This window comes from Lithobates pipiens, unplaced genomic scaffold (genome assembly GCF_037356315.1).
Source record: "Lithobates pipiens isolate NorthernLeopardFrog02 unplaced genomic scaffold, aLitPip1_a1.2 Scaffold_13, whole genome shotgun sequence".
Classification (NCBI taxonomy): Eukaryota; Metazoa; Chordata; class Amphibia; order Anura; family Ranidae; genus Lithobates; species Lithobates pipiens.
The window spans coordinates 249852240-249924328 of NW_027507718.1; the positions used below are offsets into that span (position 1 = coordinate 249852240).

The following is a 72089-nucleotide window of genomic DNA, read 5'->3' on the forward strand; positions in this document are numbered from 1 at the left end:
TTTGTACAGCAAAACATTGGGCTGATAATGCTAAAAATTATCATAACAATCGATTTCCAGGAAGCATTCACTTTCATTTCACTTCATTCAGTTTTTAAGATTGCAAAATATCAAACTAGTTATATAATTAGTTAAAGGAAACTGCTGGATACGGGGAATGCTATCTTTGGTCTCTTTTGAAATGTTAGTTTCCATGCTGTTGTGAAATGCTGTCTGTTATGTTGTCCCTCTCATTTCAGTACTTTCTGAGTGAATAAAAGTATTGAAATCGCTGGGTTAGCAAGTTCCACTATTAACCATCATGTAAAACTGGAAGAGTTCTGTGCAGTGTCGGGAAACGAACATCTAGTGCCAAAGCAGGTTGAAGATGCCAAACTGTGCCCCTCACTACACCCACGCTGATGTTTGATATCATGTGTCTGCAAAAAAAAATCCCCTCTAAGAAAGTCAGCATTAACCTTTACATTCGCCCCTCTAACCATAATTATCTTTGCAACCCAAGACTCTTCCCAAGCAAAAAGCAAAAGTTCCCCCTCCTCCCTGCACAAAGCTGGCCTTTTTTGCTCAGCTTCTCCATTTCATAGCTTCCAACTTTCCCTGATTACGTGGGATTTTCCCTGATTTGGTCCCCCCCTCTCTCTCTTTCCTTCTCATTTGTCCCTCATTTTGGTCTGATCTATGTAGTTGTATATAAAATGCATTTTTTATCTTTCAAAGGGTTAAACCTTTTATCCAATTTCTAGATTGCTGCATTTGTCAATTTCAAAAAGCAGGAATAGTAGTGGTAAAAATACTTTCTTTGTATAATTCTCCTTTAACCACTTCAGCCCCGGAAGGATTTACCCCCTTCCTGACCAGAGCACTTTAACTAACAATTTTGCGGTCACGCGACGTGGCTCCCAAACAAAATTGACGTGCTTTTTTTTCCCACAAATAGAGCTTTCTTTTGGTGGTATTTGATCAGCTCTGCAGTTTTTATTTTTTGCACTATAAACTAAAAAAGAGCGACAATTTTGAAAAAAACTAATTTTTTTACTTTTTGCTATAATATCCCCCAAAAATATATAAAAAAACATCTTTTTTCCTCAGTTTAGGCCGATACATATTCTTCTACATATTTTTGGTAAAAAAAATAAAAAATCGCAATAAACGTTTATTGATTGGTTTGCGCAAAAGTTATATCGTCTACAAAATAGGGGATAGTTTTATGGCATTTTTATTAATAATTTTTTCATTACTGGTAATGGCAGCAATCAGCGATTTTTATCGTGACTGCGACATTATTGCGGACACATCGGACAATTATGACACATTTTTGGGACCATTGGCATTAATACAGCGATCAATGCTATAAAATTGCATTGATTACTGTAAAAATGTCACTGGCAGTGAAGGGGTTAACCATTAGAGGGCAGAGAGGGGTTAAGTGTGTCCTGGGGGAGTGTTTCTAACTGTCTGAGGGATGGGCTAGCAGTGACACGACACTGATCGCTACTCCCGATGATGGGGAGGACACGATCAGTGTCCTGTCATTAGGCAGAACGGGGAGATGCTGTTTACATCAGCATCTCCCCATTCTTCAGCTTCAGCTCCGTGACACGATCACGGGTATCTCAGCAGCGGTCGAGTCCGCGGGTCCTGCGGGCACTGTCACGGAGATCGCGGCAAGGTGGGAATTTCAAAGTAACATACGGGTACGTTACTTTGCTTAGCCTTGCCATTCTGCCGACGTATCTATGCTGACAGCGGTCGGCAAGTGGTTCAGGGGGCGTGGTAGACGGCATACTTTTGCTAATAGGTGTCCCTCATTCCCATCTTAAAAAGCTGGGAGGTATGCCATTTATAGCACTGATACTGCAGCTTCTATGAATGAAATGGGATCTACAAATGGGGGACAGACAGATGATTGAAACCTCCGACCCCTCTATTCATAGATCACGTTGAGTTGAAGATATAGTACAGCTTCTATGAATGGAGGAGCTGGGTGGACAGAGTGGGTATATTTAGGCATTCTTGATGAGAACCTGTGACAGCCCTTTAGTTCTATTAACCCCCACCTCCTCGATAGATTACAATGGCAAGAGTAGGGAGTATGAATGGAGGAGGATTTCTCCTAAAAAAAGAGGCATCAGCACAAGGGACACATCCTACTGACTGTAAGTTATGTCCCGTGTGCTGATTTTCTGTTTTTTATTTTGGTTGCAGTTAGGTTTTAACCATTTGCAGACCGAACACCATACATATACTGTGGCAGAGTGGCCACTCTGCGCCAGATCACATACCTAGTGCATGATCTGACACTCCCGGGTCTGGGGCTTGTGTGAGCGCCGCCTGTGACCCGCTCCCACTTTGATTATACACAGCGGGAACTGATTGGTGGGCACAATCGACTTGATGTGCGCCGGCACCTGCAGATGCTTCGGTACACAAGCAGAACGGCAGTCTCTCTATGTAAATGTACCACCCTCTACCATAGGTAGGTGCTAGAATGAGGATTTTGTGAGGGAAACTGTCAGCGCAGGTAAATTTAAGCAGGCTTTTGTTTCAGGCTAGGCCTGCTTGTTTGCTTGTTGCACTAACCAGGGAGTGGTTAGTGCAGCAGTGGGTGTGACCACCTGTGCTCTAGTTCTGAGGTGCCTCCCCTGCTTCCAGGGAGAATGTTCTGGAAGAGGGACAGGGCCTAGGCCTGGAGCGGCAGGCAGTTCATTTGAGGAGCCCTGACCAATCCCCAAGTGGAATTGGCAGGGGGCAGGCCTCCCATATAAGCTGAGGTAACAGGCCACTGGGTGGAGTTGTTGGCCAGGAGACGTGGAGAATGGAGTACTAGGCAGCAGCAGGAGGGCACACCCATCTGGGGGGGGGGGGGTGCGAGGCCAAGCCGAGGAGCCCGGGAGAGCTGGGAAGGAGCTTCATCTTTACACGGTTATAGATGAAGGAGCTTCATCCTTACACAGTCATGGATGAAGTGTTCCGGAACAGAGGGGTTGGAGAAGCTCCCGGAACGTATGTCCAGTTAAAGTTCTCCATCATGGACTTGTGGCAGGAGAAGGTTGGTGAGTCGACCACAGTGGATTTCTGGATGAGGCATGCCAGGGGAGCTGGGTGTGAGGTCAGAAGAGAGACTGTGGGGAAAGTGTCAAATCGCTGCAGCCTGAGGGCACAGGATTTTCAGGCCGGACTATCTGGGAACAGTAGTTCACGAATCAGCACATGTTACTAAATTACTAGGTGGCCGGGGAGAGGTACTGCAGACCTCTGGCCTAGTAACAGTACAACCAAATCTAGGGCTGTTCAAAGTGGTCTCTTTTGTCAAGAAGAGGTTGATTTGACAAGAAAAGTACTGATCTACAGTGGAAATTTGTGCAGGAGGGTGGAATTCCTGGTAGCAACTGTGCAGGAGATACACAGAGGAGAAGTCTGCATGGTGTTATGCAGGGGAAGAGACTGTAGATATTATGTGTACATCAGTACTTCAAGGCTCAATCTTTCTTCTAATTCTTAAATATGATGGCAAAGCAATTGTTCTATGGGCATCCCATATTTTCTTTCCCCCAACCAAATTATGTCCCTCAATAAACAAAGCAACGCAAATGACTGTTCATTGTCTCAGAAGTGATAGATGGAGGTCTGGCAGCAGGGTGACATGGTAGATGTTAGTTACTAGCAGCAACCAAGCACTACATAAACAAGGCAGATTTACGTTTTGTCAACGTTTCTGTCAAAAAGGCATGGATCTTGTGTTCCTATAAACCAGAAACACAGATTCATGCCTTCCACAAGTCAATGCACCTCCCCAATCACCAGCTAGGCACAAATTTAACCCTTTGCTTGCCCTTGATTTTAACCCCTTCCCAGCCAATGTGTCATTAGTACAGGGAAAAGTGCTTTTTTTTTTTTTTTTTTTTTAGCACTGATCACTGTATTAGTTTCACTGGTCCCCAAAAAGTGTCAAAAGTGTCAGTGCCTGATTTGTCCAGTGCAATATTGCAGTCCTGCTATAAGCTGCTGATCACTGCCATTACTAGTAAAAAAAAGTAAACTAACTAGTAAATAACTAGTAAAAAAAAAAATCCCATAGTTTGTAGACGCTATAACGCAAATATACGTTTATTGGGACAAAAAAAAATATGTAGCAGAATACATGTTGGCCTAAATTGATGAAGAAATTAGATTTTTTTACATTTTTTTTATTAAATATGTTTTATAGGAGAAAGTCTAAAAACATTTTTACATTTTTTTTTTAAGTATTTTTTTTTGCTAATAGTGCAAAAAATTAAAAATGCAGAGGTGATCAAATACCACCAAAAGAAAGCTCTCTTTGTGGGAAAAAAATGACAACTTTTATTTGGGTACAGTGTCGCACGGCCGCGCAATTGTCAGTTAAAATAAAGCAGTGCCGTGTCGCAAAAAATGGCCTGGTCATGAAGGGGGGGGGGGGGTAAATCTTCCAGAGGTCAAGTGGTTAAAATGCACAACCCATCATAAATCTATTGTTTACCACAGAGTTTGTTGTGGTACTAAATCTTTTCACTTTTTTATGGCTCCATTCACACTTAGGTGATTGAATCGCAGGGCAGAATTGCTGCAAATCCACAATCTTGGCAAGATGCGTTTGCAATGCCATTATTCCTCAATGGCACCCTAAACGCTGTGCAATTTTGCGGCGGCTCAATGGCACACACAAAATCACGTGCCACCTAAAAGATGTTTCAGAATTTCTTTTGGACGACACATGTCCCGCAATTTTGATTGCACGATTTTGCTGCAATTTGTTACGTGACAATCATCACTCTGCATTTGGGGTGCTTTTGAGAAACAATGGCATTGCAAATGCGTCCTGCGATTTGCCACTATTGTGAAATCGCAGGCATAATCGTGTTGACTGTAGTAAAAGCATTTTTCTTTTTGCATGCTTCCTCAATCCCGGCCAAGGTCTACAAAAAAATCAATTTTTCGCCACCTTCTGAATGAGGCTAAAGCCTCATACACACGGTCGGACTTGTACAAACTTTTCCGTGGACTTTTGTACAAAGGGCGTGGTCCACAAGTTTGTATTGCATACACACGGTCGGACTTTTTGACAACAAACACGAACGTGGTGACGTCACAACGTACGGATGCCACATCAAAAGAAGACGTTCAATGACTCCAGCGCCACCTTTGGTCAACTTCTGTATTGTAGTCTGATCATTTGCATAAGTTCTGAGCATGCGTGTTTGTACCTTGTACAAAAGTCCGATGCTTTTGCGTACACACGGTCGAACTTTGCTCCATCGGACTTTTGTTGCCAGAAAGTTTGTCCGTTCGCACAGCCAACAAAAGTCCGATGAAAACAGAAAAAGTTTGTCCGATGGAGCGTACACACAGTCGGATGTTGCTCCAAAACAGCTAATTTGCATGTTTGTTGTCAAAAAGTCCGACCGTGTGTACGGGCCTAAAGACTTGCGTTCCCCAGTACCTGAAAACGGACAGAGTCTCCAACAATTGGACTGTGGTTGAGGTAGGTTGAGGAGTTGAACCAGATCCGGGACCTGGTTGTGACCGCCCGGCAGAAACGAGAGACTTACATGCACACCTGGACATTATGGAACATGTTTATTTATTCTGAGGAAGGGAAGGTTCTCCTTGAGGCAGGGGCGGATCCAGGGGAGGGCAACGGGTCAATTGCCCCCCCGAAAATATTTCACTTCAAGGCTTTCTCCCTCCGCCACCTATTTACGTTTAGCGAGGAATCGTCTAAATGCAGTTGCGGGGACTTTATTTCTGCTTCCCCCCATCCCAGATGGCTTAAGACATATTCAGTGTGCCCCAGCTGTTCATTTAGAGGGGCCCAGGCGGTGGCGTCCTTATGGGGGTAAAGACTGCGGTAAAACTGGGGTCGCCGCTACACACTGTGTAGTATTATTAGCAGAGCGGTGCGGGCGTGCCCAGTGTTACTTCCCTGTCAGGCGGAGTGATCTCCACCCGACAGGAGCTCCCTAGTCCCGGCTGGCGTGACGTCACATTTCAGAGGCCGGGAGCGTGAGATTGAAGACAAGATGCTTTCCGACCTGTGAGCCCATCTGCACTGTCTGCAAGTGAGAGATCACTTAACTGCCTTAACTCCTTAACACAGCAGTGTGTTAGCTGTGTGAACTGCTGAAGTGGTTAACACTTGGAGGGAAGGGGAGGGGGGAGGGGTGTTAATTCAGTTAGAATGGTAATTGTAATACACAGCATGGAGGGGGGTAATGTACTCACTGATGCATTCATGACCAATGGCAATTAATTAACCCCTTTGTGCTGCATTAGTGGCAGTGGCATCATCATTATTAATTAACCCCTTTTATGCTGCAGCATGATGGGGTTGAAAAAAAACACTGCTACTAATGCAGCACAAAGGGGTTAATTAATTGCCATTGGTCACAAATACGTCAGTCGGTACATTACCCCCCTCCATGTTGTGTATTACAATTACCAATCATCATCATCATCATGAGCCACAGCACCTGTATTGTGTGATTATCATGATGATAATGATGATATAGAATTACATTAAAATTCATCTTTAGGCCTCATTCACACAGGGGGCATGCTGCAGACATGCGGGCTGTCTTTTACTGACCTGGGGATGGATAAAGTGTGGGATATACTAAAAGGAATGACAGAAAGGAATGTCCCATAAAGTTTTGTACATATCCCTGTGCTGGCATCCCATTTATTTCTACTGACACACACAGCTTTTGTGTCCCAATATGTGCTGCGTGGGTTCCAGAATGCTTGCCAGGTGCCTTCAGGTACCCACACCAGCATGTCATATTGGGACATAGTGGCTGTGTCCATGCAGCCATGTGTTAGAATACAAATAAATGGGATGCCGGCATGGGGATGCATCTAACACTTTAAAACAGTGTCACTGCAGTGACTGCCGGCCCCTTTTCTGATGTGTAAGAGGACGCTGACCAGGACCGATCAGACAGTGAGGATGATTCCGTGTCCGGGTCCGCACAGGAAAAAGCGCTAGTTGGAGCACTTGTCACCACTGTGTGTGATACCCTGAAAATACAGGATGCGGCAAGATCTCAAACTCTTGGCTAAGCAATTCCTTTGCACAGTGAACAGCTAAACTGCCTCTAGTAAATCAACAAATAAATAAATACATATAGATTTATCACTATACATAAGCTGTTTCACTCTCACACTTCATTTCTTGTTACTGTTAAAATATTACTAAAAACACCTTTTTAAAACTGTAAACTGAAAAAACACAGACCAATTTAAATGAAGTTAATTCATTCTTTATTGAAATAGTACAAAAATATATTTTGTATTTATTTTTTACTTTAAAATTGAAATTCCTTTTAAAAAATATTACACAGAAGGGTCTGTATTATTTATACATTATAAATATATTTACATATATACAAATAATTTAGGTAACATGTTTTTAGTGGTAAAAACTATTTTTTCAGAAAATAATTTACTGTGGTAAAAAGAACATTATTGCAGGAGCAAGGCTTAAATAATAGCAACAACAAAGCTACTGTGTAATACATTCAAAGTAGCAAACTAGTGTATAAATAAAAGGCATGGTGTGAATTTTCCTAATTTGTTGTTTTCGTTCATGGGTGTCTTATCACTGGAATATGTTTTAGTTGCCTAAAGAAAAGAAAAGAAGAGATATGAATACCTTGGTAATCATCAAATTTAAGTAATCATGTTAAATAAATAATACCCATTATCAACTTTTAATCTAGTTATTCATCATTAATTAAATAGAAAATTTGCATTGAAATATAACATGCATATATAATATGCATACAATGTATGTATTGCCTGTTTACACTCTTATGCCGCAAACACACGATCGCACATTCTGACAACAAAATCTTGGATTTATTTCAGATGGATGTTGGCTTAAACTTGTCTTGCATACACACGGTCACACAAATCTTGTCGGAAATTCCGAACGTCAAGAACACGGTGACGTACAACACGTACGACGAGCCGAGAAAAATGAAGTTCAATAGCCAGTGTGGCTCTTCTGCTTGATTCCGAGCATGAGTGGAATTTTATGCGTCAGAATTGTGTACACACGACTGGATTTTGTTGTCAGAAAATTTCAGAACCAGCTCTCAAATTTTTGTTGTTGGAAATTCCGACAACAAACGTCCGATGGAGCCTACACATGGTCGGAATTTCCGTCAGCAAGCTCACATCGAACATTTGTTGTCGGACCCCAAATGTTTTCCTGATTTATACAAAATAAAATAGTATATAAAATGAAAAAAAAAAAAAAAATATATATATATATATATATATATATCCTTATGCTTTTGTGTTTACCTAAATAGAATAAAAACATGCCTTCCTCTGAACATTTGTTACCCTAGCCTGTGCTTTGGGTGACAGTTGATGTGATATAGCATCACAGTCACTATGATTTACCTAGTCGACTTGTCACCATAATTACAAAAATGTTTCATTATGCAAATTGGTATACTGTACACCACACATGCTGTTATAAACGGCATTTACAATTTTTTTTTTTTTAAATGTAGCATTATGAATTTTTTGTATGGTTTTCTAAAATGTGCTTACATGTTCATGTACACATGGACCTGACAGTTTCAAAACATAATGTAAGCTATTTAGGAAAAAAGTAAGCAATATAAAAATACATTGCCCCCCCACCCAGGGCTGGGACAACAGGGTGGGCAGAAGGGGTGGCTACTCTGGGTACAGGGTAGAAGGTGGGGATAAGAGGGGGTAAGGGGGTTCATCTTGCCAGAAAATGAGTCCCAAGACTAAATACACACAACTAGGAAGTCTGGGCGAAGGGGAGCTATTTTTAATGCACGGAAATTGCAATTTTGCCATCGCCCTCCCATGTTCGTAACATGTGTCTCACTTTAAAGAAAGAAACAAACAGAAACATTTTCCATTGCGATAGTGAAATACTCACCGATTTTTTCCACTCAGCAGCACTCTTACTTCAAATAAATGGGGACTCACACATTTTGAAGTAGGTGAGTTTTTCAAAGTAGCACTGCAAATAAATGAAAATAAGGAGACTTTTAAAATAAGTAAAAAAGTGAATTTACATTTGAAGTTACCATGTTTTTCCTTGGTTTATATGTAGTTTAAGCTATTTTCTCTCTGGATTAAAAACGACCTAAGGCACTCCATGTTCCTGCTAATGGACTAAATTGTAAAACTTTTCAAAGAATAACCTTAAAAAGGTAATTTTTTTCTATATTTAAAGTATAACTAAAAGCAAAACTTTTTTTTATTTATTTTTTTTATTTTTTTTTCGTTTTAGACAGAGTGTAGATGGATTAGAACACATGTCTGTTGTTATTGCTGTCTGTTTCCCCGTTAAGGAGATTCGCCCTCTCTATTTTTTCTGTTCAGTATTTATCATTGAAAGTGAAAGTAAAAATAAATTGCAAATTTTGGGTTGTCCCCAGAAAAGTAATAGAGGGGAAATATTCCAATGGGGGCACTAGTTCTGGTGGCCTAGGGGTCCCCAAGGAATTCCCTTAATTTGCAGAGATTTCTTCTCACTTCCTGTTTAGCTATGGGACAGGAAGTCAAGGGAAATCTCTGCAATGGGACACAGATGGTGAACAAAAAAAAAAAAAAAATCTGACGGGTTATAACCCTCACTTGCTCTATCCGAAAAAAAAAAGTTTTGCCTATAGTTCCACTTTAACTTTTAGCTGCAAGAAAGTAATACACATGTTTTAATAAATGATGTTCATAGTTTTTCAGATTCTCCCTAAGTAAATCAATGATTTATCATTCAGAAATAAAGACAAATCAGGGCTGCTCAAGAAACTGATATTCAAAATCAGATATTAGCTTTCTATAATCATGATAGATTTAAACATGGCCTGATGATGTTAATTTACATAATAATAATCATAGTTTCATAGTTAGTAAGGTTGAATAAAGACACCAGTCCATCCTGAGTGAGTGTCTACAATTGTCCCTATCCTATACATTGCACATTCACATTGGTCCCTATCCTCAAGGAGCCCACAATCCTAGGTCCCCATTCATATACTAGGGCCAATTTTGGACAGAAGCCAATTAACCTACCTGCATGTCTTTGAATTGTGGGAGGAAACCAGAGTACCCAGCGGAAACCCGCACAGGGAGAACATGCAAACTCCAGGCAGGTAGTGTTGTGGTTGGGATTGGAACCAGTGACCCTTCTTACTGCTAGTGTGAGAGTGCTGACCACTACACCACTGTGTCTCCCTAATCATCATTATGCAAAAATAATAATAATAATAATAATAATAATAATAATAATATACTGGATATACCAAAGTAGGGACTGTTTTACAAAATGTAACATGGAAACTATATCTTCAAACTGTGGGGAAGATTTCCTAAAACGGGAGCACTCAGAATCTGGTGAAGCTGTGCATGGTAGCCCAATCAGCTTCTAACTTCAGCTTGTTCAATTAAGCTTTGACAATAAAACCTGGAAGCTGATTGGTTACTATGCAGAGCTGCACCAGATTTTGCACGCTCCAGTTTTAGTAAATCTCCCTCTATATGTTTATATCTATAGATAATTTAATAATCTAAATATGCAGTCAGCCACTGCTAACTTGCTTATAAAGATGCTAGTTGCCTGGCTGCCCCTGGCTTCAATACTTTGTAGCACTGACTAGGAAAAGCATATAGCAGCCATAGTTCTAGTGTAGTCAGAACACCTCCTCTGCATATTGTACCTTTCAGTGACTCTGAAAGTCATGACAAGGCTGGGCCAGCACGATAGCCAGGGAACTGGCATTTTTAGAAAGAGAAGTTAGTAATAGCAGCCTTCATGATTCTTTAGCTATCTCTTAACTTAGCAGCTACTTACATGTATTCAATCCTTTCACAGCCAGGGCTGCTTGGGAAAATCTCCAGTTTCTCCAGTGCTAAGACATTGAGCCTGTTGGCCAGCTTGGTGCACAAGCAGCGACTGCCTCGAGAAAGTGAGCGCCCTGTTTAAAAGGTAAAAATAAGAAAGATTAGTAAAAAGACTAAAAAAGATTAAAACAATAATAATAAAAAAATCTAAGTAGAAAAGTAAATAAGTTATATGCAATGCTAATGACTTTACCTTGAATACTAGCAGCAGAGAGCAGGATAACACTGATGAGGATGGTGCACTTGTTGTCCATGATGACAGTAGTTGTTATGTCCCAATCCCTGACTATGAGTTAGTGCAGATAGTAGCTACTAGCTTGGAGTATTGTATCTCTATTTATACACTAAATTTGTGTGCCGGGTTGCATCATTACGCTTTGTCATTGCTTGGAATTTCTCATATCTTCATATCCTGTATTTGCATCACAGAAAAACAAAGAAGAAGTGAAAGTCCCCAAAATCCTTTTTTTCTAGCTAAATAAATTCCATTGTTAGGCATATATTATTCTTGCTGGAGGCAAGCATTTCCGAGAAACACACTTGCCAGGCATACTGTCATACATTTTAACTGACAATTGCGCAGTCATGCAACATTGTACCCAAATAAAATGTATGTCTTTTTTTCCCCACAAATAGAGATTTTTCGTGGTGGTATTTGATCACCTCTGCGATTTTTATGTTTTGTATGTTTTGTGCTATAAACAAAAAAAGGCAGACAAATAAAAAAAAATCACATCCAATAAAAAAAATTGAAAAAATCAATTTTCTTCATCAATTTAGGCAAATATATATTCTGCTACATGTTTTTGGTAAAAAAAAAAAAAAAAACCAATAAGCGTATATTGATTGCTTTGCGCAAAGTTATAGCATCTACAAACTATGGGATATATTTATGGAATTAATATTTATTTATTTTTATTTATTAGTAAAGCTGCGATCAGCAACTTATAGCAGGACTGCGACATTGCAGCGGATGAATCGGACACTAAGTGACTCTTTTTTGAGGGACCAGTGACACTAATACAGTGATCAGCACTGTCACTGTACTAATGACACTGGCAGGCAAGGGGTTAACATCCGGGGTGATCAAAGGGTTAAATGTGTTCCCCTGAAGTACTTGCTAAGGCGTGTTTTTACTGTGGGAAGTTTCTGTGGAAGTTGCAGAACACAGGCTCTCTACTCTCCCTCCTAACAAAACGGCAATCTGCCTTGTTTACATCAGCAGACCGCCGTTCTGCCTCTCTTGGGAACAATTGGCAGGTCCCAGCGGACATCAAGTGTGCACGCCTCAGACTTGGAAGTGCAGGGTCATGTACAGGTATGTGATTCTGAGCAGGGCAGCTGCCTTGCTGCTGTATATGTTCAGTATATGGTCAGAAAGCCATTAATCAAAATGTGAAGTATTTTACTCATAAAACTATTCTGCATTTTATCTCATGACATGATATCCAGTGAAATGGATACAGTGGAGAAGGATTAGAACTCCTGCCAGTTTTAAGTGCTAATAAAGATGTAAAATGATTTAAATGGTAGAAATAGGCCAACACACCAAGTCAGTGCAGTTCCTGCAGCATATGTAATAATACTAAACAAAGGCAACTGGAATACCAGTCAGAGGGAAGCTGCTTTCATGGTGTATCAAAAAGAACCAAGTTAAATTACGTAAATACAAAATATCTTTATAAATGTCAAATATTGAATGAAAATAATATAAAAAAAATCTCACACCACACACACACATATATATATATATATATATATATATATATATATATATATATATATATATATATATATCATTTGCTCATCCATCCTTCCATGTCTTTATGGACCTTACTTTGTGCACTGGTCATTTGGTGGAGGAGGGATTATGGTGTGGGGTTGTATTTCAGGGGTTGGGCTTGGCTCCTTAGTTCCAGTGAAGAAAACTCTTAGGGTGTCATCATACCAAGACATTTTGGACAATTTCATGCTCCCAACTTTGTGGGAACAGTTTGGGGATGGATCCTTGGTGTTCATCAATGAATCCGCACCAGTGCACAAAGCAAGGTCCATAATGACATAGATGAGCGAGTTTGGGGTGGAGGAACTTGACTGGCCTGCACCTCAACCCGATAAAACACCTTTAGGATGAATTAGAATGGAAAACTGCAAGCGAAGCCTTCTCGTCCACATCAGTGCCTGACCTCACAAATGCGCTTCTGGAAGATTGGTCAAACATTCCCATAGACACACTCTTAAACCTTGTGGACAGCCTTCCCAGAAGAGTTGAACCTGTTATAGCTGCAAAGGGAGGGCCAACTCAATATTGAACCCTATGGACTAAGACTGGGATGCCATTATAGTTCATGTGTGTGTAAAGGCAGGCGTCCCAATACTTTTGGTAATATTATGGAAAATTGTTATCAAATACTTACCGTCATTTTCCTTTTCTGGCCTATCATCTCGTTAGCACACAATGGGGTAACGCCTCATCTGGCGCCCACATGACCACCTTTTCCTAGCTGAATAAAAGACAGCCCCTCCCCCACTGACGGCTTCCATAATCTAGCATGCGACAGGCCACTTGGGAGGGAGTTCTGTGCTGATGTGAGGATAGGCCAGGAAAGGAAAATTACAGTAAGTATTTGATAACACTTATATTATAACACATATTCCTGGCCATACCTCACGTCAGCACACAATGGGATTTAACTAGCTGAATAAATGGGTGGGAGAGAACACATGAAAAGAAACATTGACAATTGCAGACAAGTTGCCAAAGACAAAAATAATTGATATGTCTTCTCCCAAACTTTGCAGAACTTGCCGACCGCACGCCTAGCTTGTAAAGTTGAAAGAAGAGCTAGCCATCTCTCATATACTCTTCACCGACATCCTGGCATAACTGCCCCAAAGGCTGCCACCCTTCAGTTCGAAAGAGTTTGTCCCTGTTCCTGAGCAGAAAGGCCCACTTCCTGCATGCCAGTCTAATCACCCCGGTGAACCAATAGAAGATGACTCAAGAACCTGTTGGTGAAATGAAAAGGATTGTCCACTTGCCTCATGTCTTTGATCTTTGCATGTACACTGTTAGCCACTTGTGTAAGGACCTGAAGTCTTCCTACTGTATACTCAGTAACTCTATGTGAATGCTTGGAGGGACTGCCCCCAGGTTTTCCTGGAAACTGGATACCACTTGGAGATGGAGATGAAAAAAAGACACAAAAGCGATCTTTGCAGGAAAATGCTGCAACCTCCAACATCCTTCTGTCTGAAGCAACTGCTGTCAGAGGAACTAGTTTTACCACTAGGAACCGCAATGGAAATTAAGCTATTGGAGCAAAGATGCCTGTATGCCTGTGCCTGTAAAGGAAACAAGAATTTCCTTGGTGGTCGTATATGGATTACGGTGTGCATGAAGCATTTATTCAACTGAGTTGTATGCCATACCAACCTCAAGTGCTGATTGTAAAAATGTCTAGAGCTGGGGACACAGGAGAGAAAACTTTGTATCATCCACTGAATCTCTCAGACTGAAGACAAAGCCAGGAGAGCGGCACGCTGCCTATACAAGACAGAAAAACCCCAATGGTGACAGAGCTTACTAATACCACACCTGTAAAATATTTGTGCTATCTAAGGAACTTTGCCCGTGACCCGGCACAATGGATACCCAGTTTCAGGAGGCTTTACACGAGAGGTCGACCGATATGGGTTTTTCTCTGGCCGATGCCGATATTTAGAAATCATGGCGGCCGATGGCCGATATATGATGCCGATTTTTTTGGGCTGATATGTTAGGCCGATTTTTTTTTTTATTTTTTTTTATCCCCCTTCATCTCATAAAACCTAACAGACATCTTTCCCACTGGGGCGTTTTTTTAGAGTGCTTTCACACTGAGGCGATGCGCTGTCAGGATGTTAAAAAAAAAAAGTCCTGCAAGCAGCACGTTTGGAGTGGTGTATACCGCTTCTCCACCACTCCTGCCCACTGATATTAATGGGCACCACTGCCCAAGCGCATGCAATGCGATTTAACCTCTTCTTCGGCCGCTAGCTGGATTATATGCGCGCCACTAGCAGCCAAATAGCACAGCTAAAATGATGGTAAAGCGCTGCTAAAACTAGCAACATTTTACCATCAACGCCTGCCCGCTCCAGTGTGCAAGCAGCCTATAAAATAAAAACAATAATAAAAAGTACTCAAAACTTTTGGACGAAAAAAAAAAATGGACTAACTTTACTGTTTTTTTTTTTTTTTTTAAATCATTTAGTGTATTCCCCCCCCCCCCCCCCCCCCAAAAATGCATTTGAAAGACCTCTGCGCAAATGCCGTGTGACATAAAATGTTGCAACAACCGCTATTTTATTCCCTAGAATCTCTGCTAAAAAATATATATACTTTTTGGGGGGTCTAAGTGATTTTCTAGCAGAAAATACAGGACTTTTACTTGTAAGCAACAAGTGTCAGAAAAGATTTAGTCTTTAAATGGTTAAACTGAGAACTTCTACACACTGAGATGATTTCATTCATTCAAGTGTAAACATTGTATCATTTTGTTCTTTTCTTGGCAGACTGCCCAGAGAGGAGGAAAGTCGTTTCTATGAAGACTCAGGCAACTTACACTGACTTCTATTACAGAAGTCATTTCAAAGTCCCGCTGTTCTAAATTGGCCTTTTTATCAGCTCAATCGGCCGATGCCGATTAATTAAAAAATGGCAAATATCGGCCGATATATCGGTCGACCTCTACTTTACACATGCGTAGGAGAGGGGCTTTCTTTTATTGAGCTAGGAAAAGGTGGTCATGTGTGCGCCAGATGAGGCATTAACCCATTGTGTGGTGACGTGAGGTATGGCCTTGAAAAAGTATTCACACCCCTTGCCATTTTTCACATTTTGTCATGTTACAACCATTAACTTAAATGTATTTTATTGGAATTTTATGTGATAGACCAATACAAAGAGATACATAATTATGAAGTGGAAGGAAAATGATAAATGTTTTTTTATTTTTTTTACAAATAAATATCTGAAAAGGGTGGCGTGCATTTGTATTCAGCCCCCTTTACTCTGATACCCCTAACTAAAAACTAATTAGTAAATAGAGTCCACCTGTGTGTATAATTTAATCTCAGTATAAATACAGCTTTTCTGTGAAGCCCTTTGTTTGAAGTTTGTTAGAAAACCTTAGTGAACAAACAGCATCATGAAGGCTAAGGAACACACCAGACAGGTCAGGGATAGGGATGACCTGAACACCCCCTGTTCGGTTCGTAGCAGAATATGCGAGCAGGCAACACCGTTAAAGTCTATGGGACACGAACATGAATAATCGAAAGTGCTAATTTTATAGGCTTATATGCAAGTTATTGTCATAAAAAGTGTTCAGGGACCTGGGTCCTTTCCCAGGGGACATGTATCAATGCAAAAAAAGTTTAAAAACGTCTTTTTTTGGGAGCAGTGATTTTAATAATGCTTAAAGTGAAACAATAAATGTGAAATATTTCTTAAAATTTTGTGGGGGGTGTCTGTAGTATGCCTGTAAAATAGCGCATGTTTCCCTGCACAGTCCCTGCACAAAATTACATTTCTAAAGGAAAAAAAGTAATTTAAAAGTACTCGCGGCTATAATGAATTGTCCGTCCCAGCAATACACATAAAAGTCATTGAAAAAAAACGGCATGGGATTTCCCCACAGTCCATTACCAGGCCTTTTGGGTCTGATATGAATATTAAGGGGAACCCCAAATCCAAAATGAAAAAAAAAATGGCGTGGGGATCCCCCTCACAATCCATCCAATTGAAACCATTTGGAAGTCCCTATGCATCAGAGGGGGGGCGGGGTCACCATAAACATCACAGTGTGGCCCTGCCCTCAGTTATAAAAGAACTGTCTTTTTCAATCCGTTGGCGGAGCAAGAGAAGGTTTTTTTGTGAAATGGTAGGGGTACATTTGTACCCCATTACCATTTCACATGGGGGAGGCCGGGTTCTGGGGGTCCCCTGGTTAAAGGGGGATTCCAGATTCTGATAAGCCCCCCATCCGCAGACCCCCACAACCACCGGGCAAGGGTTGTGGGGATGAGGCCCTTGTCCTCATCAACATGGATGCTTTGGGGGGCTACCCCAAAAGACCCTCCCCATGTTGAGGGCCTGGTATGGAATTTGGGGGGACCCCCATGCAATTTTTTTTAAGACCCAAAGGGCCTGGTAATGGACTGTGGGAGAATCCAATGCCATTTCTTTGAATGGCTTTTATGTATATTGCCGGGACCGACAATTCATTATAGCCACGAGTACTTTTAAATGACTTTTTTTCCTTCAGAAATGTAATTTTGCTCTCAGACTGTTCTAAACACGGGAAACATGCACCACTTTACAGGAATATTATAGACACCCCCCAGGTACGAAATTTAAAGGAATATTTCACTTTTATTTTTTCACTTTAAGCATTATTAAAATCACTGCTCCCGAAAAAAATTACCATTTTTTTAAACTTTTTTTTGCATTGATACATGTCCCCTGGGCAAGGACCCAGGTCCCCAAACATTTTTTATGACAATACCATGCATATAAGCCTTAAAAATTAGCACTTTTGATTTCTCCCATAGACTTTTAAAGGGTGTTACGCAGCTTTGGAATTTGCCGCGAACACCTCAAATTGTTCTCTATTCGGCGAGCAGGCGAACACCTGATGTTTGAATCGAACATTGGGCTCATCCCTAGTCAGGGATGAAGTTGTGTAGACATTTAAAGAAGAGTTAGGGCCTAAAAAATCCCAAGCTTTGAACATCTCATGGAGCACTGTTCAATCCATCATCCAAAAATGGCGAGAGTATGGCACAACTGAAAACCTACCAAGGCATGACCGTCCACCTAAACTGACAGGCCAGGCAAGGAGAACATTAACCAGAGAATCAGCCAAGAGGCCCATTGTAACTCTGGAGGAGCTGCAGTGATGCACAGCTCAGGTGTGAGAATTTGTCCACAGGACAACTATTAGTCATGCAATCCACAAATCTGACCTTTATGGAAGTGTGGCAAGAAGAAAGCCAATGTTGAAAGAAAGCCATAAGAAGTCCCGTTTGCAGTGTGCGAGAAGCCATGTGGGGGACACAGCAAACATGTGGAAAAAAGGTGCGCCGGTTAAATGAGACCAAAATTGAACTTTTTGGTTAAAACGCTATGTGTGGCGGAAAACTAAAACTGCACATCATCCTGAAAACACTATCCCCACCGTGAAACATGGTGGTGGCAGCATCATGTTGTAGGGATGCTTTTCTTCAGCAGGGACAGGGAAGCTGGTCAGAGTTGATGGGAAGATGGATGAAGCCAAATACAGGACAATCTTAGAAGAAAACCTGTTATGCCATGTACACACGATCGGAATTTTGGTCGGAAAAAGCTCTGATGGTTTTTCCGACGGAATTCCGATGGGATTTTGCTCAAGCTGTCTTGCATACACACGGTCACACCAAATTCCGACCGTCAAGAACGCAGTGACGAATAACACATATGACGGGACTAGAAAAAGGAAGTTCAATACCCAGTGTGCCACCTTTTGGGCTCCTTCTGCTAATCTAGTGTTAGTAGAAGTTTGGTGAGAGATGATTCACGCTTTTCAGACTCGTGCTTATTTCTGATCATTTTACTGCTGTTCAGTTTGTGCTTGTGGGTTTGTATCTGGGTTTCAGTGCGTGTAGTCAGTTCATATCTGTTTTTGAGTGCGTTCTTGTCCGCTCGTCTTCTGATTTTCAGCTCACTCTTCACAGGCCTTGCTGTTCTTCAGTGCGTTCAGTTGGTTCTGAACAGCCGACTGTTTTGAAGCCTTGTTGCGGTTATGTACTTGTTGTAGAGTTCGTGCTGTGCAGAGGCTTAGTGTTGGGGTTCTTTCTTTGACCCAAGCCATTCCATGAACAGGGTGGGGAGGAGTTCATGGACCAAGAATTGGTTACTCCAGTGTGACCAGTTCTCTCATATGCCTCTGCTGCATGAGATCCAGGAGAATAACCCTGATGATTTCAGGACTTTTGTCCGGATGACGGACCCCATTTTTCACCATTTGTTAGCTTTGCTCACCCCTTATATTAGCAGGCAGGACACTTGCATGCAGCAAGCCATCACTCCTGAGCAGAGGCTAGTCGCCACCTTGCAGTACTTGGTGACGGGGAGAAGTCTACAGGACCTCAAGTTCTCTACAGGCATCTCCCCCCAGGCTCTGGGGATCATTATTCCAGAGACCTGTTCTGCCATCATTCCAGTCCTGCAGAAGGACTATATTACAGTAAATTTTATCCTTTAACATCAAATTATATGTATTTAATGTTTGCTAATGTTTGGTATTCATTTCATCATTCCATAATTACCCTGATTGTAATATGCTGTGAATGTCCTCTTTGTCCCCCTGCATGCTTGAATCTTTTAATGTTCCTTTTTTGGCCTACATGCATATTTGCCTTCACTAACCTCCCCAGCATGCTATTCTGGGCCCATACAGACCTAGCCTAGTCACTTAGAAATGTATTTTGTCAGCTCCATTGTAGTGCTTTACCCTAAACACCCCCTATAATGTCTACAAATGTTATTGTTATCCTTAAATTCATGCAGAGTGTCAGAGGCTTTTTTTGGGCCCACAAACTCATTTAGAACCCCACCCCCATTAAAATTTGGACAATGGGCCATCAGAGGGGGTGAGGAATCTGATGAGAGGACCTTATTTTATTGTCTTTAAATACGCATTAAAATCAATGTTATACTGATGTTGGCCAAGAATGTTTGTGTCTAATCTGCTTGCAATGTTTATGTGCAAAATTACTATTTTTTTTTCTGTTTTGATGCCACAGTTTCCTTCCACGCCACAGGAATGGCAGACTAGGGCATCACACTTTGCCCATCGTTGGGACTTTACCAACGGTGGAGGGGCAATAGATAGGAAGCACGTCCACATCGTCCCACCACCCCATTCAGGGTCATACTATTTTAACTATAAGGGGTTTCATAGTATCGTGTTGATGGCAGTGGTGTTGGCGACATATGAGTTTCTCTATGTGGACGTGGGGAAGTATGGCCGGTTGTTGGATGGTGGTGTCTTTGCCCAGACCTAGTTCTACGGACGTCTCCATAGCGGTGGCTTGGGATTGCCACCTGTGCAATAGAATGTCAAAGGACTTCCGTTTGTTTTTATTGCTGATGAAGCCTTTGGTCTGGGCAATCACATAATGAGGCCATTCCCCCAGAGGACCCTTATCCCAGAGAAGAGGGATTTTAATTGCCGGCTTGCCAGAGCCCGAAGAGTCATGGAGAATACCTTTGGGATAATGGCCAGCCGGTTCTGCCTATTTCTAATGGCAATAAACCTGGCGGATTACAAACTGAACCACATTGTTTTATGCTGCTGCATCCTGCACAACTTAAAAAAAAAAAAAATGCTCCAAATTATATAGCCTCAGTTGGGCTTGAGGCCGGACTTCGGGAACCAACACTGACGGTCCTGAAAGCTGCTCATCCTGGCTTACCCCCCCAAAGTGCCAGTGAAATGTGTGAAAAATATATGGAATATTTTACGGGTAGGGGGCCATTGCTATGCCAGCTAATTTGTAAATATTTTTTAAATAAAAAAAAATTGATCTGATAAAATCTTTATTTGGATTTACTGTTTGTGTTTCTTTCATCTGTCTCCTAGGTTCTCCTAGTGCACTTGTAGTGCCAAGTGGTTTTCACATTATTTAAATAACACCCATTATCACTGTAAACACCAACTTAATACAAAAAGTGTTATTGAGCATTGAAAGAAGAAGCCACACATTGTTGAGTAGAAAGCATTTTACTCCGTGCACATTCACATGTGTGTTTTATAAAACATTTGGCGGAAAAAAAAAACACATCTTTCTTTTCAAAGTTTTACCTTGACATTTTTTAAAAATACAGAAACAGGCATGTTTCCAAAAATAGCATATACAACTCTGGAACTTACAAAGTTCAACATTGCAAAAAAAGAAGGCAATTTCAACATTTTATAGCGTGAAAAAGGTCTTGATCTTGCCTTCATCAGCTGGGGTGACTTCACCCTGTAAAAGCCAAATTTAGAAGATGATATGAGTCAAAATGGGGATTTCCTTTCTGATCCCATACCTAATGTCAACATGTAAAGAAGAAAAATGTGTTGCGCTATAAAGCAAAAGAATAAGGAAACAGCAGCTGACACAATATTGCTGGACACAATACAAAATATTCAAAGGTTTCAGTGTAGCGCTTAAATAAATTAAACCATAAATAAATACAAAGTTCATAAATGTTATTGTATGATATAACCTTCAAAGGAAGAATATTCATCTGTGTCAGTCCAAAGAATGAGAAAAGGAGACCATCACCAGCACCCAACAACACTGACTCTTACCATCAGTGCATTTTAATTATGCACATAGGGCACATTCCCGGACAATCAAATTCCCTGATCTCCTCCTTATCCTGACTCAGCAATCCAATCCACAATATATTGTCAAATGGCAAGTATATAGATCTTAGCTCCACCACACTCCAACAGATATATTCCCAAATAATAGTTTAAAGTAGTTGTATAGTCTTTTTCACAACTTTTACCTACAGGTAAGCCTATAATAAGGCTTAATTGTAGGTAAAAAAAATATCTCCTAAACCTGTACGGTTTAGGAGATATTCCCATCACAATGCGCCGCTGACTGCAGTGGCGCATGCACACAGGGGATTCTCAGCTGAAAGTCCGGCAGACGCTGGACCCTGCCGGAAAGAAATCTCCCGTGCGCATGTGCGGGAGTGACGATATCGCGGCTCCGGCCACTAACAGCGCCGGAGCCGCGATACCCGGAAGACACGCCAAGGGAACATGTCAGCTCTCTTGGCGTGGATCCTCAGAGATGACGGGGCCTCGTTCTAAGGTAAGTATTTCATAATGAGCTAGTATGCGGTGCATACCAGCTCATTATACCTTTTCCCTTTTAGGTCAGAAAAAAAAACCTCAGCGGGTTTACTACTGCTTTAATGGCCATATGCAGGGATGAAAAAAATTATCTCATTGAGCAAATACCAAAAAATCTTTATTCCATAAATCTAATAAAAATACACTCACATTTTATGTAAAATTTGCAAGCATATAGGTAAGAAAGTAACCAGCACTTCCTACCACCAAAGCAGAAGCCACTCCCGAACTCCTCAGCATGTCACTGGTCCCTCATACACCCAACGTTTCGTCACTATTGTGCATCTTCAGGGGCGTGGCTATGACATGCGGTTTAAGACTTATATAGGGACTGTATGAACAGATAATTACCCAAAGTAATCCAAATTTACCCCCACATGGAAAAGCCCTGAAAAGCCCCCCCCCCCCAATGCTGAAGAGGCCTATGGCTGCTATGTAGCTGCTAAATTGCAGCAAATGGAGGAGGGCCAATGCCTCAGGTGTGAAAAATTTGTTTTTGTGGCCACTCAGAAGGAGTTGAGAGGCCAAATAAGTGATAACCTGCACTTATGTATTCTCGCCCATCCTCCTCCTCCTCCTCCTGCCACAAGTCCACCTCCAGAGCCACAGGTAAGGCTGCAAGGAAGGCTGCAGGGAAGGCTGCAAGGAAGACAAGAAAGTGATTGCCTGAGTTCAGTCTGGTCTGACAGAAGACGCAGGCTGTTGTAGTACCACAGCCTGGGAACATATATGTCCTCTTCTGCTGTTCATGATCTCTGAGTCCTAGACCAGATTGTGCTCCCCATTATATGGACCTCTCAAGCTACCAATTTTATTTTCCAAATAGTTGATGTGTGCCCTGGGGTAGAAAGGCTTCACAAATTCCAGGAGTTTCTCCAGCGTTGCCTTCTTTATTTTGTTATCAACCAGAACAAATGGAGATTTTTTTTTGATGGACGGGATGCGTTTCATGGAGGAAAGAATGCTAATTGAAACAGGTTTGAAGGAGCAGGTGATCTTAACATGGCAAAAATGGGATGAATATAAAAAAACATCATTATTATTATCAATAATCTAGAAAATAACCCAGATGGAGATAGGGGAGAGAGCTGGGGAAGAGGAGAGGAGGGGAAAGGGAGGGAGGGGAAAAAGGGAATGGAAAAATCCCCTTTTTTTTGTGAAAGTGTATGAATGGGGGTAGAATAGTAGAAGGATTATGGAATAGATATGGTAATTGATAATTTTGTAATATGAAAAAGGATTTGATAATATTATGGAATGGATCTGTAAATGTTGGATGGATAAAAATGTAAAAAATGTTTTGTTAAATAAAGATTTATAAAAAAAAAACAAAAGAGATCATGAGATCAGGAGAAATAATAAAGAAAGAAGTTTGTGAGAACTCTGTGTGAATATGAGCAGCAAAACAACTTCATTCTTCTAGCATTGTAAAGAAGAAGAGAATGTGCTCCATTAAACTATTAAAACAAATTCAGCGTGATGAATGTGCTATGTCCATTACGAACGGTAGTTTTACCAGACCGTTTTTGCTTGTCGGAATTACATACACACGAACTGATTTTTCGATAGGAACTTTTTTCGACCGAAAAATTGAGAACCTGCTCTCAATCTTTTGCTGGCCAAAATTCCGCCAGCAAAAGTCCGATGGAGCATATACACGATTGCATTTTCTGATCAAAAGCTCTTATTGGTCTTTTGCTGGCCGAATTTCCGATCGTGTGTACGGGGCATTAGGGTCTGCAAAAGACTTGAGACTGGGGCTGAAGTTTACCTTCCAGCAGGACAACGACCCTAAACGTACAGCCAGAGCTACAATGGAATGGTTTAGATCAAAGTATATATATATATATATATATATAAAAATGGTTTAGATAAAAAAAAATATATATATATAGGGCAATTTGTGAGGACACCTCCACTCTGCGTACATCTTCCTCACTCAACACACCTTGCCTAACAGCACATTCAACACTCTTCTCTTTTGAATTGGCTACTACTGAAGAGGTTACAAAGCTTTTCTCAGATGCCCACCTAACCAATTGTCCCTTGGATCCTGTTCCCTCACAACTACTATGGTCAATCCTATGCTCCCTCATTCACATCTTCAATCTCTCCCTCTCTAGTGGCACCTTCCCCTCCCCTCTAAAACGTCCGCAGATCACTCCCATACTTAAAAAGCCCTCACTGGACCCCACCAACCTGAACAACTTAAGACCCATATCATTGCTCCCATTCACCTCTAAACTTCTAGAATGCTTAGTCTACAACCGTCTTCTACCTCAGTGAAAATAACCTTCTTGATCCCTTATAGTTTGGCTTTTCTACAGAAACTGAATTACTAAAACTCACTAACGATTTACTAACTGCTAAAACCAGCAGCCAGTACTCCATACACCTACTACTTAACCTCTCTGCGGCATTTGATACTGTTGACCACCCGCTCCTTCTCAATAAATGACATTCCCTTGGCCTTCGAGAGTCTGCTCTATCCTGGTTCTCTGCCACAGCACTCCTTCAGTGTCACCTACATCTGTCTCCTCTCCATTGCCCCTTTATGTGGGGGTTCCCCAAGGCTCTGTTCTTGGACCCCTTCTCTTCTCTATCTACACGTCCTCCTTGGTCACTTGATAACCGCCCACGGCTTCCAATACCACTGATACGCCAATGACACCCAAATCTATGTTTCCACTCTTCATCTCACTCCTTCAGTCTCCTCTCGCATTACTAACTTACTAACTGACTTACCAGCATGGATGTCACACCACTTCCTTAAACGAAATCTGAAGAAAACTGAGCTATTAATATTCCCCCCATCCGTGCTCCCCTCCATGACTTTTCCATCAAAATCAACAATGCAACTATCAGGCCATCCACTCATGCCAGGGTACTAGGTGTAATCCTAGACTCTGACTTGTCATTTCAGCCTCAAGTCCAATCGTCAAAAGTTTGTAAAATTCACTTCCGTAAAATATCTCTAAAATTTGCCCCGTTTTAACAAATGAAAGCACCAAGCTCCTCATTAACTCCCTTGTTATCTCTCGTCTTGACTATTGTAACTCCCTTCTCATTGACCTGCCTCTCCATAGGCTATCCCCTCTTCAGTCTATCATGAATGCTGCTACCAGACTTATACACCTTACCAACCACTCAGTGTCTGCCAACCCTCTCCTCCAATCCCTACACTGGCTCCTAGTCACCCAGCGAATTCAATTAAAAATACTAACCACAACATACAAAGCCATTCACAACTCTTCCCCGAGCTACATCACCAATCTTGTCTCCAAATATCACCCAAATCGTCCTCTCCGCTTTTCTCAAGACCTACTCTCAAGCTCTCTCGTCTCCTCCTCCCATGCTCATCTCCAGGATTTCTCCAGAGCTTCTCCCATCCTCTGAAACTCGCTACCTCCACCTGTCCGGCTAACCCCCTACTCTTGCTACCTTCAGGCAATCCCTGAAAACTCATCTGTTCAGGAAAGCCTATCACGTGTCCAACTAATCTTTTACCAATTCCATCAGCTCATTCCCCACAGTTACAACCTTTTGTACCACCTGCCCCTCTTAATCCTCTTGTATTATAATTGTATTATGTCCCTTTTTTTACATTTTAAAGTGCTGCGTAATCTGTTGCCGCTATATAAATCCTGTATAATAATACGATAATAATAAAACAGCATTCTTTCACCAATAAAAAAAGGCAACTTTTTCATTGGGGAGATTTCTCTTCACTTCAGTCCCATAGCCAAAACAGAGAGTGTGAGGAAATCCTTGCAAATTAAAAGACCCCCCAGGTCACCAGGACCAGTGTCCCCATTGGAAGATTTTCCCTCTATTACTTTGCAGCACGGCGATCAGGGATCAGGCGTGTCCCTCAGGACACAGCACAACCCCGATTAGGGTAAAGCCAATGAAATTGGCTCTTTACCACACGTCCGGCTGTTTCCAATCACAGCCGGTCACTTTGGAGGTCTGTGTGCACACCTCTTGTGAGCGCCCACTGACTCCCTGCTCTGCCCCTCCAGTGTTCATCGGAGCGATGGGCTGGGGAGGGAGAAGCTAGCTCAGTCTCCCAGCAGTACAGCTGAAAGGCTAAGCCAGCTTCTGGTCCAGGCATCAGGGTGGATCCTGACTGTAAAATCTGGATCTTTTCCTGGCCTGGGTTGGCTGAGTGACGTCAGCCAATAGCAGGTTTTAGCCCACTGTCTGCTGAACAGGGTCACAGGAATGCAGAATGAACTGCACTTTTGTGATCCACAGGAGAAGCAAAACAGCTTTGGTCCTACTTCTCCTTTAGACCCCTTTCACACTGAGGTGCTTTGCAGATGCTATAGCGTTAACAATATCACCTACAAAGCGCCATGAAACAGCGGCTCCATACTCTGGCAGGGCGTCAGAAAAAGTCCTTAAAGAAGAAATGCGCTAGCCATCTTTAACCACTTTATGCCTAAACCTTTTTCTGACTCTTGTTGCTTACAAGTTAAAATCTGTATTTTTTGCTAGAAAATTACTTATAACAGGGGTCTCAATCTGGTGGTCCTCCAGCTGTTGCGAAACTACAAGTCCCATCATGCCTCTGACTGTGGGAGTCATGTTTGTAACTGTCAGCCTTACAATGCCTCATGGGACTTGTAGTTTTGCAACAGCTGGAGGGCCACCAGTTTGAGACCCCTGACTTAGAACCTCAAAACATTATATATTTTTTTAGCAGAAACCCTAAAGATTAAAATGGCGTTTATTGCAATATTTTATGTCATGCTATTTGCTCAACGGTCTTTCAAATGCAATTTGTTTGGAAAAAATACACTTTCATGAATTAAAAAAAACAAAAAAAAATAGTAAAGTTAGCCCAATTTGTTTTGTATAATGTAAAAGATAATGTTACGCTGAGTAAATAGATACCTAACATGTCATGCTTTAACATTGCGCACACTCATGGAATCGCGACGAACTATAGACCTTTAAAATCTCCATAGGCAATGCTTTAAAAATTTCTACAGGTTACCAGTTAAGTTACAGAGGCGGTCTTGTGCTAGAAATATTGCTCTCACTCTAACGATCACAGCCATACCTCACGGGTGGTTTGAACACTGTTTGGACTTACGTAAGCTGTCATTTTTGCACACGAGCACAAAGGGACATGACGCTTTACATTTTTTAAAATCTTTTATATATATATATATATATACAGTGGTGTGAAAAAGTGTTTGCCCCCTTCCTCTGTTCCTTTGCATGTTTGTCACACTTAAGTGTTTCGGAACATCAAACCAATTTAAACAATAGTCAAGGACAACACAAGTAAACACAAAATGCAATTTGTAAATGAAGGTGTTTATTATTAAAGGTGAAAAAAAATCCAAACCATCATGGCCCTGTGTGAAAAAGTGATTGCCCCCTTGTTAAAACATACTATAACTGTGGTTGTCCACACCTGAGTTCAATTTCTCTAGCCACACCCAGGCCTGATTATTGCCACACCTGTTCACAATCAAGGCATCAGTTAAATAGGAGCTGCTTGACACAGTAAGGTCCACCAGAAGATCCTTAAAAGCTACACATCATGCCGAGACCCAAAGAAATTCAGGAACAATTGAAAAAGAAAGTAATTGAGATCTATCAGTCTGGAAAGGGTTATAAAGCCATTTCCAAAGCTTTGGGAATCCAGCGAACCACAGTGAGAGCCATTATCCACAAATGGCGAAGACATGGAACAGTGGTGAACCTTCCCAGGAGTGGCCGGCCGCCCAAAATTACCCCAAGAGTGCAGCGACGACTCATCCAAGAGGTCACAAAAGACCCCACAACAACGTCCAAGGAACTGCAGGCCTCACTTGCCTCAGTTAAGGTCAGCGTTCATGCCTCCACCATCAGGAAAAGACTGGGCAAAAATGGCCTGCATGGCAGAGTTCCAAGGAGAAAACCACTGCTGAGCAAAAAGAACATCAAAGCTCGTCTCAATTTCTCCACAACACATCTTGATGATCCCCAAGACTTTTGGGACAACATTCTGTGGACCGATGAGACAAAAGTGGAACTCTTTGGAAGGTGTGTGTCCAAGTATATCTGGCGTAGAAGGAACACTGCATTTCATAAAAAGAACATTATACCAACAGTAAAATATGGTGGTGGTAGTGTGATGGTCTGGGGCTGTTTTGCTGCTTCAGGACCTGGAAGACTTGCCATGATAAAAGGAACTATGAATTCTGCTGTCTACCAAGAGATCCTGAAGGAGAATGTCCGACCATCTGTTCGTGTACTCAAGCTGAAACGAACTTGGGTTCTGCAGAAGGACAATGATCCTAAACACACCAGCAAGTCCACCACCGAATGGCTGAAGAAAAACAAAATGAAGACTTTGGAGTGGCCTAGCCAAAGTCCTGACCTGAATCCTATTGAGATGTTGTGGTATGACCTTAAAAAGGCCGTTCATGCTTGAAAACCCTCTAATGTAACTGAATTAGGACAATTCTGCAAAGATGAGTGGGCCAAAATTCCTCCAGGACGCTGTAAAAGCCTCATTGCACGTTATCGCAAACGCTTGGTTGCAGTTGTTGCTGCTAAGGGTGGCCCAACCAGTTATTAGGTTTAGGGGGCAATCACTTTTTCACACAGGGCCATGATGGTTTGGATTTTTTTTCACCTTTAATAATAAACACCTTCATTTACAAATTGCATTTTGTGTTTACTTGTGTTGTCCTTGACTATTGTTTAAATTGGTTTGATGTTCCGAAACACTTAAGTGTGACAAACATGCAAAGGAACAGGAAATGAGGAAGGGGGCAAACACTTTTTCACACCACTGTATATATTGTTTACACTGTACCTTTATTTTTATTTTTTTCTGATCACTTTTATTGCTGTCACAAAGAATGTAAACATCCTTTGTGACAGTAATAGACAATGACAGGAACTCTTTATGGAGAGATCTGGGGTCTATAAGACCCCAAATCGTTCCTTTGCACTTAAAAGCATTCAAAACGCCAGCTGGCCTCTAAGTCTTCACTAAATCAGAAGTGAGATCATGACATCGCTTTTGGGTTACTCGATCCGAGACCCGATCAAAGCTGATTCTGGCTTTGTTCTGCATCACCGGCCAGCCGGCAGACATCCCAGTGGGACAGGAGAGCCCAGGCAAGCTGTAGAAGGAGGCGGGAGGGGGGATATCCCCTCCCGCTGCTTGGTATAATAGCCAAGCGGCTGCATAGCCGCATTGGTTGTCATTCCAAGAAAGCTGACCATTGGCACTAAAAAACAGTACTGGGGTGATGCGTGCAGCTGCATGCATCACCCCGGTACAACTCCTTTAAGCCAAAGACTGCATATTTCGTAACATCGATGGGAAGGGGTTTTTAAGAAGATCACTTTGTAATGTTCTTCTATGGAGTGTCTCCAGTGCAGGGAGCAGCCATCTTGGCCGGGTATGGAGCAGCCTGGAGGGCAATGATTGAATGTTTCAACAGAGCCAGCAGAAGTGTGCCTGTGGCCAATTATAGGTCAGGGGGTTTAGTACACTCCCCACACTATATAAGGCTGCCAGCGGGGCAGCCTTGTGTAGTGTGTTCCGGCATGCAGGGAAAGAGCTAGATAGGCAGGGACAATGTGTTCTTTTCTCAGGCATCTTAAAGTTAAAGTGGTGTTGTGTGCCTCCAGCACAGTATACACCTGTATCTACCCTTTATTGCTGTTTTTCTCAAATTAAGGCATCTGCAGGAGTTAGTGGGTGTTGAGTGCCTCCAGCACAGTATACACCTGTATCTACCCTTTATTGCTGGTGTTCTATAATAAAGGCATCTGCAGGAGTTAGTGGGTGTTGTGTGCCTCCAGCACAATATACAGCTGCATCTACCATTTATTGCTGGTGTTCTCTAATACAGGCATCTGCAGGAGTTAGTGGGTGTTGTGTGCCTCCAGCACAGCACAGTATACACCTGTATCTACCCTTTATTGCTGGTGTTCTCTAATACGGGCATCTACAGGAGTTAAAGTGGGTGTTGTGTGCCTCCAGCACAGTATACACCTGAAGATACCCCTTATTGCTGGTGTTGTCTGTTGCATATCTTGCATATTAGCCTTTACAATTAGCACTTTTGATTTCGAATGTTCGCGTCCCATAGACTTTAATAGGGTTCTAAAGTTCGTGTGAATTTTAGGTTCGTTCGAAGGTTCTGGTGCGAACCGAACCGGGGGGTGTTCGGCTCATCCCTACTGGTGAGTAGAGAAGCTTGTGTGGGAAAGAGACTGGGTTTCTGCTGTTGCTGAATGAACGGATCCCTGTTGTAGCTGACCACAATCAGGTGAGGACTCTGCACAAACATTTGGACTCTTTCTAACTAATTGTTCTGACCATGTTGCTACCTCTCCAGGCACCTGGGCAAAATGTTTTGATACATTGTGCTTCGGAAAGTCCATTTTGATGTTCTGGACATGTTCTTGTATTCTCACTTTAAGTGCTTGTTTAGTCCGGCCTACATATTGGAGGTTACAACTACGTTGTAAAACGTAGATAACTCCTTCCGTGGGGCATCCTATGAAGTCTCTGATGTCGAAGGTTTGTCCTGTATTACTAGCTATGAATTCTGTACGTTTCCCTTGAAATTTTTGAGTGTGTCGGCAAGCATAGCAATTACAACAAGGATAAAATCCTCTCCCATTAAAGAAAGTATATGATGGTTTGGGAGGTGGATCAACTACAGATTTGACTATTAAATCTCTGATGGTGGGTGCTCTTTTGTAAATAATGTTTGGTTTTTCTGGTAAGATTTTTTGTAGATCTTTGTCTCTCTTGAGTATATGCCAATGTCTCTGGATTAGTTTGGCCACATCCTTATGCTGGGTGTTATAATCCAGTAGAAGGCAAGGTGCCTCCTGCTGAAAATTCTTCTTCAGGTTGTTCTGTAACATGGTTGTCCTGTCCATCTCATTGACATGTTGGATTTGCTTATTTATCCAGGAATCATCATATCCTTTTCTTATGAAGCTTTCTCCTATTATTTTGGCCTGGATTCTATCATCTTCTTCCTTGGTACAGTTTCTCTTGATTCTTACAAGCTGTCCTTTTGGGATGTTATATAGCCACGATTTATGGTGGCAGCTGTTAATGGATAAGTAACTGTTGGTATCAATGTTTTTAAAGAAGGTTTTCATCACTATTTTATCACCTTCAAGGGAAAACTTCAAGTCCAAAAAGTCTACTATTTTTTCATCTATTTTTCATGTTAACTTTATGTTTTTATCATTCTCGTTCAATTTGTTGAGGAATGCTTCAAGGGTGTGTCTTTCCCCATTCCAGACTAAAATAATGTCATCAATATATCTTTTGTATAAAGTCAATTCTGGAGGGGTATTAGTGTGGACCGTTGTCTCCTCCCACTGGGCCATAAAGGCATTGGTTACTCCTGGTGCAAATTTGGCACCCATAGCAATCCCTATTGCCTGTTTGCAGTCATTTTGATTATACCAGAAGTAGTTATACTTTTTTTTTCTGTACTGCTTTATCACTTCTTGAAATTATTCACCTAGTAATGCCTACTTCCTTAGGCATTTTATTATTTAAGTTATTTCACTTTTGCGCGAAATTTTACACATTCTTTTTTTCTTTGGTGTCATTGTGAACACTTTAATTTTGCTGCACTTGTGGACACATTCACACTTATATACACATATTTAGTTATTTTATTTACTCATAGTAGCGCGAAGGCCTTCGACACACACATATATATATATATATATATATATATATATATATAGTGTAAACTCTATATTCACTCAGTACATGCAGTGTATACAGTCTACTAGTATTACTAATATATATATATATATATATATATATATATATATATATATATATATATATATATATATATATATATATATATATATACTCTGCATTCAGCGTAGCCTACATATACAGTGCATTCGGCGGTGTACAGTTTCTAATACAGTGCATGCGGTGTACACAGTATATAATACAGTGTAGTGTGGTGTTAAAGAAAAAAATACCCATTATGTCTGGAAGGCCTCCAAGAAGAGGTAGATGCTCACAGGCCATTAAAGAGGAAAAGCAGGACAATAATATTTAACAGCAGGGCCCCATTTCTGCACCCAACAAGAGTAACTGTGAGGGTTTACAGTGTTTTGGCATCACCAACACCTAAGTCCCATGTTTCTACCTCTGTTTAACAGGAGCATGTAATTACAATTTTTAAAATAATATTTAACAGCAGGGACCGTCCCTGTGACCAACAAAAGTAACTGTTCTGCCTCCACCAACACCTAAGGCCCAATTTTCTAGCAGAGTATATAGTGCAGTCCGTATAGTGTATATACTGCAGTTTGGAGTATATAGTGCACTCAGTGTAGCATATATAATACAGTGCAGTGTACAATATATAATATAGTGTATTGAAGTGGTTAAGGGGAGCCCTATGACAGAATTAAGAAAAAAAACGACATGGGTTCCCCCCGTCCATACCAGGTGCTTTGGGTCTGGTATGGATTTGGGGGGATCACGCCATTTAAAAAAAAAAAATTGATGTCGAGTTCACCTTAATATTCATACCAGACCCAAAGGGCCTGGTATGGACTGGGGGGAGGGGGGAGCCCTCGCTGTTTTTTTTAATGATTTTTTATGTATATTGCCAGGATCTGGCAACACATCACAGCCGCGACCAATTTTGAATTACATTTTTTCCTTTAGAAATGTCGTTTTGCTACAGTACATTTCTGAACATGGGAACAATGCGCTACTTTACAGGCCGACTAAGAGGACCCCCCAGGCACAATATTTAAAGGAATATTTAATTTTAATTGTTTCACTTTAAGCATTCTTAAAATCACTGATCCTGAAAAAACGGCTGTTTTAAAAACTTTACATTGACACATGTCCCCTGGGGCACGACCCGGGTCCCCAAACACTTTTTATGGTAATAGTTTGCATATAAGCCTTTCAAATGATCTCTTTTGATTTTTCACATTCGTGTCCCATAGACTTTAATGGTGTTTGCATGTTCCCACAATTTTTTTTGTCTGTTCGCAAGTTCTGGTGCAAACCGAATCGGGGGGGGGGGGCTCATCCCTAATTAGCAGGAAAATAAACCCATACTTCTCTTTTAAAGAACTGTTTATTTAATGTTGCTGCATAATTTCCCTTTTGATTTGTTTCTCCCAAGTACCAATTGCTTCTGATAGATTGGAGTAAGTGGAGTCATATCTGACCCATCAAAGGCAGACCAGTTGTACTGTAATGTAACATTATTTCCTGTTGTAATTGGATGGGAATGGTTAAAAACATGCTCAAGCAGCAAACATTGCATTATGGAATTGAGGAGCAGTGCCTATTCACAACATACCCTTAACCACTTGGGTACCGCGCTATTGCCGAATGACGGCATTAGCGCGGACCTAGATTTCCAGGACTACGTCTATTGACGTCGTCCTGGTTACGAGCGGCCTGCGCGCCCCCTGAGGGGCGCGCGTGGCGCGCTCTGTGATCGGCGAGTCCGTGAGACTCGCCTGATCACCGATCCGTGTAAGGGGTCGATCCCGACCCCTTATCACGTGATCAGCTGTCAGCCAATGACAGCTGATCATGTGATAGAACGGAGCCGGTAATCGGCTATTATTCCTCCTCGCGCTGACAGCGCGAGGAGAAAAAAAAAAAGCCGATCACCGGCGGCCGTGATCGGGACATCAGTCCCGATCACGGCCAGCAATGAAAGGCACCACATGCCACCTGCCAGTGCCCACCTGCCTCCCGCAGTGCCATCCTGAAAAATAACAAAGTAAAAGTAAGTGCCCCCCGTCTGTGCCCATAATGCCCACAGTGCCACCCCACAGTGCCACCCACAGTGCCACCCCACAGTGCCACCCCACAGTGCCACCCACAGTGTCACCCAAAGTGCCACCCACAGTGCCACCCAATCTGCCTCAAAGGTGCTGCACCCCAGTGCCGCCCATCAGTGCCCAGCAGTGCCGCCCATCAGTGCCCAGCAGTGCCACCTATCAGTGCCCAGCAGTGCCACCTATCAGAGCCACCTATCAGTGCCACCTATCAGTGCCCATCAGTCCCATCTATCTGTGGTACCTATCAGTGCCCATCCGTGCCACCCATCCGTGCCACTTATCCGTGCCACCCATCCGTGCCATCTTATCTGTGCCCATCTTTGCCCATCAGTGCCGCCTTATCTGTGCCCATCGGTGCCGCCTTATCTGTGCCTATTAGTGCCGCCTTAACTATGCCTATCAGTGCCCACAAGTGCAGCCTATCAGTGCCCACCAATGCAGCCTATCAGTGCCCACCAATGCAGCCCATCAGTGCCCACCAATGCAGCCTATCAGTGCCGCCTTATCAGCGCACTTCAATGAAGGAGAAAAATGACCCGTTTGCAAAATTTTATAACAAACTATTAAAACATGATTTTTTTTTTTTTTTTTTTTGCATCTTTTTTTGTTTGTTTAGCAAAAAATAAAACTCCGAGCTGTAACTAAATACCACCAAAAGAAAGCTCTATTTGTGGGAAAAAAATGATAGAAATTTCATTTGGGTACAGTGTTGTATGCCCGCGCAATTGTCATTCAAAGTGCATCAGCGCTGAAAGCTGAAAATTGGTCTGGGACTGAGGGGGGTTTAAGTGCCCAGTAAGCAAGTGGTTAAAGTGGGAGTAAACTCCCAAGCATGACTTTTACTTATAGGCAGGGGCATTGCTAGGTCTGCAAAAGATCTGGGGCTAGAGTCCATAGCAGCGTTCACCAACCTTTTTGCAGGCCCAGGAGGGAGGGCGCAATGGCTGGTGTTGGCGCTTCAGTCATCATGGCACCATGGTTGATATGGTGTCAGGGTGATTGAAGCGCATTGTTTCTATTGTTACATTCTAATATATAATGAAGTGGTTCAACTCGTCATAATGCAGAATCAGTGGAAGCCCTGGACGTGTCACTTGCCACATCACTTGTCACCAGATTCAGCGTGCCACATGTCACCGTTGCCTGTCACCAGAGCCAGCTTGTTACTTGCCACCCTCCCCTGCCACTAGATATGTATTGTCACTTGCCACTGTCACCTGGCACCAGATGTGGATTATCACTTGCCACCTGATGTGGATTGTCACTTGCCACCTGATGTGGATTGTCACTTGCCACATCACCTGCCACCATTTGCAGATTGCCACGTCACCTGCCACCATTTGCAGATTGTCATTTGCCATGCCACTTGCCACCATTTGCAGATTGTCACTTGCCATGTCACCTGTCGCCTGATGCGGATGGTCAATTACCACCACTGCCACCAGATATGGGCTGTCACTTGCCACGGTGCCTGGCACCAGAAGTGGATTGTCACTTGCCAACGTATGTGGATTGTCACTTTCCATGCTAGTGCCACAAAATATGCATTGTCGCTGCATTGGTGACAGGCTGGCAGCACTGGTCCATTTAGCGAGGGCAGAAGAGGGCTGCTGTGTGGCGGGCAGTGAGAGATGTTGTAATCTCTCTGTTCCCCACCGCACCATGCTCCCACATGGAAGAAGCCCAGCTGTGGGGGTGGAAGAACGGTGATGTCCGTCCTTTCACGTCTCTCCTCTTAGCCTCCTCCCTCAGGCAGCCCATGCACCACAGCCGTGGCCCGCTGGCTAGGCAGGGATCTTGCGGCAAGAGACTCGGGGCTATAGCCCCAATAGCCACCCGCTAGTGATGCCACTGCCTATAGTTAAGCCTATAATAAGGCTTACCTATAGGTACAGTAAATATCTCATAAACATGCACCGTTTGGAGATATTTACTTTTGATGCAGCCAGTGACATCGCCGACACATGCACTCTGAAGGAACAGCATACCGTACCGTTCCTTCAGAGTCTTGTGCCGTAAATGGAGGCTTCTGCATGCATGCACAGGAGTGACGTCATTGTGGCTCCAGCTATTCACACACCTGGGGTCCGCAAAACTGGAAGAAAAACTGGGTGAAGATGGAAGCCTTCAGTGGTGACAGCTCCTGGAGGGCTTCGTTCTAAGGTAAGTTTAGGCCAGTATGCACATTTTCAGGATTTATAAAAAAAACAAAAACAGCAGTTTATTACCGTTTTAAGTTTGGAGGCAATCTGGGTGTGTGTTTGTGTGTGTATGTTCTCTGGAGTAACAAATCACACTTCTCTGTCTGGCAATCCGATGCACGTGTCTGGGTTTGGTGGTTGCCAGGAGAACGGTATTTGCCTGACTGCATTGTGCCAAGTGTAAAGTTTGGTGGGGATTATGGTGTGGGGTTGTTTTTCAGGGGTTGGGCTTAGCCCCTTAGTTCCAGTGAAGGCAAGGGAACTCATAAGGCGTCAGCATACAGTGGAGAAGGATTAGAACCCCTGTCATTTTTTAGTGCTAATAAAGAGAAATATTCCAACTCACAAAGTCAGTGCGGTCCCTGCATCATATGTATTAATACTAAAGAAAAAAGATGACTGGAATACCAGGGAAGCTGCTTTCACGGGACACATGTGGTGTATCAAAAAGAACCAAGTAAATTAAGCAAATACAAATATCTTTCTAAATGTCAAATATTGAATGAAATTAGTATAAAAAATCACACACACATATATATGTACTGTATATAAACTCTCTTATCCTTGTGGACATTGCTTTGTGCATTGGTACAAAGCATTTGGTGGAGAGGGGATTATGGTGTGGGGTTGTTTTTCAGGGGTTGGGCTTGGCCCCTTAGTTCCAGTGAAGGAAACTCTTAAGGGGTCAGCATACCAAGAAATTTAGGAAAAATTCATGCTCTCAACTTTGTCAGAACAGTTTGGGGATGGCCCCTTTCTGTTCCAACATGACTACGCACCAGAGCACAAAAGAAGGTCCATAAAGACATGAATAAGCGAGTTTTGGGTGAAGCAACTTGACTGGCCTGCACAGAGTCCTGACCTCAACCTGATAGAACACCTTTGGGATGAATTTGAACGGAGACTGTGAGCCAGGCCTTCTCATCCACCTTCAGTGTCTGACCTCAAAAATGCGCTTCCGAAAGAATGGTCAAACATTCCAATAGACACACTCCTAAACCTTGTGGACAGACTTTCCAGAAGAGTTGAAGCTATTATAGCTGCAAAGGGTGGGCCAACTCAATATTTTTTTTTTTAACCATAGATTTATATTAAGTTTTAGCCAATTCAATATTGAACCCTACGGACTAAGACTGGGATGCTATTAAAGGTCATGTGTGTGTAAAGGCAGGCGTCCCAATACTTTTGGCTATATAGTGTATCTATCTAACGTATCCATTTGTTATTATGACCAAACATGTTGCAAACAGCTAAATGCACAGGTGAAATAGATATGGGTTCGCAGAACGCCTGGATTTTCGGTGCACTCGGTGGGATGTTTTGCCCGCCAAGCGCACAGTGAATAGGTTGTTAAGGAGCATGCTGGGAAGCTGGGTGCCACATCCTTAACAATGGATCAGTCATCAGCTGTTCGCAGGCTTCCCCGCTGACAATTGAATGAAAAAAAAAATTGCCAAATTGGCAATAGAGAAGTAAAAAAATGGAATGGGGGTCCCCCCCAATCCATACCCTCTCCACCCATGCGAGGGGTGGGGCCACCTGGCAACATCACCTGGTGGCACCGCTCCTTGTGACATCACCACCTCAGAATGCACCAGTCTGTGATGTCACAAGGGGGTGGTGCCACCAGGTAATGTTGCCAATTGAGCCTGCCCCTTACCTTTTTATGAACTATCAGATGGCAAAGAAAGCAGTGGGTGGTTAGCCTTCATTACAGGTGGAGCTTTTTTTGAGTCCAGCAGTACGGCGGACATCGTGATTGATGCCAGATTCCGATAAGCCCCCTGCCCGCAGACCCCCACAACCACTGCCAGGAGGAGGCTCTTGTTCCCATTAACATGGGGGCAAGGTGCTTTGGGGCCCCCCATGCTCAAAAGCACCCCCATGTTGAGGGCGTGAGGCCTGGTATGGTTCAGGAGGGGGAGGGGACACTCGGGCCATTCCCCCCCCCCCTTCCTGGCCTGCTAGGCTGCATGATCGGATAAGGGTCTGGTATAGATTCTTAAAAAAAATGTTATTGGCGTGGGGGTTCCCCTCAAAATCCATACCAGACCTAAGGGTCTGGTATGGATTTTGGGGGGGGCCCATGTAATTATTAAAAAAAAAAATTGTACTCCTGGCAAAGGGGAAATTAGTTTAAATGTAATTTTCTTCTTTCTATATGTAAGTTTTGCTGCAGCAGGTTCCATACACGGGACAGATGTGCCGCTTTCCAGGTAGACTAATGCTGCGTACACACGATTGGACTATCCGGCGGACAATTCGACCGTGTGTGGGCTCTGGCGGACTTTTTCTTCTCAAAAGTTCCAGCGGACTTAGAAAGAAAACTTGACTCATAATTGTCCGCCGGACTCGGCTGTCCGCCGGACAATCCGCTCATCTGTGTGCTAGTCCGCCGGACTTTCCAAATGAACGGACTAGCCCACACACAGACTAAAGTCCGTTAATTTTGAACGTAACTACAGGTACAATGGGACTAGTGAAGGAAGTCAATGTCGCCACTTCCATCGGCCCACAGGGTGCCCCCCTTTCCCAAAGCACCAACCCCCCCATGTTGAGGACATACGTGGTACGGTTCAGGAGGGGGGGCACTCGCTCGTCCTCACCACCTTTCTTGACCAGCCGGGCTGCGTGCTCGGATAAGGGTCTGGTATGGACTTTGGGGGGACCCCCACGCTGTTTTTCAGCATAGAGGTTACCCTTAAAACCCATACCAGGTGACGGGGCTCACGAGGTGTCAATCTCACCGATGGAAGCTGCGACATTGACTTCCTTCACTAGCTCCATCGTACCTGAAGTCACATTCAAAAAAACTTTAGTCCGTTTGTGGGCTAGTCCGATCATTTGAAAAGTCCGGTGGACCTCTGCCAAAAGTCCAGCGGATTGTCCGCCGGAAAAGTCAGTTCGTGTGGGGGCAAGTACGGAAAGTCTGGCGGACCTCCGCTGGAAAGTCCGACGGATTGTCCGCCGGATAGTCCGATCGTGTGTACGCTGCATAAGCTGGGCTGGATTAACGTAGGGGCTATTGGAGCTGCAGCTCCAGGCCCCTACCTTAATATAGGCCCAGCCACCCAAAAAGAAGACAGTGCTCATGAAAAGCAATGGGCCAACAGAGTTCTCCCCTGACGGGACCTGCATTCCGCATGAGCAGGGTGGTGGGATTAATAATGGGCGCCGCATGAGCAGTCCTAACGGAAGCCTGGGGCACGCCATTGCAGGGCTCTTGCAGAGTTCTGGGGCTTCCATAGTATTAGGCCCGCTCGGCAGCACTCTTTCACCTCAGAGTGCACGCCAATGCACGGCCCTAATGGCAACATGGCAAGTCAAATGCCAGGCTTCCGTAAGTTGGCATGCGCCCTTTGGAGTTTGAGCGCATCCCATCACAGGCTCTTCGAAACACAGAAGGGTGCCCAGTAAAAGATCCACCAAAATCCTTAGCACCAAGCACATGATGCTCTTAATCTGGCCCTGGGCATAAGGGGACCTCAGGCACTAAAATTAAAGGATTTTTTCATTTTTATTGTTTCATTTTTAGCATCATTACAATCACTGCTAAAAGAAGAAGTAGCACGCTAAGGGGTCATCCCTATCCTTCCCATCCTCTCATCCAGTTTACAGTGTTACATGATGCAATTCAGTAGTGACCTAATTATCTCAATTACTGCCATGACTGTCTATTTAACAACCCTGATAGCTCAAACAACATCAGATATTTTTAGATACTCTACTTTATATGTAACAGAGACGCTGGTAATGGTAATAATGGACTTCAAAAAATGCAGGCTTCCCTGCTCTCCATTGTTTTATAAAGAGGAACTGTTAACATCCTGGAAGACTGACGGGCAGACAGAGACACATGTCACACACCCAGAAATTAGAACGTTACCTATGAGAATACTGTCAGCTTTCCCAGATCCAGAAGACCAAAAAAGAACAGATACAAAAAAAGTTTGGAATATTTTCATAGTTGTGTGATTTCCCCACATTCTTTCAATTTAATTTCTCATTTAAACAACTTGTTAGCACGCACCTTTATCAAAGTTTATATTTGGAGCATTTTCAAGTATTCAATGTGCCACTGTGTTCCTGTACAATCTTTTATCTAATTTTATGAACTACTGGAATTTGTTAACTAATATACAAACGTGCACATAAATAGGTGTGCATAACAATGAAGGAAAGTCATATAAGTGGATGACTGTGCAAAAATATGAGAAAAGTTTTGGCAGGGGCCAGCTCCTTTTCAGCACCTTACATTACACTTAGACCCCTTTCACACTGGGGCGTTTTTCAGGCGTTTTTCAAGCGCTTTAGCGTTAAAAAAAGCGCCTGCAAAGCGCTTGAAAGAAGCCTCATCTGCAGTCCCAATGTGAAATGTCAGCGCCCGAAAAACGCTCGTAAAGCGCCGCTTAAACTAGCAGCGCTTTACCAGCGTTTTTCGAGCGTTAATGGGGCACTTTTAACCCCTGCTAGTGGCCAAATAAAGGGTTAAAAGTGCCCACAAAATGCTGCTGCCAGTAGCGTTTTTCAGGCGTTTTTCGGGCGTTTTACAAGCGCTTCCCATTGATTTCAATGGGAAGGGCCGTTTTAGGAGCGTTGTATTCACCGCTCCAAAAGCGCTGCAAAGAAGCTGCTTGCAGGACTTTTTTTTGACGCTCCACCAGCGCAGCGCCTCAGTGTGAAAGCACTCGGGCTTTTACATTGGGATTGCAGTTGCAGCTTCTTTCAGGCGCTTTTTTTAACGCTAAAGTGCCTGAAAAACGCCCCAGTGTGAAAGGGATCTTGGTGTGAAAGCACTCGGGCTTTTACATTGGGATTGCAGTCGCAGCTTCTTTCAGTCGCTTTTTTTAACGCTAAAGCGCATGAAAAACGCCTGAAAAACGCCCCAGTGTGAAAGGGGTCTTAAAGAATTTGTAAACCCAATTACTGAAATCTCATATAGGCTTTAAAGGGTTGGTTGGCATTTTCACAAAACATGAAAAAATGAACTAACTCACAACACCCTCCCTACATCCCCAATCCCCCACTGCATTTCCCTCTTTGGATGTAAGTGTACTTAACTCCTCTTTCACTGCCCATGCAAGTTATTTAGCGGCATTTGAAAGCCATACTCTTTTCATCCTTCTTTCTTCTGGAAAGGCTCTGAAAAATTCTTATTGGCCAGCACGGTCTTGTGCCAGTGCTGATCAATATCTACTCATCATTGCAAGCAATATGCATGCTACATAACCTCTCCCTGTGTACTGCATTTTTCAGATGCTCAGACCTCTACAGCAGCTGGTGTGGGCAGCTGAAGATAATCAAGGAAGGAAATAAGTGCAGCAGGGATCGGGGTGTGGATAGGGTGTAGTGGGTTAGGCCCCTTTCACAAGAACATTCTGATCGGGTCCACCTGTTCATTGTTCAGTTGGACCCAAACTGAACCTCTATTTTTTTCTACGGCATGTATCAGTTTACACCCGCCTACGTCCATTCTACTGTCCAGCAGTTTGAATCAGATGGCAGTTAGGTGTAAATGAACTGGTGGTCCATTTAAATCTGACTGCTGATAGAGGAGAGCAGGCATCAGCAGAGGGGACATGGACCTGTCATCCACCGGCAAGGGTGATAATGCCCAAGCCCTGTCTCCCAACTCTTGCAGTATCGTCCTGTCACACTAGCGCCTGATGAAGACTACAAATGGCCTTTCAACACACATTGTACAGGCATTGTCCAATGGTCACATCTGGAAACCCACGCTGAGAAATGCCATATAGTCTTTCAGGAGTGCAACATAGACAGAAATTGACTGCAGAGAGGCTAAAATGTGAACATAATTATTTTATTATAATACCCATTTGGAGTTTACATCTACTTTATTTACGTAATAAAAAGTAACAACATTAACTACTTCCCATCCGGCCTATAGCAGATTGATGGCCAGGTGGTGGCTGCGTTATTCTGACTGGGTGTCATATGACATCCAGCAGGATAACCCTTAGCGTGGGGGCAAGCAGTGCGGAGATTGGGACGGCGTGTGTCCTTCTGACACAGCGCTACCCCGATCACGGTAAACAGCCAGTGAAATTGACTGTTTACCACGTGATCGGCTGTGTCCAATCACACCTGATCACATGTGACGGAAGAATCGGAGGCGTGCTGTGTCCCTTGGATCCAGTGCTTCCCCGATCAGGGTAAACAGTAGGTGAAATTGTCTGTTTACCACATGACCAGCTGTGGCCAATCACAGTCAGTCACAAATGTCAACACAGAAGAGCAGTTAGTAGCTGATCCCTGCTCTCTCCCCACACACCGATCGTGAGTGAGACACAACACAACATGGCCTCCCCAATAAAGAGGAGGAATCAGAACATCATCTGGATCTGTCAGTCACACAGCCCATCTGTCAACCAGCCAATCTGTCAAACAGCCCACCTGTTAAACAGCCCATCTGTCACAGGCCCACCACCAGTACCGCCATCAGGCCTACCACTAGTACCGTCATTGGTACCGCCACACAGGCCCACCACTAGTACCGGGTATCCTACGCCTGCATGTTCCAGTGGTGACGTCTAACACTGGACGAATTTAAATTGTTTTTGGGCCTTACGTTCAATATATGGCTTACAAAAAAGAGCAAACTCCATGCCTATTGGTCCACCAACCCCATCCACCACGTGCCGATATATATTCTGCTGTCATGTCCAGGGCACGATACGACATGATGATGCATTTTCTACACTTCAATGATAATTCGCAGTGCCTTCCCCGAGATCATCACAGCCACAACAAATTGTACAAGACATGCCCTCAAATCAATTCCTTTTCCCAGTGATTTGCATGCAGAAGTTTGTAACCCATACCAAAAAATATGTGTGGACGAATCCCCTATACATTTTACTGGCCGACTGCACTGGCCGCTACAACCCTAATTGTTAACCAGAAAGTCCTGTTACTGGTATAAGAAAGTTGCATTTCACCTGTTTCATATGGACATGCTTAATTAGTTTGTCTGCTACCAAAAAGCAACTCAAAACCAACAAATCACCTACCTCAAGTATATTGAAGAAATCGTCACTGCCCTGATTTACCAACAAAGTAAGGCCGCGTACACACGGGCGGACTGTTCGCCCAATTTTGTCCGCTGAACAGTGTTTCAGCGGACAGTCCGCTCGTGTGTGGGCTTCAGCGGACAGTTTCAGCGGACAGTCTGACGAACAAAGTTTTTCGGAATTTTCGTAAGACTGTCCGCTGAAACTTAGTTTGAGCGGACAGTCCGCTCGTGTGTAGGCTTGTTCGATAAACTAAGTCTCGCGCATGCTCAGAAAGAATTTACACGGCGAAGGTTGCATTGCAGTGTATTGGACTTCGAATTTTTCGTCCCGTCGTACGTGCCGTTCACGTCATCGCGCAAGTTTTCAGTGGACTGTTCGTTCGTCGTGTGTGGTCAAGTCCGTTCATGCTAATTTTGAACGGACTGTTTGTCAAACTGTTTGACGAACCTAGTTGGGCGGACAGTCCGCCCGTGTGTACGCGGCCTAAGTGAGTCGAATTCACGAGCAACATTTTCCCTATAACATTACCCATCCTCACAGAATCTGGAAGAAAACACCAAAAGAAATGCCATGTAATGCAAGAGGAGGAGTAAGAAGAGATACCTGCTATAATTGTCCCTAATATCCCTCCCAACCCGGCCTGTGCATCAGAGATTGCTTCAAAAAATATCACATCCATCAGATATTAGTTCCCCTTATTATTAAGAGACTGCCATTTCCCCATTTCAAACACCTGTGTGGATCATTTGCCTTTACTGATGATTCTTCTGTCTGCCAATTTAAACCACGTTTCTGACTTCGACGTGCACCAACCTTGACCTGTTAATGGACCATGTTTTTGCCTGCCACTTGGACTGATCTTTTGCCCTTCTACTTTAGTACACAGGGGTCTCACATATATAAGGGGCTTCAGAATAGCATTCTGAGTAGAGAAAACCAGTTTTTCATTTTCTGTGCTCCCAGAGCAAGGTCTGATTGCCTGGAGGCTTCGAAGAGATATGGGTGGGAAAAGCCTCTACCCCTGTCCCCCTGGCCCTAAGCTTAATGGTCCTTCCTGCTGTCTGGACCAATACATTGACTGTGCTGACCCATATTGCTACCTGTAATGACCCAGGACATTATGGACCATGCTTCTTCCTGCTGCTTGGACCAATACTTTAACTGTGTTGACCATTTATCTGCCTGCTGCCTCTACTGACTATGGATAGTATTTCTGCCTGGACACCTCTACCTGCTACCTGTCAGGGCTGGCTTAGCCCTTCCTTCTCTGGGCTGGCTGCTCAGCTGTTGGCTAATTGCCAGCTTTCATCTCTCTCCACGGTTACCAGCTGTTCCTGATCATGCTCGTCTGACCTGCCTACTTAAAGCTGTCCAGACCACTTCACCTCTGCCTTCTCCTTGGTCACATCACAAGAAACCATCTCCTGCGGTTCTGTTTAAAGACTGACTTGCTGACATCCCTTCTGGCTCTTTATCCTGCTTGCTGTTGCTCTACTTGGATCCCTGATTTCTGGCCTGGCTGATTACCCGATCTGGTTATTGAACTCTGGCCTGGCTGACTACTCTATATGGTTACTGGACTCTGGCTATGCTTTAACTACGCTTTTTCTATTTACCTTTTTATTTTTATTTAATAAACAAGTTTGATTTAATTGTACTTCTGTCTCGGTCTGATTCATGGTTTCTGACACTACCTGGACCAATGCTTTGGCTTTGCCTTGACTGTGCTAACAGTATCTCTGCCTGTACGAACTATGGACAGTATTCCTGTCTGCTGCCTGGATGATTGCTTTTGCTGTCGCTGACCACATCCCTCCCTGCTGCCTGGACCGATGCTCTCCTCTGTGGACCACTGTACTAAAGCCACAGGTAATCTTTTGTTATTTGATATGTAAAAAAGGGAAAAACTGCGCTAGACTTAGATTAGTAAATAATGAAAACAGAGGCAGCAGCTCAAATGTGGACTACACACAAAACTAGACAAATAAGATAGAGGAGAGCTGTGCCAATACCAATGTGTATATTAGCATTAGTAAATACAACCAAGCTGTAACCAAGCCATGGCCTTTAGCTTGCAATGATGACCACTGGACACACACAGGGACCGGACCTTGTAGTTGAAAACCCCCTAACGTCTCACAAATTCATAGCCGTACTTGAGGTGTACTCAGAATGGGCTCAGAAAGAAGAAAAACTGGGGAACAGATGGCACCAGGGTGCAGTATGGGAAGAAGACAAGCCAGCAAAGATAGTGTGAAGTTTTGGGCAATGTTTTCTGGGAAACCTTGGGTCCTCGCATTCATGGGGATGTTACTTTGACACAAACCACCTACATAAACACTGTTGGTACACCCCTTCAATGAAATTGTATTCCCTGATCACACTGAACTCTTCCAGTGGGAAAATGCACCCTGACACACTGCAAAAATGGTTCAAGAATGCTTTAAGGAACACAACGAGTTTCAGGTGTTGACATCCAAATTCTCCAGAATGGTATGTACCTGCTATGTGTTAGAAATATGAAGGGCCTTCAAATCAGTAGTCAGAAAATTATGTGTAATTTATGTTCCTAGAACGCCTGAAGGTGCTACTTTAATCTTGGGCCTCTGCTTGTGTCCAGGATGTGTAAAAGTCTCACATATGTGGTATCGCCATACTCAGGAGGAGTAAAGGAATTTACCTGGGGCGGGGGGAGTCATTTTTGCTATGTACACGCTATGTGTTAAAAATATCTTATAAATGGACAACTTTGTGTAAAAAAAAGTGTTTTTCCAAACTCTCCAAAAACTTCTGGAATAAAATGAACTGTTCAAAAGACTCATTATGAATGAATGAATGACTTGTATAGCGCTACCTATGCAAACTGAATCACCTCAGGGCGCTTTCTTGCCACCGGTATCTGTCTGCAGCTTTCATGCAGTCCTTTAACCTGTAGGGTCCCGACACACTTACAACATTGACATACACATACGGCCAATTTTTTTTGGACAGGGTCTAATTAACCTACCAGCATGTCTTTGGAGTGTGGGAAGAAACCGGAGTACCCGGAGGAAACCCACGCAGGCACAGGGAGAACATGCAAACTCCAGGCAGATAGTGTCGTGGTGGGGATTTGAACCAGCAACCCTATTGCTGCTAGGTGAAAGTGCAAATGGGGCAGCACACTACACCACTGTGCTGCCCCATTATGCCTCATAGATTATACATTGGGGTGTTTGCTTTCCAAATTGGGATCATTTTGTGGACAATTCCATTGTCCTGGTGCTTCAAAATTGTAATAGGGGGTTGAGAAATGATATGTGCAATTTATGCTCGTAGAACGTCTGAAGGTGCTACTTCAATGTTGGGCCTCTGTATGTGGGCAGAGTGTCTAAAAGTCTCGCACATGTGGTATCGCCATACTCAGGAGGAGTAGCAGAATGTATTTTGGGGTGTAGTTGCAATTATGCATATGCTGTGTGTGAGAAATCACCTGTTAATATGACACGTTTGTGTAAAAAAAAAAAGTCTTAATTTTCCCAAGAATTGTGGGAACAAATTACAACTTCAAAAAACTCACCGTGCCTGTTAGTAAATACACTGGACTGTCTACTTTCCAAAAAGGGGTCATTTGGGGGTATTTGTACTTTCATGGCTTGTTAGAGTCTTAAGAAATGAGATGTCAGTACATCAGGTGTGATCAGATGTGATCAATGTTCAGTGATTGGTACCATAGCTTGTAGAATCTATAATTTTCACACAGACTAAAAAAATACACTATTTTGGGTTATTTTTACCAAAGATATGTAGCAGTATACATTTTGTCCCAAATTTATGAAGAAAAATTACTTATTTGCAAAATTTTACAATAGAAACTAAAAAAAAGTGTTTTTTTTCAAAATGCTTGCAGTTTTTTTCACTTATATCCCAAAAAATAAAAAACCTGGTGGTGATTAAATACCACCAAAAGAAAGCTCTATTTGTGAGCAAAACAATGATAACAATTTTCGTTGGATATAGTGTAGCATGACTGAGTAATTGTCATCCAAAATGTGAGAGTGCTGAAAGCTGAAAATTGGTCTGGGCGAGAAAGTGCATATGTATTGAAGTGGTTAAGGAATTTTCTCAGAGTACATATTATTCTAAAGAGGTAATGGGACATTTTACAGGTGGATATAATAAACAGGTCTACTAGGGCATCTCTATCTGATCTGAAATCTGGAGGCACATATATGTATTGTATGTGGGGCAGAGAGGTGGAAAGAATGATGAAATAAGTGAGGGAGAGTATTGCCATTAATAAAGACACATGAATGTGTTGATGGCTGTAGAAGCAAACATGCAGTTTTCACTTCTAGAAGGCTCCCTAAACGAACTATCATTCAGAATTTTATGAATTGCTAGGAGGCAATTTTTAAACCTGCTGAGTGAATGGAACCCAAATTTGTTATGGATATCCGTAGAGTTAAGTCTCGTACACATGATTGGATTTTCCAACGGGAAATGTGTGACGACAGGCTGGCGAATTTTCTGAGTGTGTGTACACAAGTCCGTCGGACAAAAGTCCAAAGTACAAACACGCATGCTCAGAAGCAAGTATGAGCCAGAAGCAGTAGGTCTTGTAAACTAGCGTTCATAATGAAGAATTAACATTCGTGACGTAGCAAATTATGAAATCTCGAAATGCAGCGCATTTATGGGATAATTATTGCAAACAAATTTTCAAAGGCTTTTTTTTTATAGTGATATCAAGAATAATATTATTATGCTGTTTTTAATTTTTTTTTTATTTGGGCAAGTTACCACAACACCATTATCCCATAGTTTTTAAGATCAAAGATACAACTGCGTTTGTATCCCTTGTCAATTTTACATTGTATTTTTGGAAAACAACATAGTACATCTCTACGTTCATGTTTGTTGGCCAACAATTTCATGCCGTTTGTATGCAAGACAAGTTTCGGCCAACGCCCTTTGGACAAAAGTTCACGGTTTTGTTGGCCTACTATCCGATTGTGTGTACAAGGCTTAAGGACAAGGGTGGGTCCCAGAGTTAGAGGTTACAGAACAGAACACCAAAAGCACACCATGATTTTTTTTTCATAATTTTATTTCTGGACATAAAAAATAAACATCTTAAAAAATGATCTTAGTAGGTATGTATTTATATCTAGATGGTATTGACAAATATAAATACTATACAGGCATCAATAATTTGGGTGTTGTTTAATTAAATTTAATTGACCAGAATAAATATCTGGCCATTGAAATGAATTAGCACTCAAGCGCTATACATATAATAAAGTTACCACGCAATAACATGCATTTACAGTCAAGTTTTCTTGCCTTTAAAATCTCCTGCCATTAAACTCTGCTAAAAGACTATGGGGGAGGTTTACTAAAACTGGTGCATGCAGAATCTGGTACAGCTGTGCATAGAAACCAAACCAGCCCAGATTCCAGATTTTATTTTATGTTATTGTCGACGCTTAATTGAACAAGATAGAAGCTGATTGGCTACCATGGACAGCTTCGCCAGATTCTGTGTGCAACAGATTTAGTAAATCTCCCCCATGTGTGCATGGACACATAAGCTAACATGCAGGGGAGTTCAGAGGCAGGGGAAATACACCAAAAGCCCCTAGGAGCAACGATAAAAACGTCCTGTGTGCATGAGGCTTTAATTCTGAACCCTTTACAGCACACCTAGTGCACTGGGTAATTAAGCAGAGCATGGAGGTATTCTGTACACTTCTCTGTTCAGATACATAGAAAACCTTGTGCCTTCTATGCATATGAGAACCAAAGAAAATAATGGCTGCCAACATGCATTCCATGGAAATGACATAATTGCTTTTATATTTCAACATCTAACAAGATGTTACTTTTTCTTTCTCTAAATAAAGTTATTCTTTGTGCTTCTTGATTTTTGGCTCGTTAGAGAAAGTTACTCGTATGTATGTAACCTTAGATTGTAGGCTGCTTGAGGGTAGGGACTGAAGTGAACGTACAATATATGTAAAGTGCTGCATAAATTGTCAATTCTATATAAATACCTGAAATAATAATAAATAAATTACCTGGTTTTCTAGTGAGCTGTGCAAACAACGTGCATATTTTAAATACACAAATTTGCTTTAAAACAAAGAAATATACATACATTAAACATGTACAACTTTGCACATATATATACATTTCCCAGCAGTGTATAGAAATGCCCTGTTATCCATAGTCACTTGACAGTGCAGGAGGTAGAATTTATTTTCCTAGAATGTACTCCACTTTCTTCCACATTCCTCAGCTTCTATTTTTTACTCAGGGGTGTCTGATCACAGGAATATGTTTCAGGAACCTAGAGCAATGAAAATATAGAGGCGATTCAGTTCGCATTGTGCGCTATACAAGTATTTCATTCATTCATTCATTCATTCATAGATCATAAGACATGCACGCTGACATGACATTCCATAAATGTTGCCTTGTCCAAAACATGGCACATGGAGCATAGGTATAAAGCAGTAAATGTGACATCCACCAAACATTCGCTGCAGATGAATAAATCACTTTAGATCCACTTTCAGGAAATGTTTGCTAAAAGTCACATTCACTGCTTTATAAATATGCTTAATTTATAAAATAGAACATCATTTAATAAACTATCACTATTTCTCTGTACAAGAGTTAGCTGATATATATCTAATGAGCTATGTACAAGTTACATCCATTGCTACTTCACCTGCTTTAGGTCAGCAGTTGACTAGGCATGATGGGAATTGTAGTTCCTGAACAACTGATTGGCAATCGTTTGGAGACCCCTGGACTAGAGCAAGGTTTCTCAACCAGGGATCCATGTAATTCTAGGGTTTCTCCAGAGGTTGCTAGGTGTTCCTTGACGTAATGAGCAATTTTTGCCTCTCAAATAAGTTCCCACTGACAACATTGATCTTTTTAGCTATCTGTAAGAGGCTAAGTCATCCCAATGGCCAAATGTGTGAGGAGAAGGGATGAGCCGAACACTCCCTGGATTGGTTTGCAGCAGAACATGCAAACAGGCAATACATTTGTTTGAACAGGCGAACACCAGTAAAGTCTATGGGACACGAATGTGAAAAATCAAAAGTGGAAATTTTAAAGGCTTATATGCAAGTTATTGCCATAAAAAGCATTTGGGGACCCGGGTCCTGCCCCAGGGGACATATATCAATGACGTTTTCCGGAGCAGTGATTTTAATAATGCCTAAAGTGAAACAATAAAAATGAAATATTCCTTTAAATATCATGCCTGGGGGGTGTCCTTAGTATGCCTGTAAGGTAGTGCTTCTTTCCCATGTTTATAACAGTGCCACAGCAAAATTACATTTCTAAAGGAAAAAAATATTCTTTTAAAACTGCCCATATCTGTACTGCAATATAGATAGAAAATACAATTTAAAAAAAAAAATGGTGTGGATGTCACCCCCAAAATCCATACCAGGCCCTTTAGGACTGGTATGGATATTAAGGGGAACCCTGCACCCAATTTTTTTTTTAAAAATGGCACTATATACTGTGAATAGCAGTCTCCAAGTCTGCTCTTGTCCTTAGATATTCCTGCACCATGTAATGTGATGGTTGCTTGAACCGATCAGACCTTAGTGCTGAGGACTGAAAAATAGTTTAAATGCATCGGTCAGCCAGCCACCTACTCCACCGCTCTTCCTCTGACTGAATGAAGCCTCAGCAACACATTGTCCAGCACCAGGAAATTGTAACCTCCCAGGGTCTGGAAATGTATTGCACAAACCTTTCTTCAAGGCCTGAAGATGCTTTATACTCTGCTCCCTCTGCAAAGGCAGGATGAGTTCTGCAACCTTACCCTTGTAACGTGGATCAAGGAGGGTTGGCAGCCAGTAACGATCCCTCTCCTTGATACCAGGAATTCTAGGGTCCTTTCGCAAGCTTTGCAGAATCAGGGAGGCTTGCAGCGTAAGTTTGCAGAGGCATTCGATTATGAGTCCTTTGGGTCACTAAGGGTCACATGATCCATAACTACCTCCTCCCAGCCACATACAACTCCTTGGGTTTCTGGGGACTGAAAACCATCCCTTGAAGACTGCTGCTGAGTGTTATCCTCTACATCCATGCTGACACAATCCTCCTCCTCCTCTTCTTCCTGTGTGTTTAGCGGGTCCGCAGGAATGCTATCTGGATAAAGGGGGCATTGAGGGGTAAGAAAGTCCTCCTCTTCCTCCCGCTGTTCTGCCTCAAGTGCCCTGTCCATGATTCCACGAAGTGTGTGCTCCAATAGGAAGATTAGAGGGACAGTGTCACTAATGCATGCATTGTCGCTACTCACCATCCTCGTGGCCTCCTCAAATGATGACAGGACAATGCATGCATCCTTGATCAGTAGCCACTGGCGTGGCAAAAAGAAGGCAAGCTCCCCTGACCCTGTCCTGGTGCCATACTCGCACAGGAGCTCATTTATGGCCCTCTGCTGTGTGTGCAGCCGCTGCAGCATTGCCAACATTAAGTTCCACCTGGTGGGCATGTCACAAATGAGGCAGTTGGGTAGGTTGCATTCCCTTTGAATGTTAGCGAGCCAAGCACTGGCATTGTATGACCGGCGGAAATGACCACAGACTTTTCTGGTCTGCCTTAGGAGATCTTGTAAGCCTGGGCACCTAATCAAGTATTGCTGCACCACCAAATTCAGGACGTGTGCCAAACAGGGAACATGGGACAAGTGTCCCTTTTCAGCTGGTGTGACATCAACCACCTCTGAGCCTGCTGCTGCAAAGCTGACAGAATATCTGCCCCAGTGTGGCTCCTGTCCCCTAGGCAGACAAACTCAAGTACCGCATGGCATCTTTTAGCCTGACTGCTTGCGTAGCCCCTTGAATGCTTATGGAGCACTGCTGGTTCAGAGGACAAATCTGCATAAGAGGCCATAGAGGAAGAAGAGAAGGGGGTGGAGGATAGAGATGTAGCAGAATCACCACTAGCATTTTGGAGGCAGAACAAGCTCCAACAACACTCAACCCTGTCCCGCATCCTTCCCAGCTGCCAGCAGAGTTACCCAGTGCGCCGTGAAGGAAAGGTAATGTTCCTGCCCATGCCTGCTGGACCATGAGTCAGTTGTAATATGAACCCTATTGCTGACTGCCCTGTTCAACAAGGTCAAAACTAGAGGCGATTCAGTTCGCATTGTGCGCTATATAAGTATTTCATTCATGGTGAAAAAAGAGATGGCATTTTGGAACCTGCCATTGGGGTACAGCACATTCCACAAATTCACGAAAAGGGGCAGAGTTTACCAAATAAAAAGGCAGCAGTTGCAGTGCTAGCAATTTGGCCAAGCTAGCATTTAGACGCTGAGCATGTGGATGGCTGGGATCTATTTTTTTTATGGTTCAGCAACTGGGGTAGGGAAATTTGCCTGCTAAAATCAGATGGTGTTGTACTGATAGCAGATTGGCTGCAAGTACTTGGGACACCTATTGCTATACTTTCATTCCTGTCAGTGCAGGTTTTTGAGAGGACTGGAGGCATAGTAGGGTTGGAGATCCCAGATGAGGAGCAAGGAGAAGTCCCCCCTTTTTTTACGTGGTTCTTTCAAGTGCTGTGGCAAATGGACTGCATGGCAGGTCGTCATATGTCTGGTCAAGCATGTGGTGCCCAAGCGGCTGCTGTTCTGGCCACGCTTGACATAGGTGGCAAACAGCAATGGTGCAATCTGCTGCACATGTGTCGAAAAAGGCCCACACCAAGGAACTTTTAAAAGTCAGCTGGGAGTCAGCAGTGCCCTTCACCTGCGGAGCTCTGTGGTGTGATGCAATAGGGTGGCTGCCTTTAAGCTGCCCCCTTGAGAACATCCTGCCTCGTTGAAGTTATGCCTCCTCCTCCTCTCTTAGGCACCCAAGTACAGTCAGTGACCTCATCATCCCCTCCTCTCACTCATCACTGGAGCAAACTTGGCAGTATGCCGCAGGTGGGGGAACATGACTGCCATCTTGGGCACCTCTCTCTCTATGTTCATGCTACTCTCTTCCTCAACCTGGGAACCAACATCAGGGCCTTCAAATCGATGCGCATCCTCCAGCAGCATGTACCCGACACTGTGGTCGAATAATTCTGGGGACTCCTCTGTGCATGATGGGAGTGCTACGGAAGGAGTCACTGTGGACAAGGAGCCGGTGGAATAGGCCGCTTTGGCAGCTGTGTTGGAAGGCAAACTACTACTGAGCCTGGGTGACATAGGATGAGGAGGATAAGGACGGCTTTGTTATCCACTCCACCAACTCTTCTGCAGAAAAAAAAATGTCAGCGACCAGAACTGTTGACTGTAGACACAGAGGCTGCGTGCCCTCTTTTAGTGGCCTGTAAGCATCTGCCTCTCCTTAGTGGTCTTTCCGGACATGATGTATTTTTTTTTGTTTTGCAACACCACACTACACTGTATTAGATACTGTGTACACCGCCTGAAGTGTATTAGAAACTGTACAGACTGTATTAGATACTGTGTATACCACCTGCACTGTATTAACAACTGTACCACGGCTGCACTGTATTGTATACTGTGTACACCACCAGAAGTGTAGTAGAAACTGTACACACTGTATTAGATACCGTGTACACTGTCTGCACTCTATTAGAAACTGTACTACAGCTGCACTATATTGTGTACTGTGTACACCACTAGAAGGGTAGTAGAATCTGTACACCCTGTATTAGATACTGTGTACACCACCAGAAATGTAATAGAAACTGTACTATGGCTGCACTGTATTGTGTACTGTGTACACCACCAGAAGTGTAGTAGAAACTGTACACACTGTATTAGATACTATGTACACTGCCTGCACTCTATTAGAAACTGTACTACGGCTGCACTATATTGCGTACTGTGTACACCACCAGAAGTTTAGTAGAAATTGTACTATGGCTGCACTGTATTGTGTACTATGTACACCACCAGAAGTGTAGTAGAAACTGTACACACTGTATCAAATACTGTGTACACCACCAGAAAAGTAGTAGAAACTGTACACACTGCATTAGATAATGTGTACACCACCTGAAGTGTATTAGAAACAGTACACCACTGAATGCACTGTAAATGTAGGCTACACTGGATGCAGTACACCACAAAATGTATGGTACATATAGGCTACACTGGATGCAGAGTATATATATATATATATATATATATATATATATATATATATATATATATATATTATATATACAGTTGTGCCAAGAGGAATGGGCAGCATTACCACCTGAGAAGATAAAGAGCCTACTCTACAACTACCTATATACTAGACTGACTGTATATATATCAAACACACTGGCACTAACTGAGTAACCTGTCTGCTTAATCCAAATCAAGCTATCGCTCTGTCCACGCCAACAACACTACACACGGCCACCGTGTAAGCTGCCTTATATAGTGTGGGGCGTGGACTTAGGCCCCACTAAGCCATGATTGACCAAAGGCCCCCTGCCTTTGGCCAATTATGTCTCTCTTAGCAAAGCACGCTGTGATTGACCAAAGCATGCAGGTCAGGTGCATGCTTTGGCAATCATCATACAGCAATGCACTGCGATGTCACAGTGCATTATGGGCCGTTCCATGGTGCTCAGATTTTCCCATAGTCCATAGGGGTTTATTTACTAAAGCTGTAACGTGTTAAATCAGGCTCACTTCTGCATAAAAACCAACGAGCTTCCATGTTTTATTACCAAAGATTAATTGAACAAGCTGGGGTTAGAAGCTCATTGGTTTCTATGCAGAAGTGAAACTGATTTTACACTTTCCACCTTTAGTAAATAAACCCCTCTCTAACAAGAAGTTGGATTACAGCAGCCAAAAAAACTAATTTGGAGGAGTCTGAGAGCCCCAGGTGATTCTGCCAGTAAAACATGTCCTGTCCTAAGATAACAAAGCTTGCTCAATGTTCTGTTCTGGGATCCACAGAAGACAGCTGGACAGAAGTGATAACTGATGGAGCTGATAAGTTTACAGGGAGTTCCAAGCTTACTGGATTTATGACAAGTCTAGTGGGTATTTTTTTTCACTAATTCAACAGATATAAAATAATGCTAAAATGGTATACCGGGAGCAAAAAAGAAAAACGATTTGTTAGGGTTTACACACTCTAATTGTGATATTATTTTTTTTAAAGTATATTGTTTCCCCAATAATCTGTCTGAATTAGAAACAATTAGCAAAATAAACAAAATAGGCCCTACACACCATTTATATGTATGTATTATAATGGTTGGCCTTGTGCACAAAATGGGGAAAAAACAAAGACAAAATGTCTGGAGATTTCTAAAAATTGCACTTACCGATTTTTTCCACTGAGCAGAACTTTTATTTCTTTCAGGTGTGGACTGACACATTTTGTAGCACCGGTGCTTTTCAATGTGACACTGAGGAAGAATAATATTAAGGAAACCATTACCCACTTACCCATTTGGTAAGTACATATTGACTTAAACACCATGTAATCATGTGCACCCTACTTACATATATTCAGTGTTTTCACACAGAGAGCTTCTTGGATAAACCTCTAGCTGAGCCAGGGCCATCACATTCACCTGCTTAGATAGTTTATTACACAGGCAACGTTTCCCACAAGCAATGGCAAACCCTGATTAAAAAATATAAGAAATGATCAGTGCTTTTATAGACAATGGCAAAAGAAGTACAAACGTCTGTAATTACATAGATTCCATGAGATGTATTATGTATTTCACTGTACCTTGTATAAGAGGAGTAGAGAGCAGGAGAACGCACATGATGACAGCACACTTGTTGTCCATATTGATGGTGTTGGATTCTCTCTGACCAAGATCTAGAGTAGACAGCTGTGTGAAGTACAGCGGCATTGGTCTGTTTATATACATTTCTACTGGATTGCATAATCCAATGATGTCATGACGTTTCCGTCCATGTTTCAGTTTTCTAGGAAGTCTTTAAGAAGTGAAAGTAGTGTTGAGGATCTTTTCCTGTCAGCACAAAGCTAGGCCGTGACCTTTTTGGAAATTCCTGTCTTGTGGACTTTCCCAGAGATCCATGTGGCTAATATATTATTAAAGATAATATAATAGCATCGTGATATATTTTAGTTATATGTGATAGCTGCATAGAATTATTATCTGATTCCTATTACAATATTATAGCAAAGTGACTAAATAAATATGTCTGCATTTTTTATTTTTATTTAATTAACCACTTGCCGACCGCCGCACGACGATATACGTCGGCAGAATGGCACGGGCAGGCATATGGGCGTATATATAAGTCCCTGCCTTCCCGCGGGTCGGGGGCCCCCCCGGTGCCTGCGGCGGTCGGCATTCGTTCGGGAGCGATCCGGGATGAGGGGGCGGCCATTCATTCATGGCCACCCCCTCGCGATCGCTCCCGACGAATAGAAATGCTCCCTGACATCACTTCCTCTCCTCACAGGAGAGGAAGTGATGTAATCTCTCCTCCGTGTCGGTATTTTTCGTTCCGGCACCGAGGAGAGAGGATCGGTGAGTTGCACCAACACACCACACGTACAGTAGAACATGCCAGGCACACTCACACCCCCCCTTTACCCCCCGATCACCCCCCCAATTACCCCTGCCCCCCCCCCAGTCACAGTGACACCAATTGCATTTTTTTTATTTTTTTTGCATTGGTGTCATTTGTGACTGTAATAACTGTTAGGGCAGTTAGGGTTAGCCCCCTTTAGTTCTAATGTGCCCCCCTAACCCCCCCAATAAAGGTTTAACCCCGTGATCACCCCCCGTCGCCAGTGTCACTAAGGCTGGGTTCACATTGCAGCGGTTTATGAGAACGAATGTGATTCGCACCGCACTGCAGTGCAAATCACATCCGATCTCTGTGCGATTCGAGTTCAGCCATACAGATAGTATGGCTGAATTCGCGCCGCACCCGCCGCACCCGCCGCAAATTCGCACCGGACCCTTTTTTTGGTCCGCAGCAGAATCGGATCGCATGGGTGTTCACACCATGCGATCCGAGTTTGCAGATCGCACTGCGATATGCGAACTGATCTGGGGGTGTCATTAGCATTTCACTGACACTCCCAGCAGTTCGCATAGGGCAGTGTGAACTGCCGCCGGGAGGCATGCGATGCGGGAACCCGCCGCGGATTCGTGGCGTTCCCGCATCGCTCCAGTGTGAACCCAGCCTAATAAGCGATAATTTTTCTGATCGCTGTATTAGTGTCACAGGTGACGCTAGTTAGGCAGGTAGGTATTTAGGTTCGCCGCAACTTTTTATAGCGCCAGGGACCCCCATATACTACCGCATAAAGCCCCCTGATTGCCCCCTAGTTAACCCTTTCACCAGTGATCACCATATAACTGTTACAGGTGACGCTGGTTGGTTAGTTATTTTTTTATAGTTTCAGGGCACCCGCCATTTATTACCTAATAAAGGTTTAACCCCCTGATCACCCGGCGGGTGTCATTTGTGACTGTAATAACTGTTAGGGCAGTTAGGGTTAGCCCCCTTTAGTTCTAAGGTACCCCCCTAACCCCCCCCAATAAAGGTTTAACCCCGTGATCACCCCCCGTCGCCAGTGTCACTAAGGCTGGGTTCACATTGCAGCGGTTTGAGAACGGATGTGATTCGCACCGCACTGCAGTGCAAATCACATCCGATCTCTGTGCGATTCGAGTTCAGCCATACAGATAGTATGGCTGAATTCGTGTCGCACCCGCCGCAAACTCGCACGGGACCCTTTTTTTGGTCCACAGCAGAATCGGATCGCATGGGTGTTCACACCATGCGATCCGAGTTTGCAGATCGCACTGCGATATGCAAACTGATCTGGGGGTGTCATTAACATTTCACTGACACTCCCAGCAGTTCGCATAGGGCAGTGTGAACTGCCGCCGGGAGGCATGCGATGCGGGAACCCGCCGCGGACTTGTGGCGTTCCTGCATCGCTCCAGTGTGAACCCAGCCTAATAAGCGATCGTTTTTCTGATCGCTGTATTAGTGTCACAGGTGACGCTAGTTAGGCAGGTAGGTATTTAGGTTCGCCGCAGCTTTTTGTAGCGCCAGGGACCCCCATATACTACCGCATAAAGCCCCCTGATTGCCCCCTAGTTAACCCTTTCACCAGTGATCACCATATAACGGTTACAGGTGACGCTGGTTGGTTAGTTATTTTTTTATAGTTTCAGGGCACCCGCCATTTATTACCTAGTCTCACTAGTGTACCCCTAAATTTAGGGGTGTCTACTTTCCAAAATGGGGTCATTTGGGGGGCGTTTGTGCCATCTTGGCATTTTATGGCCTTCAAAACTGTAATGCCCTTAGAAAGCCTGAAGGCGGTGCTTGGTTTTCGGGGCCCCGTACGCGGCTAGGCTCCCAAAAAGTCCCACATATGTGGTATCCCCGTACTCAGGAGAAGCAGCAGAATTTATTTTGGGGTGTCATTTCACATATGCCCATGGCATGCGTGAGCAATATATCATTTAGTGACAACTTTGTGAAAAAAATAAATAAAATAAAAAAGTTTGTAATTTTCCCGCAACTTGTGGCAAAATATAAAATATTCCATGGACTCAACATGCCTCTCAGAAAATATCTTGGGGTGTCTACTTTCTAAAATGGGGTCATTTGTGGGGGTTTTGTGCCATCTTGGCATTTTATGGCCTTCAAAATTGTAATAGGTAGTGAGGAGTGAAGTCAAATATTTACGCCCTTAGAAAACCTGAAGGCGGTTCTTGGCTTTCGGGGCCCCGTACATGGCTAGGCTCCCAAAAAATCCCACACATGTGGTATCCCCGTACTCAGGAGAAGCAGCAGAATTTATTTTGGGGTGTCATTTCACATATGCCCATGGCATGTGTGAGCAATATATCATTTAGTGACAACTTTGTGAAAAAAAAATAAAAAAAAATTAAAGTTTGTAATTTTCCCGCAACTTGTGGCAAAATATAAAATATTCCATGGACTCAACATGCCTCTCAGCAAATAGCTTGGGGTGTCTACTTTCTAAAATGGGGTCATTTGTGGGGGTTTTGTGCCATCTTGGCATTTTATGGCCTTCAAAACTGTAATAGGTAGTGAGGAGTGAAGTCAAATATTTACGCCCTTAGAAAACCTGAAGGCGGTTCTTGGCTTTCGGGGCCCCGTACGCGGCTAGGCTCCCAAAAAATCCCACACATGTGGTATCCCCGTACTCAGGAGAAGCAGCAGAATTTATTTTGGGGTGTCATTTCACATATGCCCATGGCATGTGTGAGCAATATATCATTTAGTGACAACTTTGTGAAAAAAAAATAAAAAAAAATTAAAGTTTGTAATTTTCCCGCAACTTGTGGCAAAATATAAAATATTCCATGGACTCAACATGCCTCTCAGCAAATAGCTTGGGGTGTCTACTTTCTAAAATGGGGTCATTTGTGGGGGTTTTGTGCCATCTTGGCATTTTATGGCCTTCAAAACTGTAATAGGTAGTGAGGAGTGAAGTCAAATATTTACGCCCTTAGAAAACCTGAAGGCGGTTCTTGGTTTTCGGGGCCCCGTACGCGGCTAGGCTCCCAAAAAATCCCACACATGTGGTATCCCCGTACTCAGGAGAAGCAGCAGAATTTATTTTGGGGTGTCATTTCACATATGCCCATAGCATGTGTGAGCAATATATCATTTAGTGACAACTTTGTGTAAAAAAAAAAAAAAATGTTTTTTTTGTCATTATTCAATCGCTTGAGGCAAAAAAATAAAATATTCAATGGGCTCAACATGCCACTTATCAATTTCCTTAGGGGGTCTACTTTCCAAAATGGGGTCATTTGGGGGGGTTTTGTACTGCCCTGCCATTTTAGCACCTCAAGAAATGAACTAAAAGCTGCGTAAATTCCAGAAAACGTACCTTAGTTTGTAGATGTGACAACTTTTGCGCAAACCAATAAATATACAGTTATTGACTTTTTTTTTTTACCAAAGACATGTGGCTGAATACATTTTGGCCTAAATGTATGACTAAAATTGAGTTTATTGGATTTTTCTAATAACAAAAAGTAGAAAATATCATTTTTTTCAAAATTTGCGGTCTTTTTCCATTTATATCGCAAAAAAAAAAATCGCAGAGGCAATCAAATACCATCAAAAGAAAGCTCTATTTGTGGGAAGAAAAGGATGCAAATTTTGTTTGGGTACAACATTGCATGACCGCGCAATTACCAGTTAAAGCAGCGCAGTGCCAAATTGTAAAAAGACCTCTGGTCATTTACCAGCAAAATGGTCCGGTCTGAAAGTGGTTAAAGTGACATCTGTTGCAGTTAGGAAATATTTAAATGTAACTCACATCTAATAAATTACAGCTTACTAGTCCTTAAATGGGATGGCTGCATTTAGTTTTCTTCGTGTCAGGCTAAGTACATTTTCTATAATTCCTGACACAAGTGCAGAGCCAATTGAACTGAAATCACAAATAATGATATATTCAGGGTCGGACTGTCCATTCAGCAACTCGGGCTCTGCCCGAGGGCCCCAGGCCACTAGGGGGCCCCATCAGGGTTGCCAGCCTCAGAAAAACCAGGGACAGTATGTAAAAATCTGTGTTTTTTTTTTTACATCTGCCATCTGAAATGTCCCTTGCCGACATCATTTTGGTCTAAAAATCCTGAGATTATATCTGCCCCACCTCTCCAGTACCTTTTCAGCCAATAAAAACATATCTGTGTCTACTGTGTGTACATGTATGTGTAACCTGTGTGATTTTATACTGTGTGTTTGTGTGTGTGTTTGTGTATACTGTGTGGCCCCATAATCTCTGATTGCCTGGGGGCCCCATAATCTCCTATTGCCCTTGGGCCCCATGAGTTGTCAGTCCGCCGCTGGTTATATTGTATTGTTACCCTGCTGAATCCCCTGTTTAAGAATGTGTGCTAGAAGTAAGTGTTAACACTTATCTAAATTCAAAAACAAAAATTTTACCTATTTCAGCTAATAAGTCTGGAAATTAGGTGCCTGTGTTTGTTTTGTTTTTTTCAGGCCTTCTTGTCCCCCCTTTATTTTCTTTTAGTTTTCCTGTGAATAATACACTTCCTTTCTAAGGTGGCTACACTAAGGTTACCATTGTTTCCCAGGAACAGTACCCATTGTAAAATGTCCCTGGCAGTGTCCTGGTGGCAGTAAATTCAGGTCAATCAAATAAGGAAAGCTACTTCTCATGCTTTTTAACCCTGCAGCTCCACCAAGACATCACTCGGAACCTTTCTTGAGTGCCAATTGGACCTTTAAGCTGGCATTGTCTGTTCTAGCAAGGGATGGACCAGGTTGCACTTGTTTAGGCAATACAAAGAATAACACTTGGATTGGCTCAGGTACCGATGGGTGGGCCTGGATAGCTAGGAGATGACGTGTCATCCACCACTGATGAATATCTAATGCATATATACTTATATAGTTCTGAGTGTGTTAAACAGAATTGGGCTAGGAGGAGTGATCAGAGAAAAAGAATCAGAGAAGAGTACTTGTGATGTATGCCCACCCCCATTCCTCAACTTGGGGCTCTGGTATTCTGGAAGAGGGGTGCTATGCCCCTTGCTGCTCAGGGCTTGGCTGTTTCCAGGATGACCAGCCTGAGCTCAGATGCTTGCCATTAGATGGATGGAGATAGTGGGGGTTTCTGCTCACTTTAGAGGCACTTTTTGTCTTGGACTGCCAATAATAAACCACCACTATCAACTACCGACACTGGGTCTCGAGGAGGTGAGGATGAACCACACTAACATTATATGATAGACTGACATGTACTGACTCATTATATGCAACTCTTTGATCAGTGCACATTGCTTTACTTACCACTGCTCCCGAACTCCACTGCATTACTTACCTACTCCTGACTAACCTTTGAACTTGCCATTACTTACTCCTAACTTCTGTATCAATTACTCCTGACCCCTGTACTCTGCATTATTTACTTCTGATTCCTGTGCTCTGTGTTACTTACTACTGACTCCTGAACTCTACTGCATGACTGACTCCTGTATTACTTACTACTGACCTTTGAACTCTGCGTTACTAACTCCTGATCCCTGCACTTTGCTTTATATACAACTAGTGACGGCTCGTAATGCAGGGCGCGGGAGTTCTGCCCCCCTAATCCATGCACCCGGTCCCCTAATCTACATGCGGGGCGCTGAACACATGGAATCCAGTGTTTTTTTTTTTTGTTTTTTGTTTTTGTTTTGTTTTGTTTTGTTTTTTATAAGCACGTGATTAGAGCCAGAGGCTCTAATAGGCTTCAAAAAAGGATGGGCTCGGGGCACAGAGGTTTGCAGAGATGGACTGTTTGTGCCCCCCCCCCCCCCAAAAGTATATCACCAGCCGCCACTGCATACTACTGATGTCTGAATTCTGCATTATTTACTATGAATATTAGTAACTCCTGACCCCTACACTCTATATTACTTACTACTGACTTCTCAATTCTGCATTGCTCATATACTACTCATTGAACTCTGCATTACTGCACTACTGACTTCTGAACTCTGCATTTACTCACTCCTAACCTCTAAACTCTGCATTGCTTACTCCTTACCTCTGAAATCTGCATTACTTACTCCTGGCTCTAAAATACTGTGACCTCTGCATTACATACTATTGACATCTGAACTTTCTGAACTCTGCATTATTTACTACTGACTTATGAACTCTGCATTACTTTCTCCTGACCTCCAAACTCTGCATTACATACTACTAACCTTTTAACTCTTCACCACATGCTACTGACTTCTGGACCCAGTGTTATATACTGCCGACCTCCAAACTCTGCATTACATACTACTGACTTCTGAACTCTGCTGTGTTATTACTCCTGACCCCTGCACTCTATATTACTTACTACTGACTTCTGAATTCTGCATTGCTTACCCCGGACCCTTGAACTCGGGAATACATACATGAACTTTGCATTACTTACTCCTGACCTCTGAATTACTGTGACCTCTGCGTTACATACTACTGAACTCTGTATTACTTACGCCTGGCTTCTAAACTCTGCATCACATCCTATTGACCTTTTACTTCTTCACTACATACTACTGACCTCTGAACTCTGCATTATATATTACCAACTTCTGAACTCTGTGTCACATACTGCTGCCTTTTGAATTCTGCTGCATTAAGTACTCCTGACTCCTGCACTGTCTATTACATGTTAAGACCTCTGCACTCTGTTCCTTGCTCCCCTTCACTGTGAATGAGAGTGAATGCCAAGTTTCTGACTGAAGATAAAAAAGTAGGATATGTTGATATTTTCACAGTGACATTTCAAAGTTTTCCTCAAACTTTCATTGCTTTTTAATATGGCCTTATCCTACCTCTCTTTAAAAAAAAAAAAAAACATGCATCACCTTGTGTATGGCTTCTAGTGTGTACCCCCACACCACAAGCTATACTTCTGCCATTGAATCAGCCATTGATATGATCCATGTCAGTATCTTAAAAGCCTGAATAAATTCTTCTCTAAATTGATTAAACTCTTTAATAAAATGCTCTCCATTTCTTTGCCACCAGCGCATGCAACTGCCCCAGAAACTGAAATTCCAGTGCTGATATTGGATTTTCCTTAAAGTGTTACTAAACCCACAACAGTAAAATCTGTATAGTCTGTATATTCAGTAAGGAATGATTGTTATACTCACTGTAGAACTTAAGAGGTTTATCATCTTCACTGTGTAAAAAGGCTGCTTGATCCTGTCTTCTCTTATCCTTCCCTTCTTATACTGTCCCCAGTCCATCTGCTGATAGCACAGAGCCCTAGGAGGCACTCTGAACATGCTCACTTTGTTTTGTATTGGTAGAAAGTTTTTTTTTTTTTTGGAAAGGTGCATGGGATCAGAACAGGGCCAATCAGCACTGTCCAGGCAGAGGGGCAGGCGTCATGCAGCCTCAGAGGACAGTCAGAGACAGTGGCGTAACTAGAACCTTCAGGGCCCCGATGCAAGAAACCATGAAGGGCCCCCCCTGAACCTCAGTCAGGGCCCTTCCCTCCGAGACTGGCGGTGGAACTCCAGGGCGTGGTCACAGGTATGACCTTTGTGAGCCCTGTAGTTCCACCACTGGTATCAGTAGTTTTTTTAAATTATTTAATTATTTTATTTTTAGGTGCCCCATTGGGGGACTGTCCCTAGGCAGGATGGGGTCCCCATCCCCAGAAGAGATGTGGTCCTTTTCTCCAGGGCAGATGAAGTTACTGCCCCCAGGTGAGAAGGGGTCCCTGTCCCCAGGGGAGATGGGGGTCCCTGTTCCCACGTGAGAAGGGGTCCCTATCCCCAGGGGGAGATGGAGGGGGTATGTAATGGTGTGTGGGGGATGGGGTCCTCTCACGCACCATGACCAAGCTGTAGGCCGCGCACTCATCCATGTTGGCCTGGGCTCCATCCAGTGTGCTGGGTGGGCGATCAGCATATCTCCCAGAAAGACCTTTCATCATCTGTGTATGACGGGGGAGGAGGGGGGCTGGCAGACAAGCCTGCAGTGTCCTCCAGTGAGCCGGCTCTCATAGGGCTGCACTGCATCTGTGTGCTTAAAGTTTGTTTACCCAGGAGAAGTATGCAGTGCAGAGTGGGCCGGACTCGGGGGGGGGGGGCGGTACTCTGGCTGGGGAGACCCGGCCGAGGACACAGGTCATGCAGGGAATGCACAACTAAAGAGCAGCCAGTGCGATAGTCGAGCATGGAGCTCTGCTAGTCACCCTCCTCCTCCAGCCACCCGTGTGCATGGTGCACTGGTACCCCTAGCTGCCTATGCTGCTGCCGACCATATGTAGAGGGGGCTGCATGGGCCCCCTGCATCACAGGGCCCGGTTGCGGTCGCGACTGCTGCAACCTCTATAGGTACGCCCCTGGTCAGAGAAGAATGAAAGCTCCTCCTACAAGCTTTAAGTAGTGCTCGGCCGGACACTAATAGAAGTCACAAGACTGCTATACTGTATACTGCTGATGAGAAAAGGAATCTAGCAGTTTATATTTACTAAAATATTTGAATTTCCATGTTCTGTGGGAGACCAGATATAGTAAATGCAGGGTGCTGGGTTCAGTAACACTTTAAGCACTTGGTTCAATTTCACCTGTTTAGGAATCTTTCCTGATTCAGTCTTATGCTCTTTACGTGTCATTTTTGCTTTTTTTAGCTTGTACTTTCTTCCTCTTTCTTAGTTACCACAAGTTCTTCCATTTCTGTTTCCCAATTCTCAGCTTCCCTTTCCATTCCACCTGTTCCCCCACCCCTTCAGATTATTCTCTCTTTGCTGTTTTTTTTCCCTTCCTTTGGGAATACTGCACATACAAATGCCATGATCTTTGGCATAATCTTTTTCTTGCATTCTCTGGAAACACAGCTTTCTTTGCTTTAATTAGCATACCACACATCCTGGCATTAGTCCTTTTATGTCCATACTTGCAATTCCTGGAGAAAATACCCATGCCATGAACCTAGCTGGAAAATTGAATCCTTCCGTAAAATTCACAATGATTCTTACAAGTCCATATGCCAAACTCATTCAGAATTTTTCCCACATATCTATCATTCAAACAAAACCCTTTAAGAAAAAAAGGGCAATGTCCTCATTGTCCTCATTAGGAACATAGGGTGAGTAAAGTATGGAATAGTCTTCACTTCTTCCAAACACTTGTCCTCAGACAAGAAAAGCAAGTCTTTATAACTTCCTTCTGTAATGAAGACACTTTGCCTCAGATAATCCAGCAAAGCAAAATCTCCTTGTTCTTGATACAAAAAATTCCTTGTATAACTTCTCTCCCATACAAAATCAAATCCTACTCACCTACATAAGCGAACAAATAAAAAACAAAAGAGTAGCGTAGCACACATCCATAGTGTAGTAAGCATAAAAAGTTACTATAGGTAAAATGAGTAATGGACTGCGCTCATGAAAGTAACTTTAACCACTTGCTTACTGGGCACTTAAACCCCCCTCCTGCCCAGACCAATTTTCAGCTTTCAGCGCTGATGCACTTTGAATGACAATTGCGCGGGCATACAACACTGTACCCAAATGAAATTTTTATCATTTTTTTCCCACAAATAGAGCTTTCTTTTGGTGGTATTTAATTACAGCTGAGAGTTTTATTTTTTGCTAAACAAACAAAAAAAGATGCAATATAAAAAATCTGGTTTAATAGTTTGTTATAAAATTTTGCAAACAGGTCATTTTTCTCCTTCATTGAAATGCGCTGATGAGGCGGCACTGGTGGGCACTGATGGGCGGCACTGGTGGGCACTGATGGGCGGCACTGGTGGGCACTGATGGGCTGCACTGGTGGGCACTGATAGGCACAGTTAAGGCGACACTAATAGGCACAGATAAGGTGGCACCGATAGGCACAGATAAGGCAGTATTGATGGGCACAGATAAGGCGGCACTGATGGGCACTGATAGGTGGCACTGATAGGTGGCACGGATGGGTGGCACGGATGGGTGGCACTAAGGGGCACTGATAGGTACCACTGATAGATGGGACTGATGGGCACTGATAGGTGGCACTGATAGGTGGCTCTGATAGGTGGCACTGCTGGGCACTGATGGGCGGCACTGATGGGCACTGGTAGATGACACTGATGGGCACGGATATGTGGCACTGAGGTGCAGCAATGTTGTTGAGGCAGATTGTGGGCACTGATAGGTGGCACTGTGGGCACTGATAGGTGGCACTGTGGGTACTGATGTATGGCACTGTGGGCACTGATGTATGGCACTGCTGGGTGGCATTATGGGCACTGATGGGTGGCACTGCTGGGTGGCACTTTTTTAATTCTCCGGGGGTTACTGGCTGGTTTTGGTAAATCTGAAGGAAAAACTCAGCAGAAAAACGAATAGTGTGTATGAGGCTTTAGATCAGCGGTAAGCAGAAAGTCCAAAGACCTGATAGGACCTTCCATTTGATACCCTTGCCATGGCCAGGGCAGGCACACCTCAAACAGTGTCTAGAAGTTGGAAACAAATCGTGCATACAGCACCAACACTGGAGAAGATAACTATCAGCATGTCGAAGAATCAGGCTCCGTCCCTAGCGGAAATATCATGGGATTGCAGGAACGCGGTTAAGACTTCCTCTTCATCAATCTACCTAACAAACTACCTCTTGTGATTAAAGAGGAATGTCAGTCTAATCATATAATTTGTAATAAAAACATTGTTGCCATTCTGAAGGTTCCATTCAACCACTTTGCATATTATTTTATATATACTGTGATTCTGTATGTGTCAAATATGCTGCAGAAATCTCCCGCCACTAAGTCTGGCTGCATCCATTTTAACTGTGGGCAGCTGAAGTTGCTGCCTGTTCACTTCCTGGATTTACACAGAGACACTTCCAGCTCTGCAGCTCTCATTGGCCCTCTTATGACTCATCCCCTCTCCCTTCCTGACAAACGCTCACAAGAGTGAGAGAGAGAGAGAGCTGTGTATAATGTCATAAGCCTAGGCTAATGACCACTAATAGCAGCCCAAGAACAGAGGCTGGCACAGGAGAGGTTGAACCCAGCAGACGCTGCCGACTGCATAGGTATGGACGTACTGCCACTCTTCACCAGTTCCAGAGGTATGAGGAAAAAAGGAGACTGTTGCGGGAGGGGCTATGCCCTTTAATTTATGCTATTTATTAGTCCTGAAGGAGGAGTCGAGGCGGAGCTCTATCACATGTATGCTGCCATGGAGGCACCAGGAAACTGTTTTAGGTAGAATAAACAAAAAGAAAAATGTGCACTATTGTTTCTGGACTAGACATGTGTGCACGCCAGAAAATGTTTTAGTTTAGGATGCATTTGTTAGGTTGATATTTCGTTTCCTTATATTTGCTGTGTCAGTCTGTTTTCAAGATTTGTTTAGTTTCTTCCTTAGATTCCTTTTTTTGTATTCATTATACCGGATAGATTCAAAAAGATTTCCAAATTCTTCATTCTATTTTTGAACGGTGAATAATAACTAGTTGTTAAGGAGCGGGCAGCTGCCATGTCCTTAACAATCATGACTCGTCGCTAAATAAAAAATAAAAGTCCATACCAGAAGTAAATTCAGCATCAAAATCCACACCAGACCCGCTGAAAGCAGGTGAGTCATGGTTGATTAGGATGTGGTGGTCGTCCGCTCCTTAACAACCAGCTATTCACAATGAATTTGGATTATTCATTATGTGTACAAATTCAAAAATGTGACGTCATCTGAATGAACTAATGAATTAGTTATTTTCCTTTATAATTTTATTCAAATTTGTTGCCATTAGTTTCTGTGTCCATTTGGAAATTTCGATATCTCCAAAATGAATCAAAATGAAATGATGTCTATTCTGGGCCCTACTAAGGGTACAAACAATAATTAACATATGTGGTATCACTGCGATCATCGGGAGTAGGAAAATTAATTTTGGGTTGTTCCATGGTTGTAAGTTATGATAATAGCAGGAAAGATACAGCTATTTTTCTTTTATTATATTTTTTCATTTTATGAATAATTATTTATTTTATAATAACTATTATGTCCACAACGTAAGATGGATGCTGCTACATCATTTCAAATTTGCTTAAATAATTACATGATCCCTGTGTTTTCCTTATTTGTTTTCTTCTCTTTTTTATTGCTTCATCAAGTTTACCATATTATATTTACATGTTTTTTTTTAAATTTCAGAACATTCTTCTTCATGCTGTTCCATGATTTACACAGTATGTTCCTCAACTCCGGGCTGGAAGAAAAAATAAAACCTTCCACTGGAGCGCACCACGCGGCATGGGTTAAATGATTATTATATCTAGGGGGAGATGAGAAGGATTCAATAATTATCTTATCCCCACTCTGGCTGGCTCTGGTGGTATCCTTTTGTGGTAGTCCTTCAGCATTGTCATGTGTAATGCTTTTAACCCTGCATTGTACGGGGAGGGGGCAGAAACCATGGTCAAGAGCACTTTACAGAAGGGACCCTGGTAAGTACTGCACCTTATTCCTCTACTCCTCGGGCATAAATAAGCATTTAACCCTTACAGTGTGGGGGAGGGGGCCACTGCAAGTGTTTTTCTTTAAAATACCTGTGCTACACATACAGTTTACCTGTTCCAAAAAAATGACATATCTCGATAACTGAAACAGGTTGCTGCTGTGTGAAATACACCTGTGATACTCAAAATTATTCCCTAACTACCCTATGGGTTTTGACCCCAAGCAAGAAAGTCAAAACTAGCATGTGTCTTTGTAGCCTGGGTATTGTAGCCTCCATGTACTCCACAGCTCTTCCCGCTGTCCTCCTGGTCTTAATAGATATCCTGACTTAAATTAGGAAAAGTGCTCCATATTCAGTAGGGAAGAAGGAAAAGGATCCCACATAGTGAAAAGTAACTTCTTTATTTGGAATATAAAAGAAATGCACTTACATAATAACTGGCAGGGTTTTCCTTAGAAAACCATTGCTTTCCCACATTATCCACTTGCTTACTGGGTGCTTAAAGAGGATGGCCACCTGAAAAAAAATATTAAAAGCCAGCAGGTACAAATACTGCAGCTGCTGACTTTTAATAAATAGACACTTACCTGTTCCAGGGTCCAGCGATGTCGGCAGCAGATGACGAGCGATCGCTCGTCTCTCAGCTGCACCCGTCGCCATCCTCTGTCAGGGAATTGGGAAGTGAAGCGTTGCGCGTCTCCACTGGTCCCCGCTGTGTCCTGGGAACTGTGTGTTTCCCAGAACACAAGGGGGGGGGGGGGGGCATCTGTGGCTAACTGCGGCTAGCTATTCCCGGAAGTGGGTGCAGATACCTGGATTATACAGGTATCTGCACCCCCCCTCCCCCATGAAAGGTGCCAATTGTGGCAGCGGAGGGGGTTCCGCTGAGTGGAACTTCCACTTGAGGGTGGAATTCCGCTTTAACCCCCCTCCTGCCCAGACCAATTTTCAGCTTTCAGCTGTGGCTAGCTACAGCTAGCTACTCCCGGAAGTGGGTGTAGATACCTGGATTATACAGGTATCTGCACCCCCCCTCCCCCCTGAAAGGTTCCAATTGTGGCACCGGAGGGGGGGAGGGTTCTGATGAGTGGAACTGCCACTTGAGGGTGGAATTACGCTTTAAACCCCCCTCCTGCCCAGACCAATTTTCAGCTTTCAGCGCTGTCACTCTTTGAATGATAATTGCGCAGTCATACAACACTGTACCCAAATTACATTTTTATGATTTTTTTCACACAAATAGAGCTTTCTTTTGGTGGTATTGAATCACCACTGGGGTTTTTATTTTTTGCTAAACAAACAAAAAAAACGAAGGAAAATAAAAAATAATATAAAAAAAATAATGTTTCATAGTTTGGTATAAAATTTTGCAAACAGGTAATATTTCTCCTTCATTGATATGTGCTAATGAGGCAGCACTGATGGGCACTGATAGGCTGCACTGCTGGCCACTGATAGGCTGCACTGATAAGCACAGATATGGCGGCACTGATAGGCACAGATAAGGCGGTACTGATGGGCACAGATAAGGCAGTACTGATGGGCACAGATAAGGCGGCACTGATGGCCACTGATAAGATTGCACTGATGGGCCCTGATGGGTGGTACTGATGGGTGGCACAGGGCATTGATAGATGGCACTGATGGGTGGCACTGCTAGGTGACATTGATGGGCAGTGGTAAGTGACACTGATGGACAGCACTGTTGAAAAGGCGCTGATTGGTGACATTAATAGGTGGCACTGTGGTCACAGATAGTTGGCACTAGTGGGCACTGGAAGATGGTACTGTTGTGCACTGGTAGGTGGCATTGGCAGGTAGCACAGATGGGCACAGATGAGCTGGCGGCTGCTCTCCTTAATCGGAACCAATGTCCCTCTGACTGCTGCAGATGATCGGCTTTTTGAGGAGAAAAAATAGCCGATTACCGGCTCTGTTTACATCACATGATCAGCTGTCATTGGCTGACAGCTGATCACGTGGTAAGGGCTCGTGATCGACCCCTTACTCCAATCTGTGATCCAGTGCGTCTCATAGACTCACTGATCACAGAGCTCCCTGCAGGGGGCATGCAGGCCGCTCGAGCACAGGAGGATGTCTATTGACACCCTCCCAGCAAAGTAGGGCCACACTGTAGCCGTCATTCGGCTATAGCGCGGATCTGAAACGGTTAAAGATTTCCACCATGTATTACTGGTGCTGGAAGTGATTTCAGACCAGAAGTTACCACCCAATGTTTCTAGCTCCTGATGACACCATTTCCGATGCGTTGGGTGGTAACTTCCAGGCTTTTACTCATTTTATCATTTAGCACTTTATATGCTTATTACATGTGCTCTGTGCAACTCTCTATTGTTTTTTTTATCGGTTCACTAGTTGCTACTGGAGCACTCACTCCTCTCCTTAAAACTTGGCTGTATGATTAATTTTTAGTTTGGTAATTTAGCCGATAGTTGTTTGTTTTTTTACATACCCAAACTACCTCTGCCTAAATGGCTTATTTTATATCTTTGGAAATAAACCTATTTTTGTTCAAAATTATTTCAATGTCATACTTTGTCACAGATTACAGAGAGGGGGTACCAAGGAAGTATGGGAAGTAGGAGGCTGGTAGATGTGTGATGTATTGCTATCCATTGCTCATACTTAGAAATCCAACAATGTGCTAGATGATTATCACAACAACCCCCAGAGTCCCCCCTAATCTGGACACTATGTAGGGGGCATAAAACCCACAACATGCATACACATATCTAAATTGTCACAACCCAAAATGACAGGCTTGTGGGAAACATTGCTTCTGATACATATAGCGCTACCCCGTAGGGGCCACTGGTCAATATGATTTTTTCCACCCTGCACAACCAGTCACACGGATTTCCAAACTCAGAGTCAAGAAGAAGTCCATGCACTTAGTTTTTTTTGTTTTATTAGGGGAATGAAACTTGGATGGGGTACATATGGGATGCCCACTTGATTGAAGGAATATGTATAGGGACTGAACTATTTACACTACGGTTATATACCTCCTATTCTTCCTCAACTTCAAGGACATATACTTGCTTGCAGACTATCACTCCTAGGACCAGCTAGCACTGATGTGGGGACTTGACACTGACTCTGTGTCAGAAACCTTATGAAGGGCTTAGCCAGCCCTGACACTCTGCCAGGCCCAAAGTAAATTTCGTTTTCAGGCAGGGACTGCA

The 72089-nt window shown here is 43.1% G+C and overlaps 2 protein-coding genes across 2 annotated transcripts; both read right to left on the minus strand.

The window, feature by feature from the left end:
- Positions 1-7326: 7326 nt before the first annotated feature.
- On the minus strand, positions 7327-11234 carry LOC143974784 (C-X-C motif chemokine 10-like). Its single transcript, XM_077476518.1, has 4 exons — positions 11105-11234; positions 10862-10985; positions 8945-9028; positions 7327-7638 (listed from the first exon to the last, which is right to left on the minus strand). Exons 1-4 carry the CDS (start codon positions 11163-11165, stop codon positions 7602-7604), a joined length of 306 nt encoding a protein of 101 aa, XP_077332644.1. The 5' UTR covers positions 11166-11234; the 3' UTR covers positions 7327-7601.
- A 36768-nt stretch (positions 11235-48002) lies between these two features.
- Positions 48003-55790, minus strand: LOC143974785 (C-X-C motif chemokine 10-like). The gene is made up of 4 exons (XM_077476520.1): positions 55653-55790; positions 55418-55541; positions 55237-55320; positions 48003-49255 (listed from the first exon to the last, which is right to left on the minus strand). The coding sequence occupies exons 1-4, from the start codon at positions 55777-55779 to the stop codon at positions 49219-49221; spliced, it is 372 nt and encodes a 123-aa protein (XP_077332646.1). The 5' UTR covers positions 55780-55790; the 3' UTR covers positions 48003-49218.
- Between the last annotated feature and the right edge of the window lie 16299 nt (positions 55791-72089).

Bases quoted from the DNA above. Each gene is read 5' to 3' on its own strand.
- LOC143974785 (XM_077476520.1), bottom strand. From the start codon at position 55,779: ATGCCGCTGTACTTCACACAGCTGTCTACTCTAGATCTTGGTCAGAGA. The intron at 55,542-55,652 runs GTACAGTGAAAT...TTTTTTAATCAG, and splicing joins CTCTACTCCTCTTATACAAG to GGTTTGCCATTGCTTGTGGG. The intron at 55,321-55,417 runs GTAAGTAGGGTG...ATTCTTCCTCAG, and splicing joins TGTGAAAACACTGAATATAT to TGTCACATTGAAAAGCACCG.
- LOC143974784 (XM_077476518.1), bottom strand. From the start codon at position 11,165: ATGGACAACAAGTGCACCATCCTCATCAGTGTTATCCTGCTCTCTGCT. The intron at 10,986-11,104 runs GTAAAGTCATTA...CCTTTTAAACAG, and splicing joins CTCTGCTGCTAGTATTCAAG to GGCGCTCACTTTCTCGAGGC. The intron at 7,639-8,944 runs GTGAGTATTTCA...TCTTTTCTTTAG, and splicing joins CTGCTGAGTGGAAAAAATCG to GCAACTAAAACATATTCCAG.